Raw genomic sequence first — 72,089 nt, 5'->3', positions numbered from 1 at the left:
AAGACTACCTTCCTTCACCTCTGAAGTATCACCTGTCACGGGCTCCACCACTCTCCCCGCCCCTGCAGAAACCCTGTCCTCTCTTGTATCGCTTCAAAGTTCGACTCAAGAATGCTCCCCTTGCTGGTTTCCACCATGCACAAATTGCAGCCTATTTGTAGCGCACTGCCACATATTCTCATGTCTACAAAAGCACTGTACTCGCAACATCCAAGTCCTCTGTGTCCCAGTGAATTGATGTTAAAGCCTCTGTTCTCTCCTTTGCCTCCATGTGGACTCCCCATCCTACTAGGGACAATCTCCTTTCCACCAAGCACGTGGCCTGCAAGCACCACCTGCTCTAACAACAGTTTACTTCCATCACTGGCAGTTCTTACTGTTACTGCCCCCTGCTAGGGGATGCCCCCCCCTGCCTTAACCACCCCCATTCTATCACTACTCCCTCCTTGATCTGTCACAATTTCCTCCTTTTCTCAAAAGCTACCTTACAAAGTTTGCTTTGAGCATGCTTTTGTGTCTTCCACTCTTTTTGTTGCATTTTTATTTTGTTACCTATCTTGTAAAGAACCCCAAGAAAGATCCTTCCGTGTATAAAGGACGCTGTAGAATTATCAGCTGCTGCTGCTTGTAGCTACTCCGACCAGGAGATCTGCCATATGGTATGTCACACAATGTCTTGCACCATCCTCTCTCTCTCTCACTCTCTCTCTCTCTCTCTCACTCTCTCACACACACACACACACACACACACACACACATTGTAGCTCATTGGCAACTAACTTGTCATCAGTATACAATTCAAAATCCTAAATGGCGAGTGATCTTGCCTGGGTGGGAGGGGGGAAGTACGGCCTTATTGCGAATTGGGCAGCTTTTGCACCTTATCGCCACCATGTATTCTTAAGTCATTAAGTTACGCTTAAATTAATTAGTGTTGAGATATTTTCCACTTTTTTGTTTGCGTTGTTTAAAAGCTGGCACCAGAGTGGCGAGGTGCAGTGTTGGCAGCTGGGTGCCAGCACCCCAGTTGGAGCGGTAGGTGTGCCAAGCCTCAGCAGCTGCAACTCCGCCACGATCTGTTATCTCACCTTAATTAATGTGAACCGAGGACTCCGACTCTGACCAAGTGTTGGACGGGTGTTAACTGAAGTAGTTAATGAAACAGGTAAGTGAAGTTAAAGCAAACATTATTACCAAGCTGACTGTAAAAGACACCCAGAGCTGGATCGGAGTGAACTGTTGCCTTTTTATCCAGAAATGTTGAATTTACACCAAACAGATGGAATTAGGATTGTTTGAGGCCAATTAAACAGTTGCAATGATTGGAGTCCATCTTGCTTGCTTCTGTGTGATTCTCTGTTGCTCATGCTGCACATCTCATGCTTTTATGTTTATGGAAATGTGTGTTTACCAGGAAAATGCTGATTCACACTCACTTTACTCTTATCTCTTGTTTTCCAAATGACAAATCAGTTCGCTTATTATCTGCTCTCTTGACTCTGCTCTTGTAGGTGCATATTGGGTTATAGTTAGGTACCGTGCAATTCATCATTTGTTTTGAGTTCTGGGTAGAAAAGTTACTGGGTGAGGGAGTGTAATCCAGGGACCTATGATTTTTGTAAAAGCAAAATACCATGGATGCTGCAAATCTAAAATGAAAACAGAAAATGCTGGAAATACTCAGCAGGTCTGGCAGCATCTGTGGAAAGGGAAAAACAGTTAATGTTTCAGATGCGTGACCTTTTATCAGAACAGGGAAAAGTTAGTATAATAGGTTTTAGTAACTGAAAAGATGGGAAAAATAACTGAAGTGATGTTTGTGATAGGGTACAGGGCACGAGAGATTAAACGATGCAAGGGTTCATGGCCAAAGGCAGTGGTAATGGGGCAAGCTGGGGATATGGTTCGGAGGGACCGGGGCATGCGTTAGAAACTGGAAGGAGCGAGTGTCTATGGTGCAAAGGAAACTGGGCATGTGGGAGCGACGCTCCCTCTCCATTGCGGGTAAGAACCTGGTCATCAGGTGTGAGGCACTCTCGCTGTTGCGGTATGTGGTGCAGGTCTGGCCCATTCCAGACTCCTGCGCGATGGCGATCACCCGAGCCATCTTTTGCTTCATCGGGAGGTCGAAAATGGATCGTGTCCGCAGGGACGCGATGGACAAGCCTCTAGATAAAGGGGGGAAAAACGTGCCCAACGTCGCCCTCATACTGATGGCCACCTTTGTGTGTGGCTGCATCAAGCGGTGCGTAGACCCTCAGTACGCAAACACCAAGTGTCACTATGTGCTGAGGTTCTACCTGTCCCCGGTGTTGTGAAGGATGGGTCTGGCCACGCTGCCGCGGAACGCTCCAAGTAGTTGGACCGTGCCGTACTACTTTTCCCTGGTGGAAACATTTATGCAGAGAAACAGCTTTGACCACAAGTCCATCAGGCAGTGGTTGGCACATAACGTCTTAGAGGCCCTGAGGGAAAAGGAGAGGGTGGATCCTGTGGGATGGTTCCCCGAGCAGACTGTCAAAGTCATTTGGCAGAATGCCTCATCGCCAGAACTTTCTAACAAGCACCAAGATGTAGTTTGGCTGGTGGTGAGAAAGGCCCTCCCCGTCAGATCCTTCCTACACGCCAGGAGTCTCACCCCCTCTGCACGTTGCCCTCGAGGTGGCTGTGGTGAGGAAGAGACCATTGTTCACCTTGTGTATTGTTCCTTTGCAAAGAAGGGCTGGAGAGAGATGCAGTGGTTTCTGTCGAGGTTCATCCCGAGCAGTTCTGTGACACAGGACTCTGTGCTCTATGGGCTGTTCCCAGGGACACACACCGAGACAAACATCAACTGCAGCTGGAGGATCATCAACTCGGTGAAAGACGCTCTTTGGTCTGCCCGAAACTTGTTGGTCTTCCAGCACAAAGAGTTGTAGCTGACTGAGTGTTGCGGACTGGCACATTCCAAGGTCCAGGACTACGTGCTGAGGGACGCACTAAAGCTTGGGGCAGCCGCCACAAAGGCGCAATGGTGAAGGGTCGCTGTCTTAGACCTTTCTGCCACAGCGCACCGAGAGACTGGGAACTGTTTACATCCCTCGGGCTGTCCAGCTCACAATGAATGTCTGCATTGAATACTAATTGTATTATAAATGTATTGAAGCACCTCAGAGAGCAACATGATGTATGTTGATAACTCCAGTATCATTGTCTGATTGTCTGTTATGACCATATTGAAATGATTGTAATATTCATTGATTGTATTAAAGCACTTCATGATCCACGTGGCAAAATTGAATCTGATTGCACTTTTTGTGATGGCGATTTAGAAATGTTTTGTAATGTTCTTCCAGATATTTTTTGAATAAAGTACATTTTTACAAAAAAAAAATTTGTAATGGGACAAGTAAAGAGACAAAAGATGTGCCGAGAGGAGGTGTGAATGTCAGGATCATGGGTAACTACCATCTGAAAGCAAAACAGAGTAAAAGAAAAAGCGAAATGAGTGAGAGCGAAACTGATCCAGCAGAGAAAAGGGAAACAAAAAGGGGAGCAAAGGCTATGATTCAACATTGTCAAACTCTGTGTTGAGTCCAGAAGGCTGTGAAGTGTCCAGTCGAAAGATGAGGTGCTGTTCCTCCAGCTTCATTGTTCTCGCTCTCCTGCAGTGTTCCAGAAAGGCCAGAGTGAGAGCAAAGTGAAGAATTAAAGTCACCCAACCTGGGTGGTTTGGTCCCCCCCAGTGCAGAGGAGACCATATTGTGAGCAGCAAATACAGTAGACTAGATTGAAATAAGTTCTAGCAAATCAGTATTTCAGCTTGGAGTGTTTGGGGCTATGGGGCATATTGGAGGAGATTACAGAGCAGGCATTGCCTCTCCTTGCAATGCTTGCATAGCAAAGTGCCATGGGAAAGGGAGGGGGTATTGGAGGGGACTGAGGAGAGGGGCCAGGGTGTCGAGGAGGGAATGGCCCCTTCAGAATGGTGAAAGGGATATGGAGGGGAAATGTGTTTGGTGGTGGCAGAGGATCATCAGTTGAATATGGAGGCTGGTGTTGTGCAAGGTGTGGACAAAGGAAACCCTATCATGATTTTGGGAAGGGGTCAGAGCAGAAGCGCAGGAAATGGGATGGACAGAGTCTGGGGCTGTTAACCACAGTGGGGAGAAATCCTTGGTTGAGGAAAAAGGAAGACATCAGAAGCACTAGTATGGAAGGTTGAATCATCAGACCATATGTGACGGAGGCAGAGGAACTTGGAGAATGGAACAGGATTCTTAAGGGAAGCCTGGTGGCAGAGCATGTAGTGAAGGTAGCTGTGGAAGTCAGTGGGCTTATAGTGAATATTGGTAGGTAATTTGTGTGTCTCCTACAGTTCGTGCCCCATTCAGCCAACAATCTGGGGCTCTATAAGTTTGTGGTTCATGCAGGTTTTGTATATACATCAGAGTTAATGTAACATTGTGTTGCACCTTCTTTGTAAAAGTAAATAGAAGCTACTGTTTAGTTCAATTAATACTGTATGGATGTGCCGCTTAATGGGCTTTACACACTCATGATTTAAAACTACTTTTTTAATACAGATTTGCAGTTCCTGTGCATGTGCTCGGTTGCTTTACCCCATCAATTCTGCTGTTACTGTGTTCCAGGCACCATAATCTTTACTTGACTTCTGGTGGCTATTTATGGGGCTGATGCATATTCGTCTCCTGGTGTAGAAAGCACACATGCATTAGTAACAGACTGCTTGCAGAGAATTGCAGAATAATGGCTTCTTTCAGACTGCTTACAATGGTGGTATTTATTGCGTGAGATGGTTGTAATAGTTGTATTGTAAATTGATACAATTGCAAAATTATTTTTGTTCTGATGATTAGAATGCTTGACCCTTGATTGAAATCCCTCATTTTATAGTCATTCCCACACAGGAGGAGGCCATTTGGCCCATTTTGGCTTTTCTTGCAAATCCCAACATTATTCGAGGTGACGTAGTCAGTAACGTGGTCGTGGTATTCCTGACTTGAATTTTTACGAACACCATAAGAGTGAATAGGGATGGAATGTTCTAATTATTTGCAGACAGTTATCACTGCTTTAAGGATTCCCACATGTAGTAACTGTGGCGCAGTCGGTAGCAGGCTTGCCTTTGAGTCAAGTTTTTTGGGTTACCACTCCAGGACCTGAGCACAAAAAAAGTCAATGTTGACATACCAGTGCTCTGCTGAGAGTGAAGTTTTCTTTTAGATAAGCTGTTAAATCGAGGCCTCATCTGTCTCCTAAGATGGACATAAAAGATTCCATGGCACTGTTTTGAAAAAGAGCAGCAGAATTTTTCCCAGTGTCCTGGCCAATATTTATCCCTCAATCACAACTTGCTATGTGCAAATTGGCTGCCAAGTTTCCTATATTACAACAGTGATTACACTTCAAAAGCACTTCATTGGCTGTAAAGTGCTTTGATATGTCTGGTCATGAAAGGTGCTATATAAATGCAAGTTTTAAGTTGCTGAAACTATTCGATCATGGCTGACCTGTTTATTATCTCCACCTGCCCTCCTCAGCCCTGTAACCGTTAATACCTTGGCCTAACAATTAATCAGCCTAAAGTTGTCATTTACAAATATGTTTAAAACCTCAGGCCCCAGTACATATCCCTGGGGTATACCATTATATATTCTGTATATATTCTGTCAACTTGAGATGGAGAATCTCCTTACTCTCTGTCTCCTGCCTCCCACACAGTACTCGGGAATGAGTCACTCGGGACAAACAGGCTGAGCACAAGCAGTGGTCCCTTTAAGATGGAGTGACTGAGCAGCAATCTTAAAGGGACTGCACAGTGCAACAGAAGGGCTTGCACAGCGCAGGGAGTTACAGGGGAGCATTGCTCCTAACCAATTTCCAATGTAAGCCAATGGATTGCCTTCAATTCCAAGTGTTCTCATTTTTAAGCCTGCTATGTGGCAACTTATCAAGTGCCTTCTGGAAATCCAGATAAATAACATCCATAGACACACTCTGATATACCAGGTTTGTTACCTAAAAATTTTGACTCATTTCATTTGGTTTGACTTACCCAAGTTCATGCTAGTTCACTCTGATCAGTTTATATTTATCCACATGCTCAGTCACTCTGTCTCTAATACCAGATTCTAGTAACTTCCTTAAACTGACATTGGACTAATAGGCTTGCATTTTTGCATGTATCTTTCTTATCTTTAAATTTTGTTTTATGTTCATGGGATGTGTGAGTCACTGGCAAGGCCAGCATGTGTTGCCATCCCTAATTGCCCTCTGAGGTAGTGGTGAGCTGCCACATTGAACCACTGCAGTCCATCTGGAGAAGCTACACCCACAGTGCTGTTAGGAAGAGAGTGTTCCAGGATTTTGACCAGTGACACTGTGGTGAGTGGCTTGGTGGGGAACTTGAAGGTGGTGGTGTTTCCATGCACCTGCTGCCCTTGTCCTTCTAGCTGGTAGAGCTTGCAGGTTTGGAAGGTGCTGTTGAAGGAGCCTTGATGAGTTGCTGCAGTGTATCTTGTGGATAGTACAGACTGAAATCACTCTGCTGGTAGTTAACGGGGTGCTGATCTAGCAGGTTGCTTTAACTTGCATGGTGCTGAGCTTCTTGACTGTTGTTGGAGCTGTGCTTATCCAGGCAGGTGGAGAGTATTCCTTCATGCTTCTGACACGTGCCTTGTAGATGGATGGTGGACTTTGAGGAGTCAGTTACTTGCTGCGGAATGCAGAATTCCCAGCCTTCGACTTGTTCTTGTAGCCACGGTATTTATAGTCCAGTCCACTTTCTGGTCAATTGTAACTTCCAGGATGTTGATGGTGGACCTTCAGCAATGGTATGAATGTCATGGGGAGATGGTTTGATTCTCTATAGTTGTATTGCCTGGCGCCTGTGTAGCACGCCTGTTATTTGTCATTTCAGTCCAAACTTGAATATTGTCCAGGTCTTGATGCATTTGGATACTGACTACTTCTGTATCAGAGGAGTCGTAAATGGTACTGAAAGTTGTGCAATCTTCAGCAAACTCCCCACTTCTGACCTTATGATGGAGGGAAGGTCATTGATGAAGCAGCTGAAGATGGTTGGGCCTAGGACACTATCCTGAGGAACTCCTGCAGCAATGTTCTGGAGTTAAGATGATTGAGCTCCAATGACAATAGTCGTCATCTTTTGTGCTAGGTATGACTCCAGTCAGTGAAGAGTTTCCCCCTGATTCCAATTGACTTACCTATTTTGGGGGCTCCTCGGTGCCACACTCAGTCAGATGCTGCCTTGATGCCAATGGTAGTTGCTCTCACCTCACCTCCTGAATTCAGCTCTTTCGTCCATTTTTGGGCCAAGGCTGTAATGAGGCCTGGAGTCTGTTGGCCCTAGTGGAACCCAAACTGAGTGTCAGTGAGCAGGTTATTGCTAAATAAGTGCTACTTTGTAGCACTGTCGGCGATCCCTTCCATCACTTTGATGATCGAGAGCAGACTGATGGGGCAGTAATTGGCTGAGTTGGATTTGTCGTCCTTGTGGCTTGACCCTTGTCCTTTGCACTCCTCATTGAACCACGGTTGATGGGGCTCCTGGGTATATGTTGAGGACTCCCAGGGACACACTCTCCTGACTGTATACCACTGTGCCGGACATCCAGGGACACACTACACCACTGTGCCGGACATCCAGGGACACACTACACCACTGTGCCGGACATCCAGGGACACACTACACCACTGTGCCGGACATCCAGGGACACACTACACCACTGTGCCACTGCCTCTGCTGGGTCTGTCCTGCTGGCGGAACAGTACATGCCCGGGGATGGTGATGGAGGAGTCTGCAACATTGACTTTCAGGTATGATTCTGAGAGTGCAACCTTGTTAGGCTGTTGCTTGATTCGTCTGTGGGACAGACCTTCCAATTTTGGCACGAGCCCCCGGAGTGAGTGGGGTTGATTGGCCAGGGTTGATTGGCCAGGGTGTGCATTTGTTATTTCTGGTGCCTAGGTTGGTGCCAGATGGCCTATCTGGTTTTATTCTTCTTTGACTTTTCTGTAGCAGTTTGATACAACAGAATGGCTTGCGTGGCCATTTCAGAGGGCAACTAAGAGTCCAACCACATTATGTGGGTCTGGAGTTGCATGTAGTACAGACTGGGTAAGGATGGCAGATTTTCTTCCCTAAAGGGAATGAGTGAACCAGATGGGTTTTTACAATAATCTGGTACTTTCGTGGTCACTGTTGCTGAGTGACATTGGCAGATTTACAATCCATGGAGACAAGTTTCTGAGCCAAGAGTGTTTTGGAAGATTTTAACTGACTCATCAGCAATGTCTTGCCTATTTTAATGTGCCGAGGTTGGAGCCATTGGGTTTCTGGAGATGTGTCTATTTTTAATGTCATTGATTTCTGCATTACCATTTTAACTTGAATTCATCTATGTAGTCCCTTCCCTTGATCTTTAATTTTCCCGTACTTTATCCTCATCCTGTGAAGACCAGTCCAATGTAGCTATTTTATAAATTAGTGCACCTCCTTACGTAGTCTCAGCTACAAGTCTGGGTTTGCAGTTCTGTTCCTTCTCTCAAGCCCCTGTTAGTATAGAGATATTTTATGTCTGATAGTATTGATACACCAGCCAGTGCTGGCTCCATGTTTAATGTCCTTTACTGGCATGTTGCCACCATGTTGATTGTCTGTACTCCGTACACTAGTGCGTGGTGAGGATGCAGAAAGCCTGCTACCTTTACGATGCATACCTGATAATATGTCAGTGTCGATTGCTGTAGTTAGGGTTAGTGTTTTATAGGCTCTCTTGAAGCAGCAAGACTACGTGATGGTTCAGAACTGCTGCCGATTTGCTTCCAAAGTCAGCCTATATCAGCCTCGGCCCTGAGTCACAAACCACAAATTCAGAATTTCTGTACTGGTCTATTGCGGTCATTTTCGGTGGGTAATTCCATCCCCACCGACTGTAAAACCTGACTCGATGTTTATATCTGTGCACTCCAATTGTCTGGATGTGACATGAAAACATAGAGCTATATATCCAAGTTTGCTGGTGGCACAATAAACAGTGTAGCTGGGAGCAGAATTGCAAAGGGCCATTAATAGATTAAGGAACTGGACAAAACTGTGGCGGATCAAATTCAAGGTGGGAAGCTGTGAGGTTATTCATTTTCTATCTAAGAAAGATAGAACAGAGTATTTTCTAAATGGTTAGAAGCTAAGAACTGTGTATGAGCTGAGAAGGATCCAGGTACAGAAATCATTGAGCTGGTGAACAGTGAAAAAGGTTAATATAATATTTAAATTTGCAAATTGAAAATATGATTCCAAGTTTAAAAACATAATAAATGTAGTAACTGCATCCTAGGTTTCTTGGCACTGCACCTCAGGAAGTGTATATTGGCCAGGCCAGATTCACCAGAACTTGGACTAAAAGGTTGTGTAGATCAGGCTTATGATTTCTTGAATGTTGAAGATGTAGGAGTGATCTAAATGAGGTGTTTCAGATGACTAAATGGGTTAGTTGAGAAAAACATTCCTGGAATTGGGTCCCAGCTGCCATTTCTAAAGGTTGACAGAGTCTTTCCGAATCTGAAAATCCAGCTCATGATTCCTGGCATCACCTCTGAACAGCCTAACTCTCTTATTTTAAAATTGTACCTCTTTGTTCTGGACTCCCCACCAGAGGAAAGTTTCTGCATAATGAGGCTTAGCTGATAGCCCAGACATCCGTTAGTCTGTTGAAGCAGTTGCGCCTAAGGGAAAACATTACTTGATTGACAACTTTTTCTCTTAAGTCTATTGCTCAGTGTTTATTTACACAAGATAGAGGTGTCAAGTGCTTGCAGTTCCTACTATTGATACTTTAAAGGTCTGGTTGATTGACACTTTTACAGGGCTGTAGTAAAAATAATTGTTTTTAAGAAAGTTACGAATGAATGACTTTTAAAGCTTTTTCACACTTCACGGGGCTCTCTGGTTCTGTACAGCGTGTGTATTGGGTGAATGGGCACGGAAGTGCTGTAGATTGGCATGGAGGGTACAAGGGGCCTTGGGTAGGTGAAGGGGCATAGGTTGCCATGGGAATGCTTAGAGGGGCATAACTTGGCATGGAGGGTGAGGGGCCATGGGGGATGGGTGGAGGGGCATAAGTTGGCATGGCGGCTGCATGGGGAGTGTGAGGCGGTGTGTGGGCTAGAGGGTTGTTTTCTGCTTTATTGTTTTTATTACAATTGGGGTGAAGTCCAAGAGCACTGACATGGGCCTTTAAAGCAGTTCATCCAAATGGAAGTGGGTCTGACTCCCAACACCACCCCCCTCTTCATTCCCACCCCGGACAGAAATCCTGCCTTTGCAGGCATTTTCTCCCAAGGCAGCCGGGCCGAGCCGGGAAATTTCCTGAATCCTGTTACCTGCCTCGAGGATGAAAATCCAGCCCCCAGGTTTTCATACAAAGTTGTTGGAAATTTAGAACTCTCTCTTTAAGTGGCCTTTTGACTTGAAGGGAAGCATGCTCAAACTGTGCTATGGCTGACCCCTATTGCTGTATTCTCAGTGCTGAGTGTAGTGTAGATCACAGTTAGTTTTAATAACGTCACAAAATTTTTCCTGGTTGATTCCTTATGCACCATTGGCACAAGCCTGGGTCAGATCTCGAGTCTCGGCATATTGGATTCGCTGTGGGTTGGTGAATAGAGAGAAGCTGAATGATGGAAGAGTGCCTACCTTATCGGCTGCTTGAGCAAGTTATTGTGAGCAAGGCGTTTCGACTTGAGGAAAGTTATAGGTCATGGAATAAAAGGGACAGTAGAACATGGATACAAAATTGGCTGAGGGGTCGGAAACAGTAATGGTTAATGGGTATTTTTCGGGCTGGAAGAAGGTTTATAGTGGAGTTCCCCAGGGGTTGGTATTGGGACCCTTGCTTTTCCCGATATATATGAATGATCTAGATCTTGGTATGCAGGGGACAGTGTCAAAGTTTGAAGATGACACAAAACTTGGGAGAATTGTAAACTGTGAGGACGACAGTGTAGAACTTCAGAAGGACATTAACACATTGGTGGAGTGGGCAGATAAGTGGCAGATGAAGTTCAATGCTGAGAAGTGTGAGGTGATACACTTGTGGTACAAAGAACATGATGAGACAGTATAAAATAAAGGATACTATTCTAAAGGATGTGCAGGAGCGGAGAGACCTGAGTGTATATGTACATAAGTCACTATGGACAAAAGAGCTGAACTCTCAAGGTGAGGTGAGAGTGACTGCCCTTGACATCAAGGCAGCATTTGACCGAGTGTGGCATCAAGGAGCCCTCGGAAAACTGGAGTCAATGGGAATCGGGGAAAACTCTTTGCTGGTTGGAGTCATATCTAGCACAAAGGAAGATGGCTGTGGTTGTTGGAGGTCAGTCATCTCAGCTCCAAGACATCACTGCAGGAGTTCCTCAGGGTAGTGACCTAGGCCCAACCATCTTCAGCTGCTACATCAATGACCTTCCTTCCATCGTAAGGTCAGAAGTAGGGATGTTCGCTGATTGCACAATGTTCAGCACCATTCGCGACGACTCAGATACTGAAGCAGTCCCTGTCCAAATGCAGCAAGACCTGGGCAATATCCAGGCTTGGGCTGACAAGTGGCAAGTAACATTTGCGCCAGGCAATGACCATCTCCAACGAGAGAGAATCCAACCATCGCCCCTTGATGTTCAATGGCATTACCATCACTGAATTCCCTACTATCAACATCCTGGGGGTTACCATTGACCAGAAACTGGACTAGTCTTATAAATACTGTGGCTACAAGAGCAAGTCAGAGGCTAGGAATCGTGCGACGAGTAATTCACCTCCTGACTCCCCCAAAGACTGTCCACCATCTACAAGGCACAAGTCAGGAGTGTGATGGAATACTCTCCACTTACCTAGATAAGTGCAGCTCCCACAACACTGAAGAAGCTGGACACCGTCCAGGACAAATCAGTCTGCTTGATTGGCACCCCATCCACAAACATTCGCTCCCTCCACCACCAACGCACAGTAGTAGCAGTGTGTACCATCTACAAGATGCACAGCAGGAATTCACCAAGGCTCCTTAGACAGCACCTCCCAAACCTACGATCACTACCACCTAGAAGAACAAGGGCAGCAGATAGATGGGAACACCACCACCTGGAGGTTCCCCTCCAAGTAACTTACCATCCCGACTTGCAAATATATCGCTGTTCCTTCACTTTTGCTGGGTCAAAACCCTGGAAACCCCTCTCTAACAACACTGTGGGTGTACCTACTCCACATGGACTGCAGCGGTTAAGAAGGCAGCTCACCACCACCTTCTCAAGGGCAACTGGGGATGGGCAATAAATGCTGGCCCAGCCTGCGAAGCCCACATCCTGTGAATGAATAAACAAAAAAGTGACAGGACAGGTAGAGAGGTGTTTCTAAAGCATACAGTATTCTAGGCTTCATTAATAGAAGCATAGTGTACAAGAGCAGAGAAGTTATGAACTTATATAGGGTACTGAATATGAATATGAACACTAAGCATGAATTCTTAGATGAACACTGGTTAGACCTGAGCTGGAGTGTTGTGTACAGTTCTGGGCACCACACCATAGGAAGGATGTGAACCCATTGGAAAAAGTGCAGAAGAGGTTTATGAGAGTGGTTCTAGGGTTGAGACACTTCAATTATGAGGAAAGATTGGAGAAGTTGGGACTGTTTTCCTTGGAGAGGAGACGGCTAAGAGAAGACTTGGTGGAAGTTTTCAAAATCATGTGGGGCCTGGACAGAGTAGATAGGGAGAAACTGTTCTCACTCGTAAATGGATCGAGAACCAGAGGGCACAGTTTTGAAGTGTTTTGCAAAAGGAGCAAATGCAAGGTGAGAAAAAACTTTTTCACACAGTGAGTAGTTAGGGTTTGGAATGCACTGCCTGGAAGTGTGGTGGAGGCAGGTTCAACTGAGGTATTCAAGAGGGCATTGGAAGATTGTTTCTATTTAAATAATGTGCAGGGTTATGGGGGAAAGGCAGGAGATTGGCACTAAGTTAAAATGCTCAGACAGCTGGTGCAGACACGATGGGCTGAATGGCCGCTGACACCGTAACAATTCTGTGACTCTGATTTGAACAGGAATAATGAAGAGGTGAGGTTTGGATGGGGGATGAGAATGCATTTAAGGACCTTAAGAAGGAATGGGGAATGTTAATAGGTCAAGAGGATGGAGAGGTGAGGCTGTTTTGAAGAGGGGATGATAACAGCAGCTTTTGAGATGAGTGTGGCAATGTTTGAGGAGTTGGGGCTGTTGATATTGACCAGTCGTAGATCAAAGAAATGTAGTTATGTAGTAAGGAGTTGGATTGAAGTTTGTCAAAGTACAAGTCAAGTAGTGGAGATGGATTTCATGGTGGTGAATTTGATGTGGGGGAAGGGTCTTTCTTTGGCTTAAATTTTAAGACTAGGAGAATATGACTACGATGAAGAATTGTTTAGATTTAGTTGAGCAGCAAGAGTGTTTGGACAGAAACTAAACCTGGCAGTATCTGACTGAAGTTGTGTAAGTTTTTCCAACCAGTACCTGACTGACTGACCCCAGTGGATATACAACATCTGGTCCTGTACAATCAACCTATTTCTAACTTGGAGAGTACACAGTGATAATGAATCATTTTGTCTTTGTTAGATTTTTTAATATTCTCTAATCTGCTGCTTGCAATGTCCATAACGTTGTAAATTAGGTTCTGTGAGGTAAGGGTGGGCAGGGGTGGGGTGGGGGAAGGTTATTGGGTGTTAGAATTGTCATTTTTTTTAGTCAAAGGTATAAAAGTATAACTTGATGGAATTTATCTCTAGTTATTCGATTTGTTCATTTACATATTGGCATCGAGATATCTTGGAGATTTACAGCATAGACAAACAATGCATTTATCTTCCATTGAGTGGCTGTTAATCTGATGTGGATGGATATATTTATGTAATGCTTGTTGTTTCTCTGTGTCTTCAAAACAAGTTGAATGGTACATTTGTGGCTAACATTATACAATCAGTTTATAAGCAGCAGGAACTCTGCACTAACTAAATCAAAGGCCTCAGTTCAGGTTTCACTGTCTTAGGTGAACCCTTTGTTTCATTGGTTAGTGTAGTTTTGACATTTAAAGGAGCATAGTAAAAGTTTGAATTAATTTAAAAATACTTGGTTTACTCCAGTGCACTTGAGGTCCAGTTTAATCCCTGTCGGTTTATATGCCTTGGACTGATACAGATAAATATATATTATCAAATGGCAGCATGTGATATGTTTCAGTAAGCTGAATATAGTGTAAGGGTTCTCTGTCTGACCCCTGTGTTTCACCACATTTATCTAGTTATTGAGCAGGTCAAAGTACACTCCGGTTCATAGGGTACAATTTTTGCCTAATGTGCTTATAGTACTCCAGTGGGCATCCTTAAATGATGAGTAATTAGAAGCATTCCTTTCCTGGATTGTCCTGTGTCCAAAGGGAAGTGTGCTAGGTAATGCTTTGGATCAAAGCTTATATTTGTGTTCTGAGTGTTTTTTTTTTGGTAATTCAGAATGGGCAGATGATTAATTAATGGGAGAACTTCAAAACAACTGTCCAGTTAAAAATAAGTCACTGATATCTCCAAGAATTCAAAGTGAACTTTTTAGGACAGACTGTTTGATTTCAACTGAGAGACACTATGGATTTGTTATCATTTCAGCCTTTTAAAATTGCAATGCAGTGTAATTTTAACATCAGCTTGGAAGTTCCTTTCCTATCCAATCTGGAGTAAATGTATTGATTTGTTTTTGGCTCACTCCTGTTCTGAATAATTCAATCTGCAGGTGCAGTCATTCTGGGGAAAAGGCAGAAGAGGCAGAAACCATTGGTCTCTTGAGCTGTCACCATTCAGCCGTTTGGATTCAGTCAGACTGACCACACCATCATTGTAATCCAGAATTGGAAGATCCCCCTTTCCCCCTCCCCCACATCCACTTTCTCTAGGCATGTTTGCTGAAGTGAAGGTGACACTTTTGATTTGGAAGTTTTCTGCTCTTTCTCCTTCGCTCGAGGTGTTCACTTCTTGCTGGTATACTGATCCATAGATGCTGATTGCCCTCGGTTATCTCACCCACACAGCAGTTACTCACTCTGGTGAACCCTTGCAGTCAATGTCTGCAAGCTATTGCAGGACTGGTGTGCGAGGGAAGAGGTGCTTCATTGCTAAAGATGATATGGTTGAGGCTCCTATCCACCTTTATAGCAGGTGGGTCGTGCCCTCCCAAATCTGGGGACTGCAGAAAATGTTGTGCCTCTGTCATTGTGCTGGCTGAGATTCCAGCCCCCCTGCATGTTTAAAGATAATTTATTGTGAATCTATTTAAATTGACTTTTGGCTGAAATCAGGAGCTCAGTGTGTTGGAGTTGTTGGAATGAACTGGTTTGCTCTCTCTTTGTGACAGCATTAATCACTTAACAGAAGCTGTGTTACACATTCAGACTTTGAACCCAATTGGGTGTGAAATGGTGGAAATATGGAGGAAGCAGCACTAAGAAAAGCTCTGCAATAAAAGAACATCCACGCCTGTGATGGTACAAAACTGATTTTAATTCACTGCTGTGAGACAGTGTCACTCCTGCCTAGACTGCGCATGAATTGCTTGCGCTTCAGTGTTTCACAACCTGATATCATGGGTACAGTGTCCTACATAGATCACACTCCAAAGCAGCTGTTCTTAAGCTTGTGTTAGCTGGATATGTGGAGGAGTTTTGCTGCTTCATGTTTGCCAACCTGAAAGTGACAGACTCTCAAAAGGTGGTTATTCTGAACTGCAGTATGAAATCTGCCTGTGAGTGAATTAACAAGCCTATTGCTTAGTCCCTGAAATGAGGAAACTGAAGTTTTATAGGTGTTGATTAAAATGGGGCTGCAGTATCTTTTTCTCTGTGTATTACTAGCTGTCGTCATCCCAGTTGGTTTGTAAGAAAATGCAGCCTGATTACTGGAGCTTTATTGAATGTTGCTTTTGGTACAGTAACAGTGGCATTTCATACAATTCTGTCTTTGACTCAGTGCAGCATTTATATCGGTGCTATGGATTTTGGTGAGTTGAGAGGCCACTTTGAATATAAACTGGCAGTTTGTTGTGGGGGTGGCGGTGGGGGGAGAGAGACTTGATTGAGTGTGGCAGATTTCTGAAGACCTTTAAAACTGACCTGCATCTTTGAGCTGGTGCTGATTGGACAGCTCCTATGAATTTTCAGCCTTCACTGTACTTGCGGTGTTTTGACTTTGGGTTCGGCCCTGCCAAGCTATCCAAGAAAATGTCATTTCATTTGGAAAATTGGGAGATGGAAATGGACTCCTAGCTTTAGAAGCTGTTTCCTGTGAGGCTAGCATTGCACGAGCAGTTGCATCTGCTTGGGTAGGTTAATGGAGATGCTGGTTTTCATAGGTGAACATGGCGCTGTGATCGTACTTCCACCTAATTTAAGTTAAACAGGATGAATGCAAGCGAAAGCACTGGCTTCATCGCTTTGGCACCGAAATTGTTCCTACTTCTCCATGGGCCCAGCTTACTCTGCTGTGATTCTGAACATGTCGTTTGACTGTCCAGACAGTGGCAAATGTTTGGATAGTTCCTTCACTTGTCACCACAATTTCCTGCAGTATGAGTGTCACTAAACGAGATGTTGAACTGAGAGAACCATATTGAACAAGGTGAGAGGAGACAGTGATGCGTATGAATGCTGGCGGGAAGTTACTGAGTCTATAAATAGTTATATTCACAAAGCAAGGAGCACTGACTAGCAAGCTCAGTGCTTTGTGGGATTTGTTTGAACTTGCGATTTCCATTCGAGTGTGACTGTATTTCTCAGGGGGCGTCTGTGTGTCTGTCTGTGTGTCTGTCTGTGTGTCTGTCTGTGTGTCTGTCTGTGTGTCTGTCTGTGTGTCTGTCTGTGTGTCTGTCTGTGTGTCTGTCTGTGTGTCTGTCTGTGTGTCTGTCTGTGTGTCTGTCTGTGTGTCTGTCTGTGTGTCTGTCTGTGTGTCTGTCTGTGTGTCTGTCTGTGTGTCTGTCTGTGTGTCTGTCTGTGTGTCTGTCTGTGTGTCTGTCTGTGTGTCTGTCTGTGTGTCTGTCTGTGTGTCTGTCTGTGTCCAATCCTACATAGATCACAGGCCCAAATGCCTGAACACATTGAAACTTGCAGATTCGAATATGCTCATAGGCAGTAAAGTAGCTCAGATACAAAAAAGCACTCAAACTAGATATATCTGGTGTTGCTCTTTTATTCCTGTAGTGCTTTGTGTGTAATTTCAACAACTTCATTTATCCAAGTGCCCATTAAGTCTTGGGAGTGAGGTGATCCTCATTGATGGTAGAGGCAGCACCTCAGTGCAAAAGACAAGGCTGGAGAATTTAGAAAAATCTTCAGCTGGAACTGCCAAGTGGATAATCCATTTCAGCCTCCTCCCAAGGTCCCCTGTATTACTGATGCCAATCTTCAGACAATTTGATTCATTCCACATGATATCAAAAATGGCTGAGGGCACTGGATACAACAAAGACTCTGGGCCCTGACAGCATCCTGGCTGCAGTACTGAAAACCTGTGTCCCAGAACTAACCATGCCTTTAACCAAGCTGTTTCAGTATAGCTACAACACTGGCATCTACCCAACAATGTGAAAACTTGATGGAGTCCCTGGAGAAACATTTGACAAAGGGGCATGACTGATATCCTGGGATATGCTATTTCCCAGACAATGGGGATAGATCAGTGAACATTTCCATGTTCTCTCGCTCTCCTTCTCAGCTTACTCTGATATTCAGGGTTTATTTTATCTGTGCAGTTTTTAGGTTTTATAGATTTGGGGAAAGGTTTCCCTCTGCCCTGGCCCACACCCCACCTCATCCTTCCAGAGCTCAAGTTTACCCAATCTCTTAGCTCACCCTGTTAGCATTTCAGGACTTGTCTTGCTTTTCTGAGTATAGTTTCTAGTGGCTGTTTTTCAACTGCGTAGCGCTCTTATTAAGCGGCAACCAGTCTATATGGGGTCTGCCCAGTGGCACAGTTAGCGCATTGGCTTCCTCATCTATATTTATAGATGGATAAATATAGAATGATGCATGTTTTATATATTGCCTGCAGAGGCTCATTCCAAGCGCAACACAGTTAGTCCCACTCTCTCCCCATACCTCTGCAATTCTTTCTCCTTCAAGCATTTATCCAAATTGCTTTGGAAGGCTATTATTGAATTTGTATTTACCATCCTATCAGGCACATTGACGTTGTCTGTACGTTAAAGTGATGCCTGTAGTACTTCAAGGTCTGTCTGCGTTAATCCAGTTTGTTACTTATATTATTGACTTCTCAACTATCCATTTATCAATATCTGCTGATTTGAAATTGTCAGACTGCTTGTCCAACATTGAGTGCAGAAATTTCCTCTAGATGTTAGGTTAGAGTTAGACTCAAGTCATTGCCTCCAGGTCCTCAGCACCAGCTCAGTTCACTATCCACTGATTCCGTTCCTCTCCCTGGCAACTGACTGAGGCGAAACCAGATTATTTGCAATTGGAGTCATTTTTGACCCCGAGATGAACTTCCGACCGCACATCCACATTGTCACTAAAACTGCCTGATTCCACCTCTGTAAGGTTGTGCGATTCTGTCCTGCCTCAGTTCATTTGCTGCTGAAACTTCATTCATGCTATTGTTTTATCGCTAGACTTGAATGCTGCTAATGCATTCCTAGTCGACCTCCTACTTTTACCTTTGGAAACTTGAGGTTATCCAAAACTCTGCTGCCCGTGTCCTAGCTTGCACTAAGCCCTATTCGGCCACCACCTCTGTGTTTGCTGCCCTACACTGGTTTCCAGTTAAGCAATGACTTGATTTCCCATCCTTGTTTTCAGATCCCTGCATGGCTTCACCCTCCCTCTGTCTAATCTCCTCCAGCCTACAACCTGAGACATCAGCGCTCTCCTAGCCCTGACATCTTGAGCAGCCCCCATATTAATTGCTCCATGCCTTCAGTTGCGGAATTGCTTAACTCTGGAATTCCCTCCTGGATTCTCTCTGCCTCCACCTGTCTTTCCTACTCTTAAGATGCTGTCTAAAACCTACCTCTTTGACCAAGCTTTTGAGCATCTGCTGTAAGATCTTTGTGGCTCAGTGTCAAATTTTCTTTGATGACACTTCTTTGAAGTGGCTTGAGATGTTTTTGTGTTAAAAATGCGATATAAATGGTGTTGCCGTGTGCCTTCCCAGTTCCATAACTGATCTAATTCACTTGTATCTTTCATCAATTACCTCACTATCTAAATTGCTTTATTCTTTATTAATTTTTGTGGCAACAGCAAATTCTGACCAGCTTCTTATTTGTTTTGGTTTCTAGGCCAGTTCTGCAGGTTGAAAACAATAGGATTGGAAGCACAAAACCCCATGGGACTCTCCTGTCTTCCTCTTCCTGTTTGATCTATTAACTCTTAAATGTTCTGTTCCTTATTTCAACTAGTTTCATATCCAGTTACAGAGGCTAGGGAGATTTCCCAAGCAGGATGTTCCCCTTCCAGGTCCCCACTGACTGCTTCCCCAAGTATCCCCCCAGCTTGTCCCTCTGAATAAAGGGCATCATTTTACTTGTAACTGACCTGTTTGTGACCTATTGTTGCCTGGATTGGTGTTGCAGGTCTTTTTCAATATGGGTGTATTTTGACTATTTCTGACCCTGCCACCCTCACCCCAGAGCTAACTGAATGTTCCTTTAGAGTTGCTGGTTTCCTCCCTGGTTGTCTCCTCCTTAAGGCATATGCTGTTCACCCTTTGATCTGTATCTGTTGATCCATATCCAAGTTAACCCTAAGCCGGCCCCACCCCAATTTATCGGGGGTCACGGACTATGAAATCCTTTAGGATGCTCTGTATGCTACAGAAATTGGTGAGTTGCTTTTATCCTTTACAGTTGACACCTGTAAGAAATATTCATATAACCTGGAGATATTTTGCTGTCTTTACTACACTGTTGTGCTCACTCTTGCAGATCACCCCCCACCTGATTTGGCCATCTGATTTTTTTTTTAACTGACAGTATTTTTTCCTTAAGTTGTGCCTCTGAAGTACTCCTTCCAAAATGCTCAGCTTGAAATTGTTGCTGTAATAGTGTGCAAACACTTAATATACAGGAATTTGATAATGACACTATTCCTATGATGTTAGGAACATAGGAAGAAGATGTTATGACTCCCGTAGAGACTAATAAATATTTTTAAAAAAGGAATCCCCTTCACGTCAATGGAAAGAAAACCACGGGACAAGATTTCACCTTTTAAAGCTTTTACTGTGACAAGCCAACTAAAATCAACATAATTCAAACATAAATTAGCAAGTGAAGGATATTTAAAAATGAAGTAAATTTCACTTCCAATAGCTGATATGACAAAAATACGCTTCACTAAGTTACAAACACTTGTGTTACTTTGCATGTAAATGTGGTACCATGTGCAATCTTAGTCTTTACAACTGTGCCTTCATTATATAGGATCTGGCAGTTCCCACGCAATCATTTCAGCCTTTGTGTTGCATTCATCCACAGCTGTATTCTATCAGAAGTCACCAGAAATGGCTAACACCGACAAGGTGCTCAACTACAAAGCCCCTCTCATTTGGGTCACAACAGTCTTAATGGCACAGGACCCCAAGAGACCCCCCTTTCCAACCCTTTTAAACAGTCTAGTGGGCTCGAGCAACATCGAAACGGCAGCAATGGGTCTGTCCAATCCACAATTCCTTGCTCTTCCTTTCTTCAGTTCTTTTGGATCTGTTCTGAACTGCCAAACAGAAAACTGATTGAATTGGAGAGATCCTTGCTTGTTTCCCCCCTCAAATTCTGGGTGTGTTCTGAAGTGCCAAACCAAAACACAAGCTGAAGTTTGTACCAACACCACTACAATTAGCTTTTTATTTATCCTTTGCCTTTTAGCTTTTCATTTCCATGGCAACCTTGGGTCAAATGAGCATTTCTTGGAACCTAATTATCATAATCAGGAAAACAATTTGCCCTGTTTTTCGGTATACTCCCCATTTCACCTTGGTCTTTAAGGGACTATGACACAAAAAGAAAATACAGTCATCACATAGAGGAAAGGCACTCAGCTCCTCAAACCATTCAGTTATGCTTTGGCTGACCTTTATCTCAAAAGACAGGACTACAATAATAGTTATTTCCAAGCTCTCTTTCATTAGTGACCTAGTTCATGTGCACTCTCAAACCTCACATTATTCCTGAAGTGCAGTGCCCAGAGTTGGGAACACTACTCCAGTTGAGACCAAGGAAGAGTTTTATGAAGGTTCATTATAACTTTGCGTTTGTACCCTGTGCCTCACAGAGAACCTAGAATTGATCATCTGCCTATTATCATTACATTTTGTGAAATTCTGCTTGGTGCAGATTGACTGCCATGGCTGTGTTTGCCTACAGTACAACAGTGACCACATCAAACGTATTTCATTGGCATTTGAGGTGACATGAAGATGTGAGAGGCTTTCTGTCAATGAAAGTTCATTATTTCTACTTCATATTTTAATTGTTATAAATTAAGCAGTGAAACCATATAAACTAATGAACTCACGTGAATTGTCAACATGTAAATTGATCAAATTATTGAACAATCAACCACCTATGCAAACATGACTCAGGAAGAGAAACCGTGTATATGGTGAGAAAAGCAATGTTATTACATGAATCACATACTTGTATTTGGTGAACCTGTTTTCTGCTATTAACTAGGTCATATGCTTTCCACAAGGTTTAAAATCAATAGTAAGCTTGGCGGTTCCCACCTAAAACTGTTTCCCTTCAAGCCAAAGCTCCCTCAGTTGTTTCATTCCACTCAGCTGTCTCCTAGGTTTCAGCGCATCGACACTGAGTGTATTGATTTGTCTTTGCCTGGGAATATATTCAGTTGAAGGGCTTAAATATTGATGGAGCTGAGCTTTGCTCTTGTGTTTTAAAAAAAAAATGTTATCAGATTCCCTCACTGAGCTTAGAACGTTTTGAATGTCTGTTGGCCTTTCATTAATAGATAATGGATCACAGAATCTTCACTCTGTTAGCGTAGTATCCACAAAGATATGAGATGCCCCTTGTCGAAAACATCTGAAAACACAGTGTCAATATATATATTTTTGTTAGTGCTGGTTGAAAGAGGATTGTTTGCCAGGACACCAGGACGTGCCCTTGCTCTGTCAATGTTGTCATGGGATCTTTAACATGAATGACTGGACCAGACCTTTTGGGCCTTGATTTACTGGGCACGGGGGAGAGGAGTTATAGAGGGAACCAGAAGTCTGACCGTCCTAAATGCAAAAACAAAAGGGCTTTCTTTGTGAGGAAGCGGCTAGATTGATGAGCTTGCCTGTGTCTTGGGTGGGGAAGCCTTCAGAAAAGGGTGCAGCCCAGGATCAGTTTTTTTTGGAGGGGTGATGGGGTGCGGGGAGAAGGTGCATGGTGGAAGGGGGACGAGGTGTTTATGGGGGAAGGGGATGTTCGGGGATTGGAGGTGAATTTGAGGTTGAGGTGAAAGTTGGAGTTGCTGAGGGCCAGCGACCATTGGGTTTGTGGGTAATGGGGTGGTGGAGGGGGGGACGTTTTTGGGGTGTAGGAAGGAGATTGTTGAATTAGGGCTGGAGGGGGTGGGGGGTGGGTTTACAGATTTGGTTGCTGGACCTGCAGGAAGCATTCCTGCTCTTGGTCTGCAAGCAGTTCTGTAAAGGAACTTACCTTCTGGATTCCAACTTTCTCACCTCCTTTTATCTGCCAGGCTTCCTGAGGCCTGGGACACCCGGCCCTGGGAGCTTGGAAACAGAAGCACTGTTCAAATGAAAGCACAAAGCCTCCTCGGAGGATTTAAATGAGTGAACCGTCTCCTGAGAAACAGTTCTGTTGCCTGCCTTTCGTTCACCTTTGCTAAAACTGGATGTGGGCGGGGAAGTGGCAGGTTGGGTTTGTGTTTCAGATTTTTAACCTAATATCCTCTCTCCTGACCCATACCCACCCGTTTTTAGCAGTTGAGGTTTTAGTGGAACCTCTGGCGATGTAGCACTCGGCCTTCAGGCCTGCACTGGATTATCAGCTTAGATGAACTCTTTGTGAAACCTGGTGACTATAGCCAGAGTACAGCAAACTGAACCAAACTGGCATTTGGCTGGACATCACTGTTGTAGGTGTTGACCTTTTTTAACCCTTTGCTCACTGATATCAAATTGTGATCTTACAGTACATACAGAAATCCAACTCGAGATTTAAAGAAATGCTGGACTGTATGATGACTGTGCTGATCCCAAACCTGATGGTTGTAGTTTGTGTCATGCTGCTTTGTGTAATGTGCGTTTTCTGGACATGGCTTTTAAATATTTATGTCGTTATCATTGTGGTAAGTATTGTGTTTACAGCTTAGATACTGTAGAATATGTGCAGGTGGCAGTGAAATATTATTCAGCCTGGCTGGAACTTTCAAATGATTTTATTATTCGATTAACCAAATTGAAAGTGAATAAGGGACCACATTTCAAGGGAGGAAGCTGATATTTATATTTAAAATGATCTTGGGCTGAGTTTTGGAACTAGGAAGTTAATTGATCTCTGCACCCAGTTATCAGATTGTTTGCTTGAATTATAAAGGAAATTTTCAACAAAGATGTGGGGCTCCGAGCAAAGGCTGAGCATCCTGATAGGTAAAGCTTGCAGCGCTGGTCTGGAAGGGGCGTTGTTTCTCCATGTGGAGCTAATGCCTTGTTATTTCCCCCATTGTTCCTTAATATGGTTTTGAGATGTGTATATTTCGTCCTGAGTATACTGTACTGAGTATTGAATGAAGGACCTTGTAAAAAATCACTTCCCTTAACAATGCGTACAGTGAGGGAGCCCAGGACTCGAGGTATGGAACTTGCGGCCTTACTGACTGCTGCCTTTCTAACCCTTGCTGATGGGGTGCAGTACAATTGCCTGACAGGTGTCGTTTTCAGACTTTGCAGAATAGGTCACTGTGACCAAAGCAGGTTCACTGTGCAGCTGATCATCAAAGTAGCCACAGGTCAGAAAGTCACACAGCAACTTTATTTTAACTCCATCTCTGTTTGTGAATGAGCTTCATTTTTGCAGGATGAGGGGCTGTTGGCCTTTCCTGTATTTATCGGTCAGGCTCAACATCAGCTTAAAAGAAAAAGAGAAATTTGCATTTATATTTAGAGCTTTTCACAACCACTGGATGCCTCAAAGTGCTTTACAGCCAATGAAGTACTTGCAAAGTGTAGTCACTGCTATATTGTTGGAAACTTCCTTTCACTCTTAACTTGACAGCTAAAGAATGGAAACAATTTGCCAAATCTGGCTGGAAAAATATCAGTGAGTTCCTGTCCACACCATTATTACTGTGCAATTCGGTTGAGGGGGTGAAGAGAGAAATCTTGAGTTCAATCTCTATAACTTACTAATAGATTTAAGCTGTTCTGCCATTTTGCCTCCTGTAAACGGCATCTTGCCCTTGGCCCCCCCTGTTATCTTTAAGAACTTGCTAAATTGGCATGTTGGTTGCCCACTAAACTCACCGCCAAAAGTTAGGGCTCAGAGTGTAAGTACCCTTTTAATGACCTGATGATTGTTAATGCAATTCACACCCCAGACCTGAAAGGCAGCAATTTAAATTGTTGAGTCGCATTCCTGCATGTAACCATGTCCAGTAGAGCACAGGGTGAGCTGCTGTGGCTCAGTTCATAGCACCCTCGCCTCTGAATCAGAGGGTTGTGGGTTCATGTCCCACTCCCGGAAACCAAGAACTGTGATTGTACTCGAAAGAGTTGCAATCTGTGACTGTTGATAACTCGAAAGAGTTTCAGCACATTAATTCTACGCTGGCTTTTTCGAAGAGGCAATCCAGTGAGGCCCACTCACCTCTTTATCTATATCCCTGCATCTGCCTTGGCCCCTTGTGCTTGTAGATGTGGGCGACGATGCTTTTCCTCATGGATTCTGACATGCTGCCAGCCAGGAGCATACTCTCGTACACTTCCAGCAGGTCTGGGCCCATCCAGTCCCACAGAGCCGAATACAACTCCGCCGGCAAGCCGTCGCTTCCGGGAGTTTTACTCTTCTCGAAGGACTCAAGGGCCTTAGTCAGTTCGTCAGGAGTTAGCGGTTTGTCCAGGCTCTCCCGTGTACTGTCATCTAAGACCTCCGTGATAAAGGACTGGGAGGCCATGCTGTCTGTGGGCTTCACGTCATACAATCCAGCATAAAAGGATTTGCTGATCCTCAAAATGTCGGACTGCGATGACTTTACTGAGCCGTCTTCTTCCTTCAGGCTGCTGATCACAGAGCTCTCTCTGTGTACCTTTTGGAAGAAGAAACATGAGCACGTCTCATCCTGCTCCACGGAGCGGACTCTGGAACGGAAGATGATCTTGGAGGCCTCCGAGGGAAAGAGCGAGGCTTGCTGGCTCTTCACCTCTTGGAGTTGCTCCTTGACATCGACCCCCCATCGACTGCAGCCGCAGCAGGTTCTGCATGTTTTTCTGGATTTGGGACATTTCCCTCTGTTCCTTTCTAGCTTTCTGGACACCTTTGAGGATGAAAAACCTCTTGATATTTCCTTTGGTCGCTTCCCACCAGTGTGTCAGGGACTCAAAGAGGGGTTTCACGGTTCTCCAACCTTTGTAATCCCTCTTGAGCTCCTCAATGTTCTTTGGGGTCAGCATTTGCATGTTCAGCTTCCATGTCCCCTGGCCAACCCTCTGGTCTTCCTCTAAGTGACAGTCAGCCAGTAGGAGGCAGTGGTCAGAGAAGAACACTGGCTTGACGTCGGTGGATCTGACAGCGAACGCACGGGACACAAACAGGAAGCCTATCCTGGAACGGATGGACCCGTCTGGCCGCGACCAGGTTTATCTATTGTATCCATGCTGCTATTGTCAACTTCATCACCTGAGCTTCAATTTTGCCAGAAGTCCAACATGTAGCATTTTATCAAACGCCTTTTGAAAATGCTGAAGTCGTTCTGAAATTTATTTTTCCCTTTTGGTCCATTTTACACTCTCTATTCATCAGTCTTTCGTTTCCCCTTTTACTTTCATTTTTCATTCCTTTTCCAGATTTGATTCTCATTCACTCTCTTTTCTGTTCCCCTGTTACCTAATCTTTAACTCTCACTGGTTAAGGAAATAGATTAATAGTCTGCTTGTTCACTGAGATCCCAGGTGCCCCACTGCCCTCACACTTCCAGTAACTTAGCTTCAAGCTGACAGGAATCTTTACTGACACACACTGCGAGATTTCCTGCAACATCCTGCCCCCGCTGTTGCTGATACTTTATTTCTCTTTCGCTGAGAGTATATATAGTCGCTTGGCAGTACAGAGCTTGAGTATTGCTGAAAAAAGACGTGCTGTTGAAGCTTTGCGTCCTGCACTCATCAGGACAGGTTTGCTAGAATACCAAATCTCACAGGATCAACAATGTAATGGGACATGAGAAGAGAGTGCTGATTGTTTAGCAAGTGGACTGAGTGAGGGAGGCATTGTCATGGAGAATGCACCAGAGACCAGTTAACTGCTAAGCTTTTGTTTAAATTCAAACCAGGCAGGTCGACTCTGGTCAAGGCATTGCCAAGAGGAATGAACAAGGGAATGGCTGTCCCCCAAGCTTTCCTTTAGGTTAAAAAGGCGTAATACGTGACCATGCTCGTTCTGTTTGCAAAGGACAAGGCCCTTTGTGTGAATATGTAGCTTGTAGCGTATACAAGTGAGCCAAACGGCTCAAAAATATTGTGGTGTAAATGGATGAGACCAAAATAGCATGGATACTGATAGGACTAGCTTCATCGAAGGCTCTGAATAAACATGGCGCAAAGTGATTAGCAACAATCAAATGTTGTTTTCTTTTAAATAACTGGATAATTATTTAGCCTAACTACCTGTGCAGTTTCTTCCCACCATACTCAGTGTAGTTACGTAACCAGGTAGTCAAACATGTTGCATATGTGTGTAGCACAAGCACGGCAGATAGTTTCTCCTGCCTAAAACTTGCTGGTGGGGGATGTGGGTGTGTGTACAATCCTGTCCAACCGCTGCTAGGGAGGGGTGTGTACACCACACTCCCTATCCCTGCTGACGAGGGAGTTGGCCCAGGTTTGAGCCAATGATTGCATGGGATTATTTTGAAGATGACAAGAGAAGTCCTTCCCTAACTATTAATTATCCTTCAGGCGACATCACTGGAACAGTTTACCTGGTGATTATCCCGTTGCTGTGTACAAATTAGCTGCTGTGTTTCCTGCATCATAACAGTGACCGCACTTCAAAACACTTCATTGGCTGCAAAGCACTTTGAGAGTTCTGCTGGTCCTGGATAGTGCTGTATAAACGCAAGTCAGTCTTTTCATGGCACTGAATCCTGCAGCTGGTTTTGATCTGCAACCCGCTCCCTAGTTATTCCTCTCTGTGCATAGTGCATCACATTCTTTCAGAACAGATCAAAGGGCTATTCTTCTAGTTCTAGTCTTCACGCTAAGATTAATATGATGTGCCACCAAAGAACATTCCACATAATGTGGGGACGAACCAAATACAGCAGAAAAGGCAGGGGGTGCTAAACCCAGCCTTGCATCTTACACTGACCTCTGTCCTGTGGATTGTCCAGGCTTTGTGATGCAGCACGTACCTGTGACCAGTGCAATCACCCGTGCAGCCGTGCTTTCAGTGTGCAGACTATTGCTTCCTGACCTGACTTGTACAAAAATGGAGAGTGAATGTTTAATTTGTGTGAAGGACCTGCCTTGGGAGCAGCTTGCAGTCTTCAGATCTGCTGGCAATTTACTTTCTTCCCACATGATGAGCTTTAAACCCCGTCAGAAATAAATTAAGGTATGTTTTCTGTGGCCTGAATTTCTTGGAACGGTGCAGTTAACAGTCAAAGGTTCTATTCCCGATCGGCTACTTTGCCTGAATGCCCCCTCTTTTAAATACTCCAAATGAATGGACGTTTTTTCAGTACCTGCTCTTCCTTTCTCTCTGCTCCTGAACCGCAGCTCCGCTGGTCAAAGAATTGGTTCAAAGTGATTGATGCAGCTATCAGAACGTGAATTAAAGAACCAAAGTCAGTCATTCACCCCTCCCCTCGAGCCTATTCCACTATTAAGTTAGATCATGCCTGCTCTGTACTTAATCTCCATGTACCTGCCCCTGATACTCTGACCTAAACACCTCTAACGATTGCTGTCTTCAAAATTTCATTTGAGCCCCAGAATCCCCAGCCTTTTGAGGAGAGGGTTCCAGATTTCCACTGACATTTATGGGGGAAAGGAAGGAAGTGCTTCCTGATTTCACTCCTGACTGCTATAATTTTAATGTTGTGCCTCCTTGTTCTGGACTCCCTCACCAGAGGAAATAATTTCACCATTCTGCCCTATCGCATGCTTTTATCATTTGAAATGTCTCGGTGAGATTTCCCCAAGATCATACAACCAGTTCTCTTAACTTAACCCATTAAGCCCCTATGCCATTGTACTGAATCTGTGCTGCGCCCCTTCCTGAAGTATGTTGCTGACAGAATGTGGATTCCCAATGGGACTTCAATCACTCCTCAATCCACCACTTTATATTACCACCCTCTCGAGAAAGAGGCCAATACGCCATTGGCCATTTTGATTGCTTTTTGTTCTCATGCTGTAGTTTTTAGTGACTTGTATTCATACACGCCAAAATCCCTTTGCTTGCACACAGTTCCTGTTCTCAAGTCATTAAGAAAACAATCCAATTTTAGTCTCTACCATCCATAGATACTGCCTTATATAGGAATGGCTTCTCTAATCAGGCTCCATGTTTTGGAACAATTATTGCCTGGTCCCTTTGATGGTGTTTCTGTGGCCAGGAACTCTGGCTGTGTGGCTCTGGCTCTCGCTATAAGTCTATCTTTTGCCACAGTGGCTCAATACATTGTACTCTTGCCTTGTGCCAGCTCAACATGCGATTTGAGATGTAACGGTTTAAGTCCATTTGCTAAACTTGCTGTAATTCTGTTGTCAGCTGGCTACCTTTTTTCCTGGGTGTAACCTTCCAGCAAATGGAGTCAGGGCTGGAAATAGGACCAAGTGTAATCTGGGCAAAAAAAAACTTGGACTGGAAGTAACAAAAATACATCACTTAACCAGCAATGGAATGGGTAGTGTGGGCCTTGTTGATACAAATAGACTAGGCCACATCAATATTGCAAGAATGCCTGAAGGCAATGGCTGTACTACTTGTGCAATGAAAGTGCTGAAAAATGTTCAGCACTTTATTCTATGAAAGCTGCAAGCTTCAGTGCATTAATATTTAAAATTGGTTCACTTTGCACTTGTTATGAAAGACTTCAAAATAGTTCACCCCCACATGGCTATTTTCAAAACCACGTGTGCTGGCACCCAGCAGTAATAGTAACCGCACCAATTCAGGGGACTCTTTTGCAGTCATGGATAAGGGAAAATGAGGCTTTAAATGGTGGCCAAGGCTCCGTGATCACACTCCTGCCTGTGTGAGTGAGTCAGAAAGCTGTGCTTTTAAACCCCACTCTAGGACTTGAGCATATAATCCAGGATGACCCTTTGGGGCAGTACTGAGGGAGTGCTGCACAGTCAGAGGTGCTGTCTTTCAGATGAGATGTTAACCCGAGGCTCTGCCCTCTCAGATGGACGTGAAAGAACCCATGGCAGTATTCAAAGAAGAACAGGTGTCAGGAGCCAATATTTATACCGCATCCGAGGCAAAGCCGATGACCTGGCCATTAACTGCTGTTTGAGACCTTGCCATGTACAAATTGGCTGCTGCCTTCCCTGCGTTATAACATTGACTACAGTTCACAAGTACTTTCAATGGATGTAAAACACTTGATTGTCCTGAGGTTGTGCAAGGCATTATATAAATGTAGGTCTTTTTTATTTACTTGCCTGGTCTAGTTGAGGAAAGAAATCTGTTAACTTGACTAATTTTGGTGTGGAGTGCATCTCTTTTACTTTGGGGTAAACTGGCTGCACCTAGTATATACCAGAGATTATCTGATGGTTGTCAATGTTAAGCTCTCTATTCTCCATCTCTCCTAGATGATATAAATTTTGCCGGGAAACAGTGCTTTACCTTCTGATGGATGAAGACCCTAACACTGCAAAGCCTTGTTCCCATGGCGAGCCCGGCAGTCAGTCCTGATTCTTCCTCCTCTGATAACCTCAGTCCAGATGAGCTGGAACTACTGGCGAAGTTGGAGGAGCAAAACAGGTGAGGGTTGTTTGTAGGAGAACACAAGGTGGGTGACATTGTAGCAAGGAAGCTTCCAATGCTGCAATTTAACCAGAGCTGTGTTTTCTGAATTAGAACTAAGCTGGGCTCACTATTTGGGTCAAGCCTGTGGCTTGAATCTTTATTTCTTCTAAGCCCGTTCTTGATTAAAAAGCATGGAATAAAAGGGCAGTCTGGTCGCTCCGGAGATTCTGAGGATTGTTTCTTTGCCACGGTAGGTGTTTTGCTATCCCCTGTGGTAGCCCTATTAGCTTGTGTGCTGAAAGATTTTCTTCATCAGAATGATATGTGAGCTACGATTGCAGTATCTTTCCTGTTCATAATTTTTGGTGCATTTCCTTCAAGGTTTATTATACCAGTGAGGGTGACTGTCCGGGGTAACCTGCAGTAACGGCTTCCGCTGTCTCCATTCTGTGATTTCTATTGTGATTCTGTTCGCTGATTATTTTCTAGCGGTGAAGTACAATTTGCAACATTTAATGTTGCTTTACAGTCATGAAATGTCAAGGACTTTATTTTGGCACTTTGTTTTGCAATTCTTAGTGTGAAAGTCTGATATTATCCTAAATTAAATTATTCTCCATAAGACAGTCAGGAAAAGAATCCTCCTGAGCTCGGTACAGTGTGTGTCCTGGAGATGCACTGTACACTGTTTGTGCAACAGGAACATACGAGCACACGGATTAGGAGCAGGAGTAGGCCATTCGACCCCTCAAGCCTGCTCTGCCATTCAACAAGATCATGGCTGATCTGATTGTGGCCTCAACTCTATGTTACACCTACCTCCCGATAGCCTTAGTTACTGACTAGCAAGGGAGTCAATCTACTTCTGCCTTAAACATATTCAATGACTGTGCCTCCGCTGGTCTCTGGGGAAGAGTTCCAAAGACTCATGACCCCCCTGAAAGAAAAAAAAACTCTTCTCACCTCCATCTTATAAGGGGCGACTCCTTATTTTTAAACTGTGTCCCCTAGTTTTAGTCTCTCCCACAAGGGAAAACATCCTTTCAGCATCCACTCTGTCAAGTCCTCTCAGGACCTGGTGTTTTAATAAGATCACCTCTTGTTCTTCTGAACTCCAATGGATACGTCCAGCCTGTCCGACTATTCCTCATAAGGTAGCCTCCCCCATCCCACTCAGTCGAGTGAGCCTTCTCTGAGCTGCGTCTAATGCATTTATGTCCTTTCTTAAATAAGTAAACCAAAACTGTACACAGTACTCTAGATATGGTCACATGAATGCCCTGTACAGCTCTAGCAAAATAATCCACACTTTTATATTCCATTCCCCTTGCAATAAACAACATTCCATTTGCCTTCTTAATCACTTGCTGTACTTGCATGCTAACTACTTGTGATTCATGTAGCAGGACACCCAGATCCCCTCTGCATTGCAGAGTTGTGCAATCTCTCTCCATTTAAATAATATGCTGCTCCTTCATGCCAAAGTGGACAAGTTCACATTTTCCCGCCTTATACCCCAAAGGAGAGTTTACCTCATAATCATTCTTATGTCATGAACTGAGACATGTTGCTAAGTACCATCTGACCATCGTACACCTCGTTTATTGTTTCACAGTTGTATGGCGAGCGGCCAGTACAGGATATTGACTTCATCGCGGATGGTTGGATTGGGTTATTGAGTTTGAAGAAAACAAATACAAAGCTTTGTGAATAAAGATGGGAGACATTGATGGGAAGGAATCTAGAGTACCCGCTGTAAGTCAGAAGGTCAGGAGGAGGACCTAGCCATGAACTTTATCATCAATTTAAGCACCAGATGTTTTGGTAGGCTCGATTTATGTGGGATAGATTGGGAAATCTGTGCAGTGTGGCGATGATAGAATCATATAGCATAGATGGAGGCCATTTAGCTCCCTGTGCCTGCCTTGCTGGCTCTTTGAAAGAGCTGTCCAATTAGTTGCACTCCCCTGCTGCTTCTCCACAGTGCTGCCAATCTTCCCTTTGCAATCATTTACCAATTCTGTTTGAAGGTTCCTGTTGAATTTGCTTCCACCATCCTTCCAGGCAGTGCGTTCCAGATCATCATAACTCGCGACATTTTTTTAAAAAAAAATCCTCTTTGCTCCTCTAATCCTTCAGCTAATTTTCTGAAATCCGTGCCCTCTGGTTGCTGACCCTCCTTGTGGCAGCCGCCTGCTCTAATAAACCCCTTTAGTAACTTTGAATGTCTAAGCCTTCCACTGACCACCTCTGCCCTAAAGAGAATAACTTCAGCTCTAGTCTTTTGACATGCAGTATCTGAAGTTCCTCATCCCCTGGTACCTTTCCAGTAAATCTGCTCTGTTCCCTCTTTAAGGCCTTGACAAAGTTCCTTAAAGCACGGTGCCCAGAATTTAAACTCCATCCTCCAGCTCGGGATGATTCGGTGATTTATAAAAGTTTATCGCAACTTGTTTTGCTCTATTGATAAAGGCAAAGATCTTTAACAGCCTCACTAACTTGTTGTGCATGAACAGTTGCGTATGTGATTTTCCCCCTACGCAGTCCATTTCTCCCTTTAAAACTATCCTTTAGTTTATATTACGTTTCCTAATTTTTCCTTCCAAAATGCATTGCTATTGGGGAAGGAATTGAAAATCTGACCCTGGGTGTGCATTATTGTATTGCATTGCTTCAAACCTGGAGAGTGCTGCACACACACACCTTGATAAATGTTACGCAGAGGCTGGTGAAAGCATAGAGTGAACGTCCCAGGGAGGCTGATACTGCAGGAAAACCCGAGGAAGATTTGGGTAGATGTTGAGGCAGCAGACATTGGGAGGTATTATTTAAGACTGTCCATCTAGAGTGTGCAGTGTTCCCCTAATCCTGCCCCTCCCTGGAATTAAAATGCTGCAGTGCCCATCTTTTGACCCCTCTCGCGTTTTAGCTGACAGGGGCCCTCTGGTGACAGAAATCCAGTACTGCTTCAGTGTAAAACATACTGTACCTGGGCGGTTTCATTTTTGATCTATTCTCCGTGAGCCAGTGCGTTGACATATTTCTGAGCCGGATAATATAGACCCAAACATTATTGGGAGCACCTATAAGCCTCGCCTCCATGGTGAGCCATGAAATAGCTGATACTGGGTTCAGCTGAAGCTGCGCAAGTTGTCAGAGGATTTTGTTTGGGATATGTTTGAGTGGGCATGCAGGTGAGATAGGAGCCGCAGGTTGTTCCCTATTACTGGCACTCACTATTGTGGTTTCCTTCAACTTTTACGTTGACTGCCGATTCCTGTCATTAATGCGACACAACATTCTCATTGAAGGACTGGCCGTTGTGACTGCTGCACCAGTTTCTAGTGTGAGGGGAATTACTGAGACGTGGTGTGCATTTTACAAAACAGTAATATCCCATTACGAGTCCAGAAACCCCCACTGGAATTGTCTCTCTCGACTTTTGCTAGGTTGCTGGAGGCCGACAGTAAGTCATTACGGTCGGTGAATGGGTCGCGACGGAACAGCAGCGGCTCACTGGTCTCCAGCTCCCCAGCTTCGAGCAACTTGAGCCACTTGGAGGAAGACACATGGATCCTGTGGGGCCGGCTGATCAACGAATGGGAGGAAGTGCGCAAAAAGAAAGAGAAACTGCTGCGGGTGAGTGACACGGGGGGTGCGGCTTGTTATTTTGCCAATATTATTGATGAAAGGCCTGTGGCAATTCCTGTTCACCAGCCTGCTGCCAGAACCACCATGTAATTTTACCGTTTCCAAAATGGTAAAGCAGATAATCAGCCTCCAGATCTTGCTGGTATCAATCAGGTCAAGGGCCTGGCAGTTTTATGAGAGCAGAAAATGCTGGGCCAATATATCAGGCAGCTAAAAGAAGGGAGAAGTAGTTGAAAGTTTGGTGGAGCCCATCAAAATGTTACCTCATCCTCCTCCAGAAGCTAACTGGCTTGCTTTACATTCCAGATGTTTTCAGTTTCTTATCATGGCTTTCCAACGTTCATTTTTTTCCTTCAGCCTATCAGACCCCATAAACCATAAAGTCCCCGTTACTTTGCAGTGGGACTTAACTCCTGCTCAGCCCCCTCCCTTCCAATCTGGTTTCAATTGATCAACTTGGGAAATTTGAAGAAATTACAAACTTCATTATACTCCATATCATTGCATTAAATGGTTATAGAGTTGAAAGACTGTTCATAGAGTATAACAGAACAGGAGACCTTCGGCCCATCAAACCTGCCCTGGCTGTTTGAAGGACCAATGCAGTTTGTGCCACTCCTCCACACCCCTTTTTTCTCCAAGCGTTTACCCAATCCTCTTTTGAAGGCTGCTTTGTCCACCGCTGTCAGGCAGAGTTTTCGAAACCCTAGCCACTTGTGTAAAAATATATGTCCTTATGTTGGTCCCGGTCTTTTGCCATTCACCTCAAATCCGTGTCCCTGATTATTCCCATCGGCCATTGGAGAGACAGCAAATCAAGATAAACAATCTAAGGCCTTTATGATTTTGACCAGTTCTATCAAATCTCCTCTTGCCTTTCTCTGCTCTAAGGAGAACAGCTCCAGGTTAAGGGGAGATGGTGGTGTAGAGGTAATGCCATTGGACTACTAATCCAGAGGCTAAAGCTAATCCTCTGGGGTGGGGTTTCGAATCCCACCACCAGTGGAATTTAAATTCAATTAATAAAATCTGGAATATAAAGCTAGTCTCAGTATTGAAGACCATGAAACTGGAACCGTCTTATTCACTAATGCCCCTTAGGGAAGGAAACCTGTCCTTACCTGGTCTGCCATACATGTGACTCCAGACTTGACTCTTAAATGCCTTCTAAATGGCCTAGCAAGCCATTCAGTTCAAGGGCAATCAGGGATGGGTAACAAATGCTGGCCTTGCCAGTGACACCCACATCCCATTAAAGAATAAATTTTAAAAAACGCAGCTTCTCCAGCCTAACCATGTAATTGTAATCCCTTATCCCTGGATCCAATCTAGTTCATCTCCTCTATACCCTCTCCAAAGCCTTCCCAAAGTGTGGTGTTCAGAATTGGACTGGTGAACTTGTGTTGAAGGTCTGGCATAACTTTTTTTATGGGATGTGGGTGTCATTGGCTGGGCCAGCATTTATTGCCCATCCCTAATTGCCTTTGAGAAGGTGGTGATGAGCTGCCTTCTTGAACCGCTGCAGTCCCTGTGGTGTAGGTACACCCACAGTGCTGTTAGGGAGGGAGTTCCAGGATTTTGACCCAGCGACAGTGAAGGAACAGCGATATGTTTCCAAGTAAGGATAATGTGTGGCTTGGAGGGGAACTTCCAGGTAGTGGTATTCCCATCTACTTGCTGTCCTTGTCCTTCTAGGTGGTAACTTCCTGGCATTTGTACTGTATGCTTCTATTTCTAAAACTCGGGATCCCACGTGCCTTAGTAATTGCCTAGTTAACCTGTCCTGCTGCCCTCAAAGATTTGTCCACAAACACACTCACCCTGGCCAGGTGTGCCGCCTTTTAGACTTCATTTAGGATTGAATGTTTCTCCTCATTCTTCCCACCAAGACTTACCACTCCTCACTTTTCTATATTGACTTTCATCCGCCATGGGTTTGCCTATTCCATCAGCCTGTCTGTGTCATCTTGAAGTTTATTATTGTCTTTCTTGCTGTTCACTACACTTCCAGGTTTTATGTCAACTACAAATTTTGAAATTAGGCCTTGTACCTCCAAGTACAAGTCACTGAGGTATATTAGAAACAGCAGCGGCCTTCATACTGAACATTATACACTTACCCTCCAGTCTGATTCACTACAACTGTTTTCTATCCCACAGCTAATTTTGTGTCCGTGCTGCTGCTGCTGTTGCTTTTATCCCATGGATTTAATTTGCTAACGAGCCTAATTTGTGGCATTTGATAAATTGCCTTTTGGAAGTTCATATTTAAACCGTGAGCTAAAGTCTCATCATCCACTCTGTTACCTCATTAAAAACTTTAATCAAGCTAGTCAAACATAATTTATCCTTAATAAATCTGTCCTGGCTCCTCTTTATTAATCCATGCTTATCCAAATGGCTGTTAATTTTCTCCTGGATTATTGTTTCTAAAAAGCTTCCCCAGCCACTGATATTAAAGTGACTGACCTGTAATTGTCAGGTTTCTCCTCCTCCACCTTTTTGAACAAGTCCTGCTGCCCTCTGGCACCACATTCTAAGGAAGATTCAAAAATTTTGGCCAGCGCCTCTGCAATTTCTACCCTGGTCTTCCTCTGGAACCTATGATGCATCCTGTTTGGGTGAGGTGACTTATTCAGTGAGTGCTGCCAGCCATTTTGATGCTTCCCCTTTGTTTCATCTCACCCAATATCCTGGCAATCTCCTACTCTTTCGGGTACCATGCTCTAAGAGGGCGTTGATGACAATGGACTCCCATTGGATTGGTCCATGGCTGTGCTTGGCAAATAACTGCAGTGGTTTACTGTTGCCTCCTGCAGTATGGCTGACCAGGAAACACTCCCACTCTTACAGCCTGCCATCAGGTGTATTGGAAGGATTTACAAGCTGATAATCTGGCTATGTTATGAACATGCCTTCTGTGGCCATCAAGTCTGGAGTGAGACTTGAACCTGGAGCTTCAGGCCCAAAGGTAGGGACACTACCCACTGCACCACAAGACCCGTCTTAGTTAAACTAGCTTTGGCAAAGTCCTCTTTCTTGGAAAACACCTCAACCATGCATTCTGCGTCCACCAGTTGATCTCCATTTTCATCCCTACTCAGCCCCACTGCTCCTTGAATAACCCATTTGCTGTTAATGTGCAGATTGGGAATTGGAAGTCCAGCAATTGCATGGGTGGGAATCTAGCTCTAAATGTTTTTTTTTGTAGTGAGTTTTTTGCTCAGAGATGCAGCTGTTTGTATCCGGGTGTTTGTCTGTATTTTATATCCTGTGGTATTACAGGAAGCAGCACCTGGCTTTACGCACTGAGAATGGAAACTACCTGCTGTCACTTGCCTCCTGGAGACTGGCTCGAGTGGCATCGGGGCTGGGTGGGGGGTGGCGAATATGAAGGGTGGATTGCTGGCTTTGGGGATATAGCGAGAGAGGGAGAGAAAATCTCTTTCAAAATCAGATATCCAGGAATCCTACAGCTGTTGTCCAAAACACAATAGTTTACTTTAACCTTTCATTTGTGTATTCCTCAGAAAAATTCTGAATTTGTTAACCACTTGGGATGACGTTCAGCGGAGGGGATCCTTTTAATGTTCTCGCATGAGGCTGAAATTCCAGGGTCTGTCAGCATTACCACACTATAGTCTTCTGCGTGTACAACAGTAGCTAGCAGTTGCTTTGTAGTGCAGAGCTTGAATATTGCTGAAAAGAGAGCAGAAGCTTTTCACCCTGCACTCATCAGGACAAACACAAGAATGCCAAATTTCAAATGATCACAACATTGTAAACTACAGGAGAAGAGGGTGCTGATTGGTTGGTAAGTCAACTCTGATTGGCCAAGGCATTGCTGTGGAGAAAGTAACAAGGAACTATAGGCTCCCAAAGCTCCTGGGTAATTGAAAAATGGCACAAGGCTTGAACATATTTGCTTTGTTTGCAGACAATGGGTCCCTGCTTATGAAATATATGTTGCTTCTCACAAGTGTAAATGAGCCATATTGCGAGCTCGACATTACAGCCTGTGCACTGGCTACTATGAACAACTGAAGGAAGGTGCTGTGTGATTCGATCAGCTAATCGCTGGGATGAAAGGCTTGTGTTGCACCAGCACTGAAATTCTGACACGATGTTGCTCAATTGTGTGGCAGGCAGAATGTCTTTTTGGACTGACGGCAGTATTCTGTTCGTGGAAAATACGTAGCTGTGGCATAGTAACAGTATAAAATGGCTTCCTTAACCTGTTGTTTAAATTTTCTCAATTTACCAACCAATCAGCATCCTTTTCTCCTCGTGATCATTTGAAATTTGACATCCTTGTGTTTGTCCTGATGAGTACATGACCTAAAGCTTTAGCACCTTGTGCAGAGATCTGTTTGCTAAAACATACTTACAGTCGGCTCACAGCTCTTAGTCACCTGCCCCAACACTGACACACATCACACATCCACCCTACCCTAACAGAGTTAGTCACTGAATGACCATACAGAGATCTTTGATAAAGACAGTGTCATGTCCATAAGACATGAAAGAGATCCTAAACTGAATCAAATTGTACTTTCTGCACATTTAATAATGGACTTTGCTGGAGCAAAAACATGGCTGCTGCAGGTCACATGATTTGTACGGTGGCTACAGTTCTGGAAGCTTCCAGCAGCAATTAGAGGACAAAGCTCAACCCTCATCCTCATGGAATCTCTCACCTATCATTGTGTGAACCCATTAGAGTCAATGAAATAAGGCAGCAGCATATGTTCTGTCTGCCCAGCCTGGACTTATAACAAGAGAGAGCCATCGAAACTTGCTATATGTGTGGAGGTGCTAATAACCACCATCTATCTCCTAAGGTGAATGATAGATTTTGACCAGAGGCATAGAAACTGATTGTTACCCTGAAAATGTCTCATCAATGGGCAACATCACATGACCTAAACTTCTTTAGCCTTTGGAAAGTTTTAATGTTACATTCCTGAACTCCAAGGGCAGTCTGCTATTAACATCCAACCTGTCAACATCAAAGCAGGACTCCAGGCTGACAACAAAGCCTGTCTCAAGTCAAAACCTTGTTCTCTGGAAGATTCCTGCCATTGCCTGTAGAGTGGACCAAGTCTCTGGATACCAACCCCAACTTGCTGCGTCAGCACCAACTTTAAAGGAATTCTGCAACTCCTGCTTTCAGCTAGCTAAACCCACCTGAACTTTAACTCCTAAGGTGAAGGAACCCTCAGTGGACTCTGACATTCTGGACTCTTGACATTCATGTGAATTAATATCCACATCTTTGTTTTTTTTGTTTTAAGTTATTCCTAATTGTAAAACTCTTTTCTTTCCTATCTCCTGTGTATGCAGTTGCGACAATCTCCCCTGTGTTTGAATGCATGAATAAACAATACTTCTGATTTAACCCTAAAGAGAGTTTGCTGCGAGTCACTTTTAAATTAACTTCACAAACAGAAGTCTGGGGAAACACGCCAAAGCCTATTTCAAAAATTAAAACACCTCTGCTTAGGACATAGGGCGAGAAAAATAAAGGAGTTTAATTTCCCCACTCTCCCTTGCCCTAACAACAGTATTATGGTGTGTGGGAGAGGGGATAGACTTGAGATGAAATAACTCTTATTCCTAATGCACCCAAGAGGGTGGTGGGGTGAGTCGGGATGGGAAGGGTTTGGAGTAAAGTGTTACAGTGAGTTTGAGAACCATCAGACTGTGTAACAGTGAGGGATACAGGTTCAATTCTTACCAACTCTGGAGTTATCAATCTTCGGTGGCCCCTGCTGTAAGAAAGTGCCAACCAGAGCTCGAGTATCATGCACAAGGGAAAGATGATGTTGTCATTGGGGTACTCAGGACTGCAGTGAAAGATTCTTGAGCAAGTTACTAACCTGACTGTTGCCTGCGGATGCTCATGCTCCAAAGTTTCCCCACCACGCCTATAATAGAAAGACTTAATGAGCTTCAGTTCAAAACAGTCACTTCATTTTATTTCTGGCTGAAGGTCAAATCTAGAAAGTGTAGAGGTGATCTTGCCAGGTTAGTAAGGTGCTGAGCACTATGCAGGAGGGAAAAGCTGGAGGGGTTAATGAGCACATGCTATCTCCCACCCCGTGGGCAGCTCTGAAGGATTTTGCTGACTGCATGGTTGGTTGTGATTTGAACATTGTGTTCATATCTGATAAACAATATGTCATTCTCTGTAGGCCTTTTTGTCTTAATGGGTAATTACAGAATGGAAGGGTTCTGGGTTGGCATACTGAAGCCAATAGCAATAACCCTTTCTCTGGATACTGATGCTGTAGCTGTCCTCAGTTGCTCTAAGCTAAGGAGGGGAAAATGGCCAGGTCTTCTCCTTAAAGCTGTCCAGTAACCTCTGCTGGAGTTAACATTAAAGACAGCACTTGACTGTGCTCATTGTGGTTGATTTGCTCGGTGTTTGGGCTTCTGTGTAGAGTAGTTACTTGGGCAAAGGGCTGCAGGGTTTCGCTGCACAGGAAACATTAGCCCAGTGCCTTTTCAGGTGGTAGAAGGGAAATTGGATAAGAGGGGGAAGAAATGAAAGAAATGTCTCTTCTTTTCAGGAGCTTATTCGGAAAGGAATTCCGCACCATTTCCGGGGGATTGTCTGGCAGTTACTATGCAATGCGACTGACATGCCGGTGAAAAATCAGTATTCAGAGTTGCTAAAGATGACCTCTCCCTGTGAGAAGTTGATCCGGAGAGACATTGCTCGCACGTACCCAGAGCATGAATTCTTTAAAGGACAAGACAGTCTCGGACAAGAGGTGCTGTTCAATGTCATGAAGGTGAGAGATGAGACTTAACTCCAACCCAGTTATGATTTCCTCATCCCTTTGCTGAAGACTTGTTTGCTCCAACCTTGATTATTCCTATTCTCCTCTGGCTGGCCTCTCAGTTTTAGCCCCCTGTAAACTTAAGCTCATCTAAAGCTCTGCCCATATCTGAATTCACATCAAGTCTCATTCATCCATCACCCCAGTGGTCACCGACTTAAATCGTCTCATGGGTCCAGCAGCACCCCAAATTTAAAATTCTCATCTTCTGTTCCAACCCCTTAATGGCCTCGCTCCTCCCTATCTCCATATCCTCCTCCAGCCCCAACAACCCTTTGAGAGCTGTGCACTCCTTCAATTCAGGCTCTTGTCCATCCTCCACTTCCTCCATCTCACAACTGTTGTCTGTGTCTTCAGTTGTCTTGGCCCTAAGCTCTGGAATTCCCTCCCTAAACCCCTCTGGTTCTCCGATCTCTCCTGGGTTTACTATATAGATGCAAGCTTTTGAAGGCAAGTTGCTGGGTTATGGAAACATTTTGTTGGGGAGTCCAGTGTCTTGTAAATTATTCATGTTGGATTGATTGAATTTCTAAAAGTACACCTCACAACGAGCAGGCATGCACACCCTGAAGCCTGTTTCCAGGTACAGCAGCTGCTTGGCCTGGATGTTGAATGAAGCTTCACTTTGTGACCTTTGTAACTTCCCCAGTTACAACATTTTGGCCAAAAAGGATGTGTGGTTTAGATTTGCTCTATAAATTCACCAAGAGAATCTCTCCCGTGGTGAAACAGTAATAGAGTAAATGGGAGCAGAAGTTGTGAAGGGACATTGATTGATTAAGGAAGTGGGGAAAATCTGTGGCAGATGGAGTTCAGTGTGGGGTGGGTGCGAGGTCATCCACTTTGGACCTGAAAAAGTTAAATCGGATTATTTACTAAAGGCGAGAAACTGGGAACTGTGGAGGATTATTTCCTCTGGTGGGGGACTCTGGAACAAGGGCCCACAACTTTAAGATTAGAGTTGGGCCACTAGGAGTGATATAAAACAGTGCTGGAAATACTCAGCAGGTCAGGTAGCATCTGTGGAGGGAGAAACAGGTAACATTTTAGATTGATGACCTTTCACAAGAACTGGCTCAGAAAGGCCATCAACCTGAAATATTAACTTGATTTCTCTCTCCACAGATGCTGCCGGACCTGCTGAGCATTTTCTGTTCATAATTCAGATTTCCAGCATCTGCAGCATTTTGCATTCAGGGGTGATATCAGGAAGGCCTTGTTCACACACAATGGTGGAAATCTGGACCATTCTCCCACAAAAAGCTTTTGAGGCCACTGTGGCTATTCAGAACTGAGATTGATAGATTTTTGTCAGGTAAGGTTCGTGTTTGGAACAAAGGTGGATAAATGAAGTTAAGACACAGATCCGATTAGAACCACATCAGTCCTAATTCAGACAGGTCTGCAATTTCTCAGGATATCCTACTTTTTAAAAAAAGTCACAAGACTTTGCATTCCTCAATTCGATCCCAACCTGAAATAACGGATACTGGAAAGTGAACTACATTTCCCAACACTGAAGAGGCCATCACTGACACCCCCTCAATGTTGTCTTGCCTCTGTGTGCAAGGAACATCTACCTTTCTGTTAGATAGCTCCCTAAAGGCTGCTCTAAAATGGTAACTTATCATATGGGGACTCATGCTTACACCGTGGGCTACAAAGGGTTATGTGCTATGCCACGGCATGTAAATGAAGTTCTAATTATATTAAGATGCACTGATGAAGGGCATTGTTTAATTAAGTACTTAGAACACTTATAAAGAGAGACTGCTGGGACACTTGGTTGGTTGTGTAAGGGGGATGAAAGTATCCCTACGGAGTCTCACTTGGGTTCGGAGCTGTACTCCAGACATAACAGGAATGAGTGACAATGCCAAGTAACGTGTTAAAACAACAATTTTATTGAATAATGAATGATTATTGAATAATGAAAATTAAGATAATGATAGTGATATAACAATTATAATTGATTTTAAAAAAAAAGTAAAAATAAAGATAACTTTATTGAAAGGAGAAAGCACTTTATATATTAAAAGGAAGAAAGGCAACTCTAATAATACTATATTACAGGCATATATATTATTTATATATTATATATATTTATTATTTTACAAATGTTAACCTCAAACTGGTCTGCTTACAACAACTCCCCAGAATGGATAACTGCAAATTAGTCTGTCCCACGACAGGAACCTAATTCGGTAAAATTCCCTTTGGTTCATACATCTCAAAGTCTCCAAATAACCTCACAGTGGATGGGTACTGCAGTCAGTCACTCTGTTCCTGGCCATTCCCCCAGCAGCCTCCAGTGGTTGACTATCCCACTCTGGCTGCAGCACTGAATCCTGGAAGCAGCGTCCCTTTTAAGCCAGATTTCTTGCTCCACTCCAGTCTTTCGCGACCTTGTTCAGATCTTCTCAAAACAGGCCTGGTAAACACATGTCCTTATCAATTCTCCTCACAGGCACTGCAGGCTCTCAACAAATTTGCCTATTCAAGTTGTTTACACATCCTTTGAACTGCCATCAGTCAGGCTGCATGTCCATCAATCAAACTTCATCTCCTGATTCCACACCATAGTTGACCGCCCCATGTAAGCCTAATCATTGTCCTGGTTGTAGTTCAAGGATCATCGAATACAGTAAGTAAAGGGACTTCTGATGAATAAAAAAATAACTTTTTCCCCATTAGATTACTAAAATAACAGAGTCGTAAACCAAACAAGAGCTGTGGATGGCCCAACATGGAAAACAAGGTCTTGGGAAAACACGTCCCTACTGATTTGTGCTTTGATTAACTAATCAATAATAATCACAGCTAGGTTTAGATCAATGTCTCCAAAGTAAGATTCAATACAAAATAACTTTAAATATTCAACCTAGACTTAAAATCAAGAGCAAAGCAGAAATAAAATGCAAAAATACAAAATTGCAACAATTAGTGGCTGCTGTCCTCAGGCCTACAGTAGATAGGAAGCAGACGGATGGAATGCTGCATTCTGTAAATAAACCTATTATCAAGAAAAGTATTAGTGTCTAGCCTCGTACTTCTTCAAGTGGCTTGGGATTGGAATAATACAGCACATCTTTAAATTATCGACTCAGTGCTGGGAAATGGAATGATGGATACGGGGAAGTGAATTCGATGTTGGGATCTCATTGAGGGCTGCAATGTCATTTCAAATTAAACAAATTTCACCCTTAGAGTAAACACTAGACAAACAAGACTAGAGTCATTTAATTTGCAGCAGAGAAAGCAGCTGTTCACCAATTCTTGAACTTGAGCCGTTCAAGCCATAATTCATTTCACTTTTACTTCCCGGTGTACTTTTATACTCGATTTGAATTACATCGACAACACCAAATAGAGAAGTTAGCACTGAAAGAAGTCGAATTCAATGAATTTGAATCAAAAGCAGTAAATTTAAGCTTAAAAGCTGGTGTGTGTAACTCTTACCTGTGCACCCTCACGGGTTGACGGTATTCCAGAAAATATACAATGGTTAATGTACCCAAGGAACTCAGTGTACCAAGGGATGGCCTTTTCCCTAGATTCTGTCACGTGTGACTGAGCAGCCTGACTGACATGTTACATACTGCGACAATGGGCTATGGGCAATGGAGGTATGTCTGACTCATTATCACTTTATTATTAGCACACGGATAATAGTCACATTGACAATTGTCAAGGAATAACCCATGGAGGGTTTTGCATCGTCATAACCTGCAAGGTGAAAACTTAACATTTACTAAGCTGTACTCTTAAGATCCATTATAGTGCAATCTCGTTCATGTATACCAGGTAGTGCAAATAATTGAACAAGACCTTGGATAGGTTGGTTCTATAGGCCCTTGTTAGTTTGACAGACAGAGCTTCCAATATTCCCATTATTGTTAAGCAGCAATATAACTGTCTATTAACCATCACTGTGCTGCTGAGTCACCATGTGGTGTAAGTATCTGAATTTTCTCCCAGGTTTGAGACTGCATTCAGTTGCTTTGTTACAGGCATACTCTCTAGTTGACCGTGAAGTTGGATATTGCCAAGGAAGTGCATTCGTTGTGGGGCTGCTCCTCATGCAGGTTAGTGTGAATAATTTCTCCAGTGATGTACCAGGGTCAGCAATTCCTGCTGAACATTGTAATGGTATGGCGCTTGTGTCTAAGTATCTTAGTGTAAGGTCTCGACCCTTTCCCTGGTGTTTCAAGGATCAGCTTTGTTAGAGCAATCTTTTATTTCAGATATTTGATCCATATGGATTTCAGCAAAGCCTTTGACAAGGTCCCACATGGGAGACTTATAAAGAAGGCAAATGTGCATGGGATACAGGGTAATTTGATAAGGTGGATTCAAAATTGGCTTAGTTGCAGGAGACAGAGTGTGATGAGAGAAGGATGCTTTAGTGACTGGAAGCCAGTGTCCAGTGGCGTACCACAGGGATCTGTGCTCACCCTATTATTTGTCATTTATATAAATGACATAGATGACTATGTGGGAGGTAGGATTAGTAGGTTTGCGGATAACACAAAGATTGGCCGGGTGGTTAACGGTGAGGTTGAGTGTCTTGGGCTACAGGAAGATACAGATGGGATGGTCAAATGGGCAGGTAAGTGGCAGATGGAATTTAACCCTGAAAAGTGTGAGGTGATACACTTTGGAAGGAGTAATTTGACAAGGAAGTATTCAATGAACGGCATGACACTAGGAAGTTCTGAGGAACAAAGGGACCTTGCCGTGTGTGTCCATAGATCTCTGAAGGCAGAGGGGCATGTTAGTGGGGTGGTGAAAAAGGTATATGGGACACCTGCCTTTATCAATTGAGGCATAGATTACAAAAGTAAGGAGGTCATGTTGGAGTTGTATAGAGCCTTGGTGAGGCCACAGCTGGAGTGCTGTGTGCAGTTCTGGTCGCCACATTATAGGAAGGATGTGATTTCACTGGAGGGGGTACAGAGGTGATTCACCAGGATGTTGCCTGGGATGAAACATTTAAGTTATGAAGAGAGGTTGGATAGACTTGGGTTGTTTTCGTTGGAACAGAGAAGACTGAGGGGTGACCTGATCGAGGTGTATAAGATTATGAGAGGCATGGACAGGGTGGATAGGGAGCAGCTGTTCCCCTTAGTTGAAGGGTCAGTTACGAGGGGACATAAGTTCAAGGTGAGGGGCAGGAGGTTTGGGGGGATGTGAGGAAAAATGTTTTACCCAGAGGGTGGTGACGGTCTGGAATGCACTGCCTGGGAGGGTGGTGGAGGTGGGTTGCCTCACATCCTTTAAAAAGTACCTGGATGAGCACTTGGCATGTCATAACATTCATGGCTATGGGCCAAGTGCTGGTAAATGCGATTAGGTAGAAAGGTCAGGTGTTTCTCATGTGTTGGTGCAGACTCGATGGGCCGAAGGGTCTTTTCTGCTCTGTGATTCACATAACCAGGTGTTCTGCACACAGGATGGAACTTGCTTTGTGCAGTATTAACCCAGTGAACAGGCCTTGACTGATGCTCCTGTATGAAAGCAGTGTGTAGAGTGTGTAATCCATCTAGCCCATTGAGATTAAACAAACAATCAGAAACTTGCCAGGTAGTCAGCCTAATTTTAGGGCATTATTATTCACAGCAGGCATCCTGTGAAAGATGCTGCCTGAACTACACCATCATAAAACTGAAATGCTGTCAAAGAGTAGTCGAATATTTATTCATTGACATTGTCAGGATGTAACAACCAGTTTTATGTGGATCTTTTAAAAATCTCATTCTAGGAGCCCTGTGAGTGCTCCAGGTGTTTATTCTGTTAAATGTTATAGCAATCTTGTAGACCTAGTAATCCCATTTCAAATAGAGTAACAGAATAGCCTCAGGGGAAGAATTTAAAACCCACATTTTATTCTCGCCATAACTATTTCCCACAGCTCTTCCAAGGGATTGTGTAAAGAGCTGGAAGCTTCTTTTACACCTTCTGTATTTGCTTCTTTGACAATGAAATCTTCCTCAATAATCGCTGCTCTTTAGCCAATAGCCTTATGGTTTAATTTGAGCCTGTGCAGAAATGAAATTGTTTGCACGTTTTCCCGGTGCCTCGCCTGCAGCAAATTTCTCTTTCCTTTTATAGATGCCCGAGGAAGAAGCCTTTTGTGTGTTTGTGCGTTTGATGCAAGAATATCGATTGCGGGAGCTCTTCAAACCCAGTATGGCAGAGCTGGGACTCTGCATCTACCAGTTTGAGTACTTAATACAGGTAACCAGCTGATTCCTACAAAGCCAGGCGTTGCATTCGAGAGAATTGAGAGAGAAACACTTGGAGTAAACTGAGCAATCCTTGCTCACTCACAAAAGCTTGGAGGTATTTTTCAAGTAGCATTTTAAAGGAGGAAAGCCAAGTTCAGAAGCAGCGAAGTGTAAAGAGGGAATTCCAGAACTTGGAGCTGAGGCAACTGAAGGTCTGGCCACCAACGGCAGAGCATTAAAATCAGGAACGCACAAGGGAATTAGATGAAGACAGATATCTGAGGGCTGTGGGGTTGGAAGACATTGCAGAGGTAGAGAGGGACGAGACCACGAAGGGTGAGAATTTTACAGTCAAGGTTCAGGTCAGCGAGGACAGGGGTGATAGGGAAACGGGACTTGGCGTGAGTTGAGAGGCAGGCAGCAGAATTTTAGATGACCTCAAGTTTACGGTGGGTGGAACGTGGGAGAGCAGCCAGGAGTGGGTTGGGATAGTCAATTCTAGAGTTAGTGAAGGCATCAATGAGGCTTTCCAAAGCAGATGAGCTGAGTTGGGGGTGAAGTCGGGCAATGTTGCAGAGGTGGAGATAGGTGGTCTTAGTGATGCAGGAATGAGAGGCTGGAAGTTCACTGCATGTGACACCAAAGCTGTGAACAAGACTGGCTTATTCTGAGACTGTTGCCAGGGTGAGGGATGGAGTTTGGAGCATGGACCAGAAACAATGGCTTCAGTCTTGCCAATGTTTAGTAGGAGGAAATAATGAATAATGAATGCCTGGAAGTGATTGCAAGCTATGTTAGAAATCTGAACTCCTAAATGAGATTAGATGTAAAATTACTGTAATGCGGTGCACCACAGAATGGATGTACGGGGCAATTGACTTCTGTTTTCTTCCTAACAAATTTATCCTTTCAAGCCCGCAGCAGGGTAGGATTACAAGACTGAATTGATAACTCCCAGTTATTTACAAGAGCCATAGAGTCAATTTATGGCACAGGAGGAGTTAATTTGGCCCATCTAGTCTATGCTGACTGTCCGTGGAGCACTCAGTCCCATTCCCCCGCTCTATTCCCCAAACCCTGCAAGTTTTTTTCCTTCAAATGCTCGTCCAATTTCCTTTTTGAAATAGTTCATTGTCCCTGTTTTAACCACACTTGTGAGCAGAGTTTTCTAGGTCATGACCACTCACTGTGTACAAAAGCTCTTCCTCTCGTTTCCCCGCATATCTTAGCCAAAACCTTAAACCTGTGCCCCCTAGTCCTTGCACTATCAGCTAATAAGGATCAGTTTTTTCTGACCTTAAGACACTTTTTATCCAATTAGACACTGACCCTCTTATTCCATGCATCACAATTTTGTTAACCAGTCTTTTATCTGGTACTTTTGTCAAAGGTTTTCTTAAAACCCATATAGCTGACAAACCATTGCATTCCCTTCATCAACCATCTCTGTTACTTCAAAGAATTCCGTTAGTTTGTCGAGCACAATCTGCCTTTTGCAAATCTGTGCTGGAACTTAATTAACCCAAACATCTCCAAGTGCCTTCAGTCACTAAAACCCTCCTCATAACTGATGTTGAATTGACTGGCCTGCAGTTGTCAGGACTGACCTTGCCTTTCTCCACTAAGGGTGTCACATTTGCCACACTCCAATTCTCTGGCACCTCACCCATATTAAGGGATGATTGGAAAATTATGGCAAGCCCTTTCTCTATCTCCACCTCCACTTCCTTTAGCAACCTGGGGTGCAAGCCGTCCAGATCAGATGACTTATCGACTCAAAATGTAGTCAGCCTATGCGATACCTCCTGTCTCTCAATTTTCACCCCATTCGTTACCTCTACCAATATTTTGTCAGCTTCCTCTTCTTTCATAAACACTAATGCAAAGTACTCATTAAGTATTCTAGCCTTACCCTGTGCCTCTGAGCATACATCACCCTTAGTGCCTTTCGGACCCACTCCATCTCCTACCCGGTGACTATTTATGTGCTACTGGAAGATTTTTGGGTTCCCTTTTACGTTGACTGCCATTCTATTCTCATACTCTCTCTTTGTCAGTCATATTTTCCTCTTCACTTCCCCTTAACCTATTGTATTTGATCTGTTTCTTGCTTGAAGAATTCACTTGACATGCATCATACACCCTCCTTCCTTTTTTGTTTCTTCGTTTTCTCTGTATCTCTTGTCTTCCAAGGAGCCTGGGTTTTGGTTCCTGTGCCTTTCCCTCCTGTTGGAATGTACAAAGTCTGTGCCTGAAGCATCTCTTGCTGAAAGATCACCCATCGTTCTGTTACAGTTCTTTCTGTCTTTCTTTGGTTCCATTTTGCCTTGGCTGAATCCCTTCTGATCCCATTGAAAATAGCCTCTTTCAATTTAGATGTTCTACCTTACATTGCTTCTTGGTCTTTTGCATTACTAGTCTAAATCTTACGATATGATGATCACTCTTGCTCAAGTGTTCCCCCAGAGACATTTAGTCCACTTGGCCTGCCTCGTTTCCCAGCACCAGATTTTTTTAAAAAAATTAATTCACGGGATGTGGGCTTCGCTAGCTGGGCCAGCATTTATTGCCTATCCCTAGTTGCCCTTGAGAAGGTGGTAGTGAGCTGCCTTCTTGAACTGCTGCAGTCCATGTGGTGTAGGTACACCCACAGTGCTGTTAGGGAGGGAGTTCCAGGATTTTGTCCCAGCGACAGTGAAGGAACGGCGATATATTTCCAAGTCAGGATAGTGATTGACTTGGAGGGGAACTTCCAGGTGATGGTGTTCCCATCTATCTGCTGCCCTTGTCCTTCTAGACGGCAGTGATTGTGAGCTTGGAAGGTACTGTCTAAGGAGCCTTGGTGAATTCCTGCAGTGTATCTTGTAGATGGTACGCAGTGGCGCTACTGTGTGTCGTGGTGGACGGAGTGAATGTTTGTGGATATGGTGCCAATCAAGCAGGATGCTTTGTCCTGGATGGTGTCAAGCTTCTCGAGTGTTTTGCAGCTTGCACTCATCCAGGCAAGTGGGGAGTATTCCATCACACTCCTGACTTGTGCCCTGTGGATGGTGAACAGGCTTTGAGGAGTCATGAGGTGAGTTACTCACTGCAGGATTCCTAGCCTCTAACCTGCTCTTGTAGCCACAGTATTTATATGGCTAGAACAGTTCAGTTTCTGGTCAATGGTAACCCCCCCCAGGATGTTGAAATTGGGGGATTCAGTGATGGTAATGCCATTGAACATCAAGGGGCGATGGTTAGACTCTCTCTCGTTGGAGATGGTCATTTCCTGGCACTTGTGTGGCACAAATGTTACTTGCCACTTGTCAACCCAAGCCTGGATATTGTTCAGGTCTTGCTGCATTTGGACATGGAGTGCTTCAGTATCTGAGGAGTCACGAATGGTGCTGAACATTGTGCAATCTTCAGCGAATATCCCCACTTCTGATCTTATGATGGAAGGAAGATCATTGATAAAGTAGCTGAACATGGTTGGGCTGAGGACACTACCCTGAGGAACTCCTGCAGTGATGTCCTGGAGCTGAGATGATTGACCTCCAACAACCTCAACCATCTTCCTTTATGCTAGGTATGACTCCAACCAGTGGAGAGTTTTCCCCTGATTCCCACTGACTCGAGTTTTGCTAGTGCTCCTTGATGCCACACTCGGTCAAATGTGGCCTTGATGTCAAGGGCAGTCACTCTCACCTCACCTCGGGAGTTCAGCTCTTTTGTCCATGTTTGAACCAAGGCTGTAATGAGGTCAGGAGCTGAGTGGTGTCAGTGAGCAGGTTATTGTTAAACAAGTGCCGCTTGATTGCACTTTTGATGACCCCTTTCATTACTTTACTGATGATGGAGAGTAGACTGATGGGGCGATAATTGGCCGGGTTGGCTTTGTCCTGCTTTTTGTGTACAGGCCATACCTGGGCAATTTTCCACATAGCTGGTTAGATGCCGGTGTTGTAGCTGTACTGGAAAAGCTTGGCTAGGGGTGCGGCAAGTTCTGGAGCACACGTCTTCAGTACTATTGCTGAAATATTGTCAGGGCCCATAGTCTTTGCAGTATCCAGTGCCTTCAGCCATTTCTTGATATCATATGGAGTGATTCAAATTGGCTGAAGACTGGCATCTGTGATGCTGGGGACCTCTGGAGGAGGCCGAGATGGACCATCCACTCGGCAGTTCTGGCTGACGGCCACAAGCTTATCTTTTGCACTGGTGTGACTGAGCTCCCCCATCATTGAGGATGGGATATTTGTGGAGCTGCTGCCTCCAGTGAGTTGTTTAATTGTCCCCCATCATTCTGGTTGTGGCAGGCCTACAGAGCTTAGATCTGTTGGTTATGGGATCATTTAGCTATCACTTGCTGCTTGGCATGCAGGTAGTCCTGTGTTATAGCTTCACCAGGTTGACACCTCATTTTTAGGTATGCCTGGAGCTGCTCCTGACATGCCCCCCTGCACTCTTCAATGAACCTGGGTTGAACCCCTGGCTTGATGGTAATGGCAGAGCAGGGAACTTGCCGGTTTATGAGGTTAGAGATTGTTTCGAGTACAATTCTACTGCTGCTGATGGCCCACAGAGCCTCATGGATGCAGTCTTGAGTTGCTAGGTCTGTTTGAAATCCATCCCATTTAGCACAGTGGTAGTGCTACACAACACAATAGAGGGTATCCTCAATGTGAAGATGGGACTTTGTCTCAACAAGGACCGTGTGGTGCTCACTCCTACTGATACTGTCATGGACAGATGCTTCTGCAGCAGGTAGGTTGGTGAGGATGAGGTCAAGTATGCTTTCCCCTCTTGTTGGTTCCCTCACCACCTGCCACAGACCCAGTCTAGCAGCTATGTCCTTTAGGACTCGGCCAGCTCGGTCAGTAGTGGTGCTACCGAGCCACTCTTGGCGAAATGGACATTGCCGTCTCCTACCCAGAGTACATTCTGCACCCTTGCCACCCTCAGTGCTTCTTCCAAGTGGTGCTGAACATTGGTGAACACTGATTCTTCAGCTGAGAGGGGTGGTAGGTGCTAATCAGCAGGAGGTTTCCTTGTCCATGTTTGACCTGATGCCATAAGACTTCAGAGTCCAGAGTCAATGTTGAGAACTCCCAGACCAACTCCATCCTGACTGTATACCACTGTGCTACTGCCTCTACTGGGTATAATCCTGCCAGTGGGACAGGACATAACCAGGGATGGTGATGCTGGTGTCTGGGACATTACCTGTAAGCTATGATTCAGAGTATGACCATGTCAGATTGTTGCTTGACTCGTCTGTGAGGCAGCTATCCCAATCTTGGCACCAGCCCCCGCAGGTTACTAAGGGGAACTTTGCCAGGTCGACAGCGCTGAGATTGCCATTGTCATTTCCGGTGTCTAGGTCCATGTCGGGTGGTCAGTCCGGTTTCATTCTGTTTTGACATTTTAGCGGTTTGATACAATGAGTGTCTTGCTGGGCCATTTCAGAGGGTATTTAAGAGTCACATTGCTGTGGATCTGGCGTGACATGTAGGCCAGAGCACTAAGGAGAGCGGGTTTCATTCCCTGAAGGACATTAGTGAACCAGGTGGGTTTTTACAACAATCAACAATGGTTTCATGGTCATCATTAGAATTATAATTCCAGATTTTTATTGAATTCAAATTCCACCATTTACCGTGATGGGATTTGATCCCGGCTCCCCAGAGCACTATGCTGAGTCGCTGGATAACTAGTCCAGTGACAATACCGCTTTGTCACAACCTCCCCCAAGTCACATCCTTCCCAAACGCCTGCATTCTCACCCCCTCTGCACGTTGCCCTCGAGGTGGCTGTGGTGGGGAAGAGACCGTTGTTCACCTCCTTGTGGATTGTGCCTTTGCAAAGAAGGTCTGGAGAGAGATGCAGTGGTTTCTGTCGAGGTTCATGCCGAGCAGTTCTGTGACACAGGACTCTGTGCTCTACGGGCTGTTCCCAGGGACACACACTGAGACAAACATCAACTGCAGCTGGAGGATCATCAACTCGGTGAAGGATGCTCTTTGGCCTGAAACCTATTGGTCTTCCAGCGCAAAGAGTTGTCCCCGACGGATTGTTGCAGACTGGCACATTCCAAGGTCTAGGAATATGTGCTGAGGGACGCACTAAAGCTCAGGGCAGGGGCTGCAAAGGACTCGTTCATGTCACAGTTGCTGGAGCAACATTCTCAGAAGCTGTGTGAAGATTTATGGAGCGTGCGCAGTGCATGGTCATCATCATCTTCCTGCAATTGAGTGACTATTAGGGCCTCCCCTGCGTCTCCATGACAGAAGCATTCTCACATTCTGCCATAAGCCAGACGGGAGCCAAACGTTCACAAATGTGATGTGAGGGACTATGGTGTCTCCTCACTGCATGTCATCATCATCCTCCACAAATCTAGCAACTATGAGGGCCTCCCGAGCGTGCCTGCCTCGTCTAGCCTGTGCGAGGTCCTCATCCCCGTCATCGCCGCCTCCGAGGACCTCCTCAGCCTCATCCCCTTCGGCGTCCTCCTCATCGGAGGAGGTCTGCAGCTCCTCCAGCTCCTCCTCAGCCAGCTCGTCTCCCTGTTGGAGCGCCAGGTTGTAAAGGGCACAGCAAACGATGACCCTCAGCCACCAGTCACCTCAACGGCAAGGCTGCACTTGCCCCCCACTCCCCCTCACCCACAAAAGTCGCCTCCGAGGCAGGGCAGCACATACCCCCGACCCCCCCTGTGCCCCTGAAGCCTGGAAAGCAACAGGCAACCCCAGTGAGCTGTTCACTCACCTCCAGTTTACCCAAAGTGCAGCCGCCAAGTGCACGTCACCTCTGTGCTGTTGTGAAACACGTCAGCGTGCTTTCCCGCTGACGTGGACGGATGATCCAGCGGGGGTGCAAGAGCCTGGCGGGATGGCCTGATAATGATATGCTGGTGTATTACAATGAGGTTCCCGATGACCGATGGTGGGAAACGCGGCCTGTCGTTGGCGGGCTGAGCGGACAATCACAACCTGCCTTCCCACCATCGTGAAACCGATCGCGCCACCTATCATGCCCACCACCAGCGGGCACGGAAAATTCAGGGACAAATGCGGGTTAATTAAGAAGAGCCAGCATGGATTTCTTAAGGGAAAATGGCGTTTCCCTAACTTGCTGAAATTTTCTGAAGAGGTAACAGAGAGGGTTGGTGAAGGTGATGCTGTTGATGTGGTGTACATGGACTTCCAAAAGGCATTTGATACAGTGCCACACAGACTTGTGAGAAAAGTTATATCTCATGGAATAAAACAGACAGTAGCAATGTGGATAGAAAATTGACTGAGTGACAAGAAACAGAGAGTAATAGTTAATGGATGATTTTAGGGCTGGAGGCGGGTTTGTAGTGGAGTTCCCCAGGGGTCAGTATTGGACCCTTGCTTTTCCTGATATATATGAATGGTTTAGACCTTAGAGTAGAGGAAAATTTTTCAAAATTTGCAGACGATACAAAACTTGGAAGCAACTGTGAACCGTGAAGAGGGCAGTGGAGAACTTGAAAAGGACACAGACTAGTTGGTCGAATGGGCGGATATGTGGCAGATGAAGTTCAGTGTGGAGAAATATGAGCTGATGCATTTTGGTAGGAAGAACATAGAGAGACAGCACAAAATAAAGGGGGCGTCGACACAGATGGACCTGGGTGTGTATTTGCATAAGTCATTAAAGGTGGCAGGACAAGTTGAGAGAGCAGTTAACACAGCGTTCAGTATCCTAGGCTTTATTAATAGGGGCTTGTATAAGACACGAGTTAGACCACAGCTGGAGTACTGCGTACAGTTCTGGGCACCACATTTTAGGGAGGATGTGAAGGCATTGGAGAGAGTGCCGAAGAGGGATGTGGAAGATCAGTTACGGAGTAAGATTGGAGACGTTGAGACTGTTTTCCTGAGAGAAAAGAAGGCTGAGAAGAGAGTTGATAGAGGTATTGAAAGTCATGAGAGGTCTGGAGAGAGTAGATAGGGAGAAATTGTCCCCACTTGTGAAATGATCGAAAATGAGGGGATACAGATTTAAAGCAACGGGTAAAAGAAGCAGAAGTGACATAAGAGAAACCGATTTCACACCGTGAGTGGCTAGGGTCCGGAATGCACTGACTGAGAGTGTGGTTCAATCAAAGCATTCAAGAGGGAATTAGATAATTAGTTGAAAAGAAACAATCTGTAGGGTTATTGGGTGAGGGCAGGAGAATGGCACTGGGTATTGAGATGCTCATTCAGAGAGCCAGTACAGACACGATGGGCCGATTGGCCTGCTTACGCACCGTAACCATTGTGTGATCGTGAATTTAGACGCTTGTCAGCAGCTGTGTAAAGTCTATGAGTTTTGAGCTGGGAGCTTGCTGTACTTTTAAGAGCGGTATCAGCAGCGGCAGCAGAGAACTGGTTTAAAATGTTGTGAGGTAAAAGCTGCAGTGGAGTGAGAGAGAGAGAGAGAGAGAGTGGTGGAGAGGTGTATTTGCAAGTGAATGGTGCTTTTGTATGAACGGTTTTCCAGGATTTGGGGCTCCATTGTCCAAAACAACTTCTTTCACTGCCCAAAATAGGCTAAAGACTGAACTCAATGGGCAGAATTTTTGGCTTGGTGGGCGGGCGCGTGTCCGATTCGCTCGAGCCTGAAATGAAACATGTTGACATCAGCCGAGCGTCCCAACGTCAACGCGCACTCTCGCGATATTTCGGTGCATCATTAAATATTGGCCTACGCTGCACCTGCAGAACAAATGAAGCAAACTCAGGCCAATAACACAAAATCAAATGTCATTTAATGTTGCAGGTGACAGATTCCTGAACTGAACATTAACCGGTGTTGTTTGTCACACCATTAAAAAACTCAAAGCAAAATGGGGGAACAAAACATCACCCGTGACAAGACCATCTTGTGCTTAAGGTGCTTTAAATTTACATTTGTGGGTGCTATGTCTAGGTGCTGCCCCCTCGCTGGCACTGGCATTGGAGGCAGCCTGCTGACTCTGCTGCCTTGTTGGCCTGGGTGACCTTGGCGGTCGTCCTCTGGCCAGTGGAGCCTGTGCTGTCCCCACCTGGGAGGGAGCGGCCAGTGCCATGGCTGCCATCTCCCCAGTCGCCGCAGCCTCATCAGATGCCACGGTCACTGGCAGAGGGGCAGAGGGGCTGCTGCCATCATCCGTAGAGCCCTGAGAGGAGCCCGCAGAGACAACAGGCAGCTCGTGCGCCAACGTGAGGTCACTCAGGACCTCCCTGCTCACCATTGATGGACGGGCACCTAGCTGGTATACTGGGTACCCCATCCATCTCACACACGGACACTGACCACCTGAGGTCATTGCCGGTGTGAGCGCTTGCAGGTCCGAGTGTATCCCCAGGGACCCCTGATCCTGTCCCTGGGGCAGCCTCTCCCTGACAGTCACCACTCTCTCCTTGGCTGAGGCAGTGCGCTCAGTGGTCATGCTCCGCATGGACTCCTCCATAACGGAGACCATGGCGCACATACCCTCATAGATCTCCGCTAGATCCTCCCGCACACCCCGCTGGACGTCCAGCATCTGCTTCCTAATGGACGACTCCAGAGGCTCATCATCAGCCTTCGACTGAGCATCGTCCTGGTCTCCAGCAGTCCTCCGACTGCCAGCACCCTGGGCACTCTCTGCCTCCGCCTGCACCTCAAACGAGTGTGAAGTGCCCTCACCAATGTGCACTGAGATACTGGACGGCCATCTAATGCTGGTATCTGCGCTGGTGCCTGCTTGACAGAGCGGGTGTGAGGCAGGCGCGTGGGGAACATGGTGATCTTCCGGGGTCAGGGGTGGCCCTTCAGGGTCCTGAGTGCGAGCGCCTGCTGCTGAACCCAAAAGGGAGAAGATGAACATGTCGTTAGTGAAAGTCATCAGACTCTCACTGTACATGCCAGGCACCCTGGTGAGACAACGGAGATCTGCTTCATGGTGCCCTCGTCTTTTGATTGTCAATGGGGACTCCAGGTTCGAGGCGCACATCAATGAAGAGGCTACACTAGAATGGTTGCACAAGCTGAAGTTCTCACCTCAGTGCGCTGCACTCTGACCTTCGTCTGATACCCCAACCTCACCATGGCTGGTTGACCGAGGTACTTGCTGCCCCTCGAGTTCCAAGGCCTTCTGCTTATAGTGAGTGAGGATGAGGAGGTGTGGGGTTCCCCGCCAGTCTGTGACCTCTCAATATTGTTATGGGATGTCTTCTCCTGAAAGTATAGAGGAGCAGTGAGTCCACTCTCTACCTGCAGCGCCATTGCAGCCAGTCCAACCCCAGCTGAGGACCATCTCGCAGGGCACATCCGATTCGTGGCACTCGACCCGCAAGGCACTCAGTCCATGCAGCCAGGGCTCACCCCCTTGGCGAACTTCGGCATCATTGGCAGCTGCCACTGACTGTAACACCCCTGAGGTCCATGGGGGATGGCCAGCCCCTAACTGTTCTCCACACTGACCCATGCCAACATGCTACTCATGGGCACTCATCCTTCCTAAGAATGGGTTTGGGTGCATGCCCAGTGCTCTTATTACCATTGCCACTCATTCCTTCCAGTTTCTAACACATGCCCCGGACCCTCCGAACCATATCCCCAGCACCTTCAGGCCGTCAGCCCTGACGGTGAAGGGGACAAAGGATCGGTCAGCCCAGTTCCCAAAGAACATGGCCTCGCTCTTCTCACGATTTACCTTGGCTCCCGAGGCCAGTTCAAACTGGTCGCAGATGTGGATCAGTCTGCGCACCGACAGTGGATCCGAGCAGAAGACGGCGACATCGTCCATGTACAGGGAGGCTTTGACCTGAGTGCCTCCACTGCCTGGGATCGTCACTCCTCTTATGCCCGGATCCTTCCTGATGGACTCAGCAAAGGGTTCTATGCAACACACAAACAGGACAGGCGAGAGAGGACAGCCCTGCCTGACTCCAGATTTAATGGGAAAGCTATCTGTTTCCCACCCATTGATTGAGACTGCGCTACTGATGTTAGTGTAGAGCAGTTGGATCCAGTTGCGAATTTCGTCCCCAAACCCCATTTTGGAGAGCACATCCACCATGTAGGTGTGCGATATTCTGTCAAAGGCCTTCTCCTGATCCAAGCTGATGAGGCAGGTATCCACACCCCTGTCCTGTACATAGGCAATCGTATCCCTGAGCAGCGCCAGGCTGTCAGAGATCTTCCTGCCTGGCACAGAGCAGGTCTGGTCAGGGTGGATCACCAATTCCAGAGCGGATTTGACCCGATTGACGATGACCTTGGACAGAATCTTATAGTCCACATTCAACAGTGAAATGGGTCACCAATTTCTAATTTCCTCCCTTTCCCCCTTGTGCTTGTAGATGAGGGTGATGATGCCTTTCCTCATGGATTCTGACATACTGCCGGCCAGGAGCATACTCTCGTACACTTCTAGCAGGTATGGGCCGATCCAGTCCCACAGAGCCGAATACAACTCCGCCAGCAAGCCGTCGCTTCCAGGAGTTTTACTCTTCTCGAAGGACTCAAGGGCCTTAGTCCCTGGAACAGAAGATGATCTTGGAGGCCTCCGAGGCAAAGAGCGAGGCTTGCTGGCTCTTCACCTCTTGGAGTTCCTCCTTGACATCGACCCCCATCGACTGCAGCCAGAGCAGATTCTGCATGTTTTTCTGGAGTCGGGACATTTCCCTCTGTTCCTTTCTAGCTTTCTGGGTGCCTTTGAGGATGAAAAACCTCTTGATGCTTACCTTGATCACTTTGGAGAGAGAAACTGAGTGAACTTTTCAGGTGAATGACCTTTCATCACAACCTGAAACGTTAACTCTGTTACTCCACACAGAGGCTGAAAACCTGCTGTGTATTTCCATCATTTTCTGTGTGTATTATCACAGAGATATTCTGTTTCTGCTCATTACTGAATATTCCAAACACTTTACTCCATGAAGCACTTTTGAAGTGTTGAAATGTGTTTTGCTGTTGTAAGTGTGGCAGTTATTTTGTACCCAGCAAGGACCCATATACAACAACGGGATAATGACAAATAACCTCTTTTAACTGATGTTGGTTGAAGAATAAATGTTCAGCAGGAAACCAGGGAGAATTCCCCAGCTTGAATCGTACCTGGGATCTTTTTCAGCTACTTGTTAAAGCCTTGATTTCCGATCTCCTCCAACAGGACTGTCAGCTTGGATTAAGTGCACAAATCTCTGGAGTGAGATTTGAACCCACAACCTTCTGCTTGAGAGGCTACAGAGTCAGCAAGTGAAGCACAGGAGAAAATGGAGCTGGATCGTGAGTTTGGAGCTATACTGATGTAAGTGAAGATACTTTTAGTCAGCTGAATGGAGTGTCTCTTTAAATCTCTGCGTAGCTCTTTTCACAGACATTCTGTAAACAGCTTTTGGCTGGGTGGGTGGGGGAGGGGGGGAAGCTGTGTTGTTTTTTGCAACTGTCCCTAACCTGTTTGACCAGAATTTTCTATTTTAAATTCAGAGTTTAGCGACATGTCCTCTTTGTTTTCAGTTGTCTCACTGCCCCCCTCACATCAGTGTCTTAGCTTTTCACATTGACTTTTTTTTGCTGATGTCTTGAAAATCTTTAATGTTTCTTTCCATTCCCTGGTGTAAATATCATCTCAGTCGTCTGCACACAAGTTTACAGCACAGAAACCGGCCGGGACAATTCCGGTTCGACTGTCATCTGGAAATTGGGCCCAAATAGCGTTTGAAAGTGCACTGGTATGGTTATGCTTCGAGTTACCGTTAATTAAATTGCACAATCAGAAAGGAAAAATCTAAGATCAACCAACGCAATCAGGCAGAATAATAGAAAGCAATCTTTTCTTTGTTTTCCATAAGCAGCGTTCCTTGAGCTATTTAATAGAGGCAGCACTGATGTTGATTCTATTGCTACCACTGAAAATACTGTAACTCCTTCCGCTGACTGGAAAGGCGTCAGCAACAGTTGCGCCTGCGCACTCGGGCCTCACTGTTGAATAGAAAAGTAGAGAGCTGATGCTTCAGTTATTCAGGGCATTGGTGTGACCCCATCTGGAGCACTGTGTACACTATTGGTCTCCTTATTTGAGGAAGAATGTCAATGCGTTGGAAGCCATTCAGATACGGTTTACCCAACTAGTACCTGGATTGGGCGGATTGCCTTATGAGGAAGGATTGGACAGGCTAGGCCTGTATCTGCTGTAGTTCAGAAGAGTAAGAGGCGACCTGATTAAAACATACAAGAAGCTGAGGGGCCTTGAGAGGGTGGATGTGGAGAGGATGTTTCCTCTTGTGGGAGAATCTTGTATTTGGGGCCACTGTTTAAGACAGAGGTGAGGGGAAATTCTTTTCTCTCAGAGGGTCGTGAGACTTTGGAATTCTCTTCCTCAACAGGCGATGGAAGCAGAATCGTTGAATATTTTTAATTATTGAGAAGTAAGTGGGTGAAAGCTTATCGAGGGTAGGGGGTAATGTGGAAATGAGGTTACGATCAGATCAGCCGGGAGCTTATTGAGTGGCAAAGTGGGCTTGAAGGGCTGAGAAGCCGACTCCTGTTGCTAATTCATATGTTCATGTGTTTTTGTTAGTAACATGAAGAGGTTTTCACCCTCAAAGGTATTCAGAAGGCAAGAGAGAGAGGGAGAGGCTGGGGGAACGTTTCCTGTCTCCAGAAAAACCTGCTCCAGCTGCAGTCGATGGGGGTGGATGTCAAGGAGGAACTCCAATAGGTGAAGAGCCAGCAAGCCTCGCTCTTTGCCTCGGAGGCCTCCAAGATCATCTTCCGTTCCAGAGTCCGCTCCGTGGAGCAGGATGAGACGTGCTCACGTTTCTTCTTCCAAAAGGTACACAGAGAGAGCTCTGTGATCAGCAGCCTGAAGGAAGAAGACGGCTCAGTAAAGTCATCGCAGTCCGACATTTTGAGGATCAGCAAATCCTTTTATGTCAGATTGTATGACGTGAAGCCCACAGACAGTACGGAGTCCCAGTCCTTCCTGTCCTCCATTACAAAGGGCTTTGATGACAGTACATGGGAGAGTCTGGACAAACATGGTGGATGTGCTCTCAAAATGAGATTTGGGGAGGGATTCCGCAACACGGCAGGAGTCTCACCCCCTCTGCACGTTCCCCTTGAGGTGGCTGTGGTGGGGACAAGACCGTTGTTCACCTCCTTGTGGTTGTGCCTTTGCAAAGAAGGTCTGGACGTCGGTGATAGACGCTCTTTGGTCTGCCTGAAACTTGTTGGACTTCCAGCGCAAAGAGTTGTCCCCGACCGAGTGTTGCAGACTGGCACGTTCCAAGGTCCAGGACTACGTGCTGAGGGACGCACTAAAGCTTGGGGCAGCCACCGCAAAGGCGCAATGGGGAAGGGTCGCTGTCTAAGACCTTTCTGCCACAGTGCACCCAGGGACTGGGAAATGTTGAGAGCCCCTCGGGCTGTACAGCTCCAAATGAATGTCTGCAGTGAATACTAATTATATTGAAGCACCTCAGAGAGCAACATGATGTATGTTGATAACTCCAATACTTTTGTCTGATTGTCTGCATTGACCATATTGAAATGATTGTAATATTCATTGATTGTATCGATGCACCTTGTGATCAATGTGTAAAAGTTGAATCTGATTGTACTTTTGTGATGGTGATTTTGAAATGTTTTGGAATGTTCCTCCAGATATTTTATGAATAAAGTATATTTTTCAAAAAAAAATCTGTTCTTATCAGTTTAATATCCGATACGTCCTTTATCTGGGGACCAAATATTAAATTGATTTTTGGAGCAGGGAGATGGAACAGGATCTTTCTCCGTCCATTCCACACATCGACCTGGTATTGCAGCGTCTTCAGGAATGGTGCAGTTTTGCCCTCTACAGGGTGAAAGGGAAACTGAAAAGAAGAAAAAGTCATTCAGAGCATTGTCCTGCTTTCCATCATTGATCTGGTTGAACTGAACTTGTGCTGAGTGGCAGGACAGGCTCATTGGTGCCAGACTGAGTGATGCCCCCTTTACCTTTAATTTCTCCTTTAACTCCTCTCAATTCCTCCAAATAAAAGGTGTGGCCATGGGTACCCGCACGGGCCCCCGCCATGCCTGTCTCTTTATGGGGTATGTGGAACATTCCTTGTTCCAGTCCTACTCCGGCCCCCTCCCACAACTCTTTCTCCGGTACATCGATGATTACTTCGGTGCTGCTTCATGCTCTCGTCGGGAACTGGAAAAATTTATTAATTTTGCTTCCAATCTCCACCCCTCCATCATTCTCACATGGTCCATCTCTGACACTTCCCTTCCCTTCCTTGACCTCTCTGTCTCAATTTCTGGTGATAGACTGTCCACCAATATCCATTACAAGCCTACCGACTCCCACAGCTACCTTGTCTACAGCTCCTCACACCCTGCTTCCTGTAAGGACTCCATCCCATTCTCTCAGTTCTTTTGCGTCCGTCGCATCTGTTCTGATGCTGCTACCTTCAAAAACAGTTCTGCCACCACCAAACACACCTTCCCTTCACCCCCCCTGGCGGCATTCCGTAGGGATCGTTCCCTCCGGGACACCCTGGTCCACTCCATCACCCCTACTCCTCAACCCCCACCTATGGCACCTCCCCATGCCCACGCAGAAGATGCAACACCTGCCCCTTCACTTCCTCTCTCCTCACCGTCCAAAGGCCCAAACACCCGTTTCAAGTGAAGCAGCATTTCACTTGCATTTCCTCTGACTTAGTCTACTGCATTCGTTGCTCCCAATGCGGTCTCCTCTACATTGGAGAGACCAAACGTAAACTGGGCGACCGCTTTGCAGAACACCTGCGGTCTGTCCGCAAGAATGACCCAAACCTCCCTGTCGCTTGCCATTTTAACACTCCACCCTGCTCTCTTGCCCACATGTCTGTCCTTGGCTTGCTGCATTGTTCCAGTGAAGCCCAACTCAAACTGGAGGAACAGCACCTCATCTTCCGACTAGGCACTTTACAGCCTTCCGGACTGAATATTGAATTCAACAACTTTAGATCTTGAACTCCCTCCCCCATCCCCACCCCCATTTCCGTTTCTTCCCCCTCCCTTTTATTTTTTCCAATAATTTATATAGATTTTTCTTTTCCCACCTATTTCCATTATTTTTAAATTTATACCTTTTATGCCCTGTTAGTCTTATATCACCCCACCCCCACTAGAGCTGTACCTTGTGTGTCCTCCCATCCATTCTTAATTAGCACATTCGTTTAGATAATACCACCACCTTCAACACCTCTTTGTTCTTTTGTCTCTGACATCTTTTGGTTATCTGATCCTATCACTGCTTGCTTGTCCCTACAACCACACCACCCCCCGCCCGACTTCTCTCCCCCCACCCCCCCACCTTAAACCAGCTTATATTTCACCCCTCTCCTAGTTTTACTCAGTTCTGTTGAAGGGTTATGAGGACTCGAAACGTCAACTTTATTCTTCTCCACCGATGCTGCCAGACCTGCTGAGTTTTTCCAGGTAATTCTGTTTTTGTTTTGGATTTCCAGCATCCGCAGTTCTTTGTTTTTATATCTGAATGATGCCCCCCGTTGGATTTTGGTGCAACTGCAGGGCTGCTGCTGGTTTGCACTTGTGCTGCTTGTCAGGGTGGAGCCCGGGACTAGACGATGCCCCCTGTTGGATATTGGTGCAACTGCAGGGCTGCTGCTGGTGTGCACTTGTGCTGCTTGTCAGGGTGGAGCCCGGGACTGGACAATGCCCCCTGTTGGATTTTGGTGCAACTGCAGGGCTGCTGCTGGTGTGCACTTGTGCTGCTTGTCAGGGTGGAATCCTGGACTGGAAAATGCCCCCTGTTGGATATTGGTACAACTGCAGGGCTGCTGCTGGTGTGCACTTGTGCTGCTTGTCAGGGCGGAGCCCGGGACTGGACGATGCCCCCTGTTGGGTTTTGAAGCTGTTGCAGGCGCTGCTTCAGGGAGGCAGCATCAAGCAAGAAAGGTCCTGATGCTCAATGCTGGCTGTCGGGTCTTCAGCCCGTGTTCGGCCACACGCAGCAAAACGGACGGTGAAGCCAGAGGCCGGGGAAGACGGGACGGGCGCATGGGTTTCTGGGTTATCGCTTCTCGGCCTTTTGGCTAAGATCAGTTGTAGTGAAGCGACGGCTAAAACCAAAGGAGCCCCAAACCAGGGGGTACGTAACACCGTTCGGGTGACAGTGAAGGACAGTGAAGGAGAAGCACCCATGGATCGGGCCTTCTTCATCAAGCGGATCCTGTTGAAGGCGTTTGGATTGGAAGCGGAGGAGATCTACTCCCTGCAAGACTTCCCCAGCGCTGGATATTTCGACGTGACCTTCAGGAATGTTGCTGCCTGCGTCACGTTCCTGAAGGTGTTCGAGAAGAAGAGACACCAGCCGGAGATGAAGATCCTGACGGTGGAGCCGCTCTTTGCTCTGCCGTTGCAACGGGACCGTGTGGTGACGGTGCATCTCTACAACCCCCACGTCGCTGTCGCCGACGTGTTCACCTTCCTCGCCAGGTACGTCGACAAGGTTGGGAGCTGCACCGAGGTTAGAGACGCCTTCGGGATTTGGACCAGCAAACGCCAGGTTAAGGTCACGCTCAAGACCGACGGTAAGGGAGCCGTCTTCCACCCTCCTTCCAGATTTGCTATCGGGGGAAGCCGTGGCTACCTGGTCTACGCTGGACAACCCAAACTTTGTCACTCATGCGGCAAGTCTGGTCATGTGGCGGCCAACTGCAGCGCCGCCCTCTGCAAGAACTGCAAACAGGAAGGGCACCAGACAAAGGACTGAAAACAGACTAAGTGCTGCAACCTGTGTGGCGAGGCAGGTCAACTCTACAGGACCTGCCCCAAACGCTGCCTCACTTATGCACGGGCAGCCAACGCCAATGAGGGGGAAGCAGAAGAAATGCTTCGTGTCACTACTACCAAGGACTCTTGTAACACTCCAAACACCATGGCCCCCAGTGAGAGCAACGGGACAAAGGAGGACACAGAGAGAGAAAAGGTGGAGGATAAGATTGAGGCAGCAGACAGCCAATCAACAGCACTGCCCCCTGAACCTCCCACTCCTCAGGAGAGCGAATCAATGGAGGAGGAAGCAGCGGAAAATCAGCAGGGGGAGTGGCAGCTGGTGAAGAGAGCCAAAAGGAAGAAGGGGCTAAGAAGGGACCAAGCCACTTCCCAGACAAGTGGCAAGAGGCGTCTCCCATCCGACACGGATGACAAGGACAGCTGCTCTTCAGACGAAGAAAGGTAAGGGCGGCACCTACAGAAGAAGCGGAAAAGCTCTAGGGAGTTGGAGGACGAGACACCCGAGCTCCAGAACATTGGCGACAATGAGGAGACCAGCGCACCCCGACTTTGCCCACAACCTGAAGAGGCCAGCTCACCCCAACCCCAGCAATCTGGGAGCAGTGAAGCGCTCAGCGCACCCCAGCTCCGGGAAGCCGGGAGCAGCAACGCCCCAGAGGGGGAGAGGATTGGAGAAGCTTCTCCAACAGAGGACATTTCAAATCCCGTCCTCTACACGAACCCCCAGATGCCACCTGAGCAGAACATCTCCAATGGGGAGGTTCAGGACAGTTTCCTCAGCCTATCCAAAGTGAGGCAATTTGTGAACACTATGGGTATGCAGGAGCAGACCAAAGGCCTCGGACTCTCAGAGACAACAGGTTTGGTAAGACACTAAATGCTTTAAAATGGGTGTAAAGATTGTATCCAGAAATGTGCGTAGCATTAAATCTACTACTTGATGTGTTGCGACCTTGGACTACCTTGCCAAGGTCAAAGCTGACCTGTTGTTTCTGCAGGAGTGTGCGATACCACTTCTCATCTCCTGCAGGGGTCCAAGTGAGGCCTCACCCTCCCACTTCAATCCAGCTTCACTCTCTGCAACATCAAACATTCCAGTTAGAGAGGGGAAAGGGGGACGTCCAACATCTAGAGGATCAATGTCCCACCAGCTTCAGGTACAAGATCTCTCCTTCCTCTGGGACCTAACCACAACTCCCTTGTGGCACCACAGTTACCCACATGGCAACAGGCACAAATGTCAATGCTCGATTCCTCCAATGGGGTCAAGCTAAACAAGAGAAAGAGCCCATCAACCAGGTTGTGCATCACATCCCCACACAACATCCCTGAGGGAGAGAGAGGGGGAACTGACACATTCTGCACCTTCTGGAAAGTACAAGCTTTGTTCCTGGAATCCCTCTGATCCAATGGAGCAACTTTCAGGTGACAGGTGATGAAAATCTGAGGGACACATTCAACACAAGTCATGATTCAGTGACTCCCTCCCAACATGGAGACCCCAATGATCAGCTTCCTCTTACCAAGGAACGGTCATCTCCAAGGAAACGGAACACATCCAGGTCAAAGCGGAGCTTGTCCAGCTCCCGCTCGTCTCTTGGCAACACAAAGGTTGAAAAGGAGTCCTCAGCTTTGCTGTCCAGGAGGCAACTGAAGAAAGATTAAAAAGGGACAGGAAGTGAATCAAGTGAAGCCATTGAGATGGGACCAGCTGGAGAAAGCAGAGAGATCCTTGCCCATTGTGGTCAATGAAGCTGTATCTCCGGGTGGAGTCCTTGTCTGGGCTCAGTGTAGCTACACAGCGGTCAATGTAGAGCTTCAGGGGCATGTGGTTGATCATTGAAACAGAGGCCTCAATGTGAATGAGCTCACCCAGGTAGTAGACAGTCGAAGTGCGCTCTGTAAGCCAGTCACCTGAAGTACAAGAGGACAAGGGTTAGAAACAGTGGCTGTAACTCCCAGTGAGTGACTACAGGAAATCACTCCCCATCCACCCATCACATACCATTCATTAGGCGCAGAGAGAATGACAGATGCCCTTCTCCAGACTTGGTGGAGCTGAATGGGATCCAGGTGGGCTTGATGGGGTCACTGCTCACATTGCCCTTCCTGGAAAGGCAGGGGAGTCATTTTAGGACATCTTCAGAGACCACCAGCAGCTGTAGATCTTATTGACAAAGCGAATAAAGATTCTCACCTCAAATAACGACACTCAATGGGAACGACAGCTCCATTCGTTCTCACAATGACAGATCCATGATACTCTGGGGTGTGGTTCAGGTGGGTGGTGTAGATGAGGAAATCTCCAATCATCTGAAAGAATCAGGTGAAGGAATGAAGAACTGATCTGAAATGAGAATGTTCTCCACAGGGGTTAACAATGAAGTCATCCCATCCCCTGAAAACAATTCTGAGGGGGATGGACAGGATCAGTGTGAAGAGGCTGCTTCCCCCCAGCCGGAGGAGAGTTGATTATTAGGGGTAGGCATCTCAGGTCAGGGGGTCACTTAAGATTAATGTGACAGGGAATTACTTCATACAGCAGGTGGTGAATGTTTGGGATTCTATCCCAGAGAGCTGTGAATGCTCAGTCACCGAGTACACTGGAGACAGATGGATTTATTTTGGGGAATGAAGGGAATGTTATGATGTGGCAGATGATGCTAGTCAGGTGGATCAAATCTACGAGGGAATCTTGATTAGGCACTCAACTGTTTTGCAATTAGTATTTTATTTTGAGATCAGTGCCCGGAATTCAGGAACAGCAAAGACTGCCACAAATTCAGGAGGTTTAGATAAAAATGTAAACATTTAAAGAAAAGATTAAGCACATCCATTATGTCTACAAATTACTATAAGAACTCCCAAAATTCTGATTAATCTGGCTCCCAGTGACACCTTCATTAAGGCAACAGTTAAAAAACAGATTTGTACAGACCCAGGCAAAGCAACACCACCTGGACAGGAGAATTCAATACGAGTTGACACACCCTTGGTTCCTTTAGACAGGAACTTGATGCAGAGGCTGGAGGCTTCTCACATTTATGAAAGATCTTAGGATGTCTTCAATACTGACTCAGCCTCATCCTCTCTACAGGTAAATTCCATTGTTCCCATATCTTGTTGCAACTTCACTTTTCATAATATAAAAACTTTAGTACTAATTTATCAGTAACCTTTTGAAAAAAATTAACACTTCAGCTTAGTTTCTGAAAGCTGGGTGTCACATCCCACCATTGCTTGGAAATTCAAGCTATCCAAATTTATATAAAAAAGCAAATTTTCATCACATCTCATTCTAAACCTGGTTCGATTAAACTGGACTGAAACCTCCAGTTGGATTGATCTGAATGAGGGGAATAGAGCTGAAAATCCTCAAAACAACAAAAGGAAAAGCTTGGAGGATCCAAAGAGAAGGTTCAAGACCAATGGGGCTGATGTCATAGGTTGGAGAGACTCAGGGATCAGTTAAAGTAAAGTACAATACAAGATAGAAAGCTAATTTGTAGTTTTATAAAGCAGGAGACAGCTATCTCCTCAATATCATTGACATCTCACCCAGTGTTGGAATGAAGAGTGGGGAACAACCTACAGCCCAAGCTTAGAGCAAGAGCTGAGGATTCCCATTACCTGCAACCTGCTGCCACACTCATGGAGTCCATAGTCAAAGAGGACAGTGTGGTTCTGAGAGTAGATCCTGGTTGGCCGACAACCTGCTGTCCCCGGGGTCAGGTCAGCAGCTTTGATCAGGTGCCTGGTTCCAAATAAATCCAGCTGGACCCTGAGCAGCAGCTTGTCCTCTCCACACTGCACCATCACAGTCTGCAGTGGAGACACACTTCCACCCTCAGACACACGGAAATGGGAACCAAAGGGAGGCCCAGGAGGAGAGACTGTCTGAGGCACAGGGGTGGCTTTGACTCTGCTCCATGGAAACCTCTGGCCCAGAAACAGTTGCCAAGTATCAGAGCCACAAACAGCTCCAGCTAACACCAGCACTGGGAACAAAGGCCTCACTACAAAATCACCCATGATACCAAACAACTCAACCATCCCTTCAGCCACCGAGCAGCACCTTTTATACACACAAGCTGCACTCACCTGACACCAATGAGACCGGAAGCAGCAACATTGAACCAATTAACCAGCCCCAAACTCCACAATCTCCACCAATGACAGAACTCATGGATTTATTACCAGGAAGGCTGATTTTATTTGGACCAATAGGAGTTGGTCTGGGGGGGGGAATGATGTCGATGAACAAAAGGGAAGGTGCGTGATAGGGTGGAGGGCAGGAGAGATTAAAGGATAAAAGGTTTCATGGTGCAAAAGCCAAACGCAGTGGTAATGGGTAAAGTAAAGAAACAAAAGATGTGTCCAGATGAGGTGTGAATGGCTGCATAGCAACCGTCTGAATGTAACGTAGAATCGTAGAATTTTTACAACACAGAAAGAGGCCACTCGGCCCATCGTGTCTGCCCCGGCTGAAGAACGAACCCCCCCCAGCCTAATCCCACTTTCCAGCACTTGGTCCGTAGCCCTGCAGCTTCCGGCAGTTGAGGTGCATATCCAGACACCTTTTCAATGAGTTGAGGGTTCCGGCCTCTACTCCCCTTTCAGGCAGTGAGTTCCAGACCCACACAATCCTCTGGGTGAGAAAAGGTTTTCCTCATCTCCCCTCTAATCTTTCTATCAATCACTTAAAATCTATATCGCCTCGTCAATGTGCTCTCTGCTAAAGTAAATAGGCCCTTCCCATCCAGTCTATCCAGGCCCTTCACAATTTTGTACATCTCAATCAAATCTCCCCTCAGCCTCCTCTGTTCCAAGGAGAACAACCCCAACCTCTCCGATCTTTCCTCATATTTGCAATTTTCCAGCCCAGGCAACATCCTGGTAAATCTCCTCTGTTTCCTCTTGAATGCAATTACATCCTTTCTGTAACAAGATGACCAGAACAGCACACAGTACTCAAGCTGTGGCCTAACTAATGTTTTCTATAGTTCCAGCATAACCTCCCTGTTCTTATATTCTACACCTCGGCTAAGAAATGAAAGGATTCCATCAGCCTTCTTAACCAAATTCTCAACCTGTCCTGCTACATTCTGGGATCTGTGGACATTCACTCTAAGACCCCTCACTTCCTCTACACCTCTCAGTTTCCTCCCATTTATTGTGTAATCCTTTGCCTTGTTTGACCTCCCCAAATGCATCATCTCACACTTCTCTGGGTTGAATTCCATTTGCCACTTTTCTGCCCACTTAACCAGTCTATTGATGTCTTCCTGCAGTCCACCGCAACTCTCCTCACTATCAACCAATTTTTCTGCAAACTTCTTGATCATTCTACTTTTATGCCCAAATCATTAATATAGACCACAAAAAGCAGGGGGCCCAGTACTGAGCCCGGCAGAACCCCACTGGAAACAGCCTTCCAGTCACAAAAACATCCATCCTTTGTTTCCTGCCACTGAACCAATTTTGTATCCAGCTCGCTACGTTCCCCTGGATCCTATGGGCTTTTATTTTTTTAATCAGTCTGCCATGTGGAACCTTGTCGAAAGCCTTGTTATAATCAATGTGTATCACATCAACTACACCACCCTCATCAATCCTACTTGTTACTTCCTCAAAAACTTCAATCTAATTAGTCAGATATGATCTGTGTACTATAGGCCCCCAAACAGTCAGGGAGAGATAGAGGATCAAATATGTAGACAAATTTCAGAGAAGTGTAAGAATAATAGGGCAGTAATGGTAGGGGATTTTAACTACCCAAATATTAACTGGGATAGTTTCAGTGTGCAAGGTAGGGAGGGAGTAAAATTCTGAAGTTGCATCCAGGAGAACTTTCTTAGACAGTGCGTAGAAAGCCCAGCAAGGGAGGGGGCAGTTCTGGACCTAATATTCTGAAATGAGCCCGGGCAGGTGGAAGGCATATCAGTAGGGGAGCATTTTGGAGATATTGACCATAACTCAGTTAGATTTCGGATAGTTATGGAAAAGAATAAGGTTGGGCCAGGAATAAAAGTTCTAAACTGGGGAAAGGCTAATTTTACTAAGATGAGATGCGATTTGGCACAAGTGGACTGGGAGCAGCTACTTGCAGATAAAACTGTCAGAGCAGTGGGGGGTCTTCAAGGAGGTAATAGCAGAAGCACAGGGCAATTATGTTCCCGTAAAGGCAACGGGTGGGGGGAACCAATCCTGGAGAACCCTGGATGTCAAGAGGCATAAAGGTTAGGATGAAGAAAACAAGAGAAGCTTATGGCAGATACCGAGGGCTCAATACAGCTGAGTCCTTCCTGGAATGTAAAAAGTGTAGAGGGAACTTAGAAAGGAAATTAGGAAAGCTAAGAGAGTGCATGAGAAAGCATTGGTGGATAGAATAAAGGAAAACTCAAAGGGGTTATTTAAATATATATAGGGTAAGAGAATAACTAGGGAAAGAGTAGGGCCAATTTGGGATAATAGAGGTAATCTGTGTGTGGACCCGGAAGACATGGGTGCAGTCCTCAATGAGTCCTTTACGTCGGTCTTCACAATGGAAAAGGACGACTCAGATACAGATATCAGGGTGGAGGACTGTGAAATATTAGAGGAAATTAACATAGAGAGCGAGGGGGCACTTGCAGGTCTAGCGGCCTTAGAAATGGATAAATCCACAGGCCCGGATGAGATATATCCCAGGCTGTTGAGGGAGCCAAGGGAAGAGATTTCAGGGGCCCTGGCAATAATTTTCAAATCCTCTCTGGCCACAGGTGTGATGCCAGAGGACTGGAGGACTGCTAAAATTTTTCCAATATTAAGGGAGGAATGGATAGATCAGGAAATTACAGGCCAGTCAGTCTAACCTCAGTGGCGGGGAAGTTACTAGAAAGAATTCTGAGGGGCAGAATATATCTGGCCTTGGAGAGACAAGGATTAATCGGGGACAGTCAGCATGGGTTTGTTAAGGGAAGGTCGTGTTTGAAAAATTTGATCGAATTTTTTGCGGAGGTAACCAGGAGTGTTGATAAGGGTAATGCATTTGACTTTAGCAACGCTTTTGAAAAGATCCCCCATGGCAGACTGGGCATGAAAGTAAGAGCCCATGGGATCCAAGGCAAAGTGGCATGTTGGATCCAAAATTGGCTGAACTACAATGTCAGCATTCTCCCCCTCTTTTGTTAAGACAGACGCAAAGTATTCATTCAGACCCACACCCACATCCTCCGCCTCCACCCACAGGTTACCTTTTCGGTGTTTTATGAGCACCACTCTTTCCTTCGTGATCCTCTCACTCTAAATTGATCAATCATCTTTGTGTTGATTTTGCTT

At 45.6% G+C, this 72,089-nt stretch overlaps 1 protein-coding gene and 1 pseudogene across 1 annotated transcript; both read left to right on the top strand.

The window, feature by feature from the left end:
• The first annotated feature begins 30,123 nt into the window (after positions 1-30,123).
• LOC144675819 (EVI5-like protein) lies at positions 30,124-47,276 on the top strand. The gene is made up of 5 exons (XM_078536390.1): positions 30,124-30,295; positions 33,730-33,919; positions 40,504-40,728; positions 44,787-44,861; positions 46,888-47,276. Exons 1-5 carry the CDS (start codon positions 30,168-30,170, stop codon positions 47,023-47,025), a joined length of 756 nt encoding a protein of 251 aa, XP_078392516.1. The 5' UTR covers positions 30,124-30,167; the 3' UTR covers positions 47,026-47,276.
• Positions 47,277-61,655: 14,379 nt separating this feature from the next.
• On the top strand, positions 61,656-61,826 carry LOC144675820 (U2 spliceosomal RNA; annotated as a pseudogene).
• The last annotated feature ends 10,263 nt before the right edge of the window (positions 61,827-72,089 follow it).

The sequence above is a fragment of the Cetorhinus maximus genome, unplaced genomic scaffold (genome assembly GCF_964194155.1).
Source record: "Cetorhinus maximus unplaced genomic scaffold, sCetMax3.hap1.1 HAP1_SCAFFOLD_1176, whole genome shotgun sequence".
In the NCBI taxonomy this organism is placed as follows: domain Eukaryota; kingdom Metazoa; phylum Chordata; class Chondrichthyes; order Lamniformes; family Cetorhinidae; genus Cetorhinus; species Cetorhinus maximus.
The sequence above is the reverse complement of the archived record's forward strand: the minus strand, read 5'-3'. Positions and strand labels throughout refer to the sequence as shown.

Bases quoted from the DNA above. Each gene is read 5' to 3' on its own strand.
- LOC144675819 (XM_078536390.1), top strand. From the start codon at position 30,168: ATGAAGACCCTAACACTGCAAAGCCTTGTTCCCATGGCGAGCCCGGCA. The intron at 30,296-33,729 runs GTGAGGGTTGTT...GACTTTTGCTAG, and splicing joins AAGTTGGAGGAGCAAAACAG to GTTGCTGGAGGCCGACAGTA. The intron at 44,862-46,887 runs GTTAGTGTGAAT...TTCCTTTTATAG, and splicing joins TGGGGCTGCTCCTCATGCAG to ATGCCCGAGGAAGAAGCCTT.